We start from the raw sequence: 72,089 nt of genomic DNA, 5'->3' as shown, positions 1-72,089 counted from the left end.
GCTGGAGCCGTAGGCAGGAGGTAAGTTACCTTTGGGACGGCAAAACACTTCTGCATTAGCGCTAGAGTTACATGTGGATTAATAGCCTTGAGACGTTCACTAGCGAACAAAAGGAGATTCCTGCGAATTTCAAGCGCCTCAGGAACTGCAGAAGGAAATATAGGTGCACCAAGTAAACAAAATAAGTCAGTGTTATAAGCTCCCTGAGGCCCGGAAGTAATGAAGAGAAAAGAGGGAAAGAAAGGGAAAAACTCACACTTGGTCGTATTCGCTTCCAGTCCCAAATCCCTCAGGCGAGGCAGCAAAACGTGCAAGTCTTGCTCCACCACCTCTGGCTTACCCCCGACGGTACCATCATCGAGGTTAGAGATGGGTAAATCCGGATCTGAAGATTCAAAAGAGTAAGATCCTCAAGCGGATCCGAATCCCTTAATGACTCCTTTCAAATCTTATCGACTCCGGAGTTACTAACTCCGACCAAGTCCGGCCGAATCGAGCGGCTTGTGATCGCCGTCACACTCACTCGCTCGCTTTTGGTCTCGGCTCGGATCGGATCGGATCGGATCTTATTACGTTTGGCTGGGCGCTGAGTGGGCCGGTACCTACGTCGGTACTCGGTCTACTCGCTCGGTTATATTGGAAAGAAATGAGATAGAATTTAAACACAATTATAATAATGACTGGAGCGGGCGACGCTTAATTTCACGGAATATTATGCAAAAATGGCAGCGATAAATAGGTCTTATGGCACAGACTTTCAATCATAATATTGTTTCGAATCACTAGGCAGGCAGGCTAGCTACAAAACAAATAATCGCTCGCTCGCTATAAAGCCAGCACGTATGTATGTATGTATTTATTTTGAAAATATCAGCACACACCGCCATTTTAACACTGTTTTCAAGCTTCAAACAGAAAACTAGTAGGTAGGTACTCAAAGTAGCTCATAGTTCTTTAAAAAATACACAATTTAGAATTTTTCAACATCAAAAGGACGAAACGAATCGGTACTTCAGTTCAGTACCTTGACCTTGGTACCGACCGAACCGAGCCGGGCCGGATCGGCCATAGACAAATTAATAATCGCTCGAAAGAACCGAAGTCAATATAGGAGTCTGATTCAATAAGCGGATTCTGTACCAACACCGGAGCTGGATCTAGTGAGTCAGATCACTTCGCGGAGTTGAGATTACATGTCTAATCGAGGTACCAGACATTGAGGGCGGACTTGAGCTCGGCGATGACCTTATGGATAGCCAGGCTGAAAGCGAGAGGACGACCAAGAGGGTCTCCCTGCTGAGTACCAACTGCGAAAGAATGGGGTCAAATCCATGGAAGAGATTGGACGGCAGGTGATAGACCTGGCGAAGGAACGGATAGAGTGCCGGAATGTTTTCCAATAAGTACTTCGTTCAATAGGATGTCCCTCTCCAATGTGTTGAAAGCATTCTTCAGATCCAGTTTCACAATAACGCTACCCGCATTCTCTGGAACCAATACAAAAGTGCGGACGTAAACGCGTCCTAAACCGCACCTGATGTGGCTGAAGATAGGAAGCCATATCTCCCCTCACGGCACGGCACCCAAGCTTAGCGACGAGACGACGAAAATTGCTACCCACGGCTATCGGCCTCAGTCCCCCCTCCATCTTCTTTAAGGCGCACAGAGTAGCCCCATACAAGTAGGGGCATACCTGGGGGTCTATTCGGGGGGGGGGGTTCTCCTCTTGTCTTTGTTCGCGTGCTAACCGTCCTTATTGCAATATTTGTTGACTGTCAGTTGTTAGTTATGTTTTAGTGCATGTTGGCATTTGCTTCAATCACTTGATTCAAAACATCTGTAATTACTCATTAAACTAATGGATCGCGATGGTGGCCGTGCGTTATGGACTCTGTCACGACTCGATAATAACATCTTGCATGATGCACTGCCGGCCTCCGAACACAATTCTACATAACAGCAAATAAACACAAGGTTTATGAATATTTAAAGTAGGCGGAAGTTTTAGAGATATGTAAAAAATGGAAAATTAAACGAGTATTTCTGTTGTACGAATATGACAAGAAGAAGATACTTTTTTGAGGGTTTTATACCCGTAAATATTTAAATAGCCTTTGCAATACGTACGAAAATTTCCTTTAAGGCTTAATGCTGGTATCAAGCTGTGTGTTAATTTCAGCTCATTTAGATTGAATAACATGAGGGTATTATTTAATAAAAAATTTGAAGTATGGCTCATACGAGTATGTACATTGTAGGTCTAATAATCGAGACTTATGAAATTCAAAAATTATGAAAGATTAACTAAATCCAAAAGAACCCTTTACTATGAACGAATATTATTCTTGTTTGTATGTAGGTACTTAAATAAAATATTTCCAATAAGTATTGACAGATTATTTAAATATGCTCGTGCCACGGTTGCGACACCGAGTATAGTCCAAGTTAGGTGGTATTAGGCTTGCAGAAGGACGATGGCATTAACATGCTTTAAAAAAGTAAATACCGGGCACGGAAAATGCAAACAGCGGTCACATCTGTCCGCGGCTGCGCAGGCGCGTAATTTGCGCAAGACTCGCACAAACGTCGATCACGGCTGGCCTTGCCCGAAATTCTTCGTTGACCACTAACGTTACCCTCTCCGTGTACATTTAATATTATGATTTTCGCACCTGTTATAACCATTTCGGTTTATCCCAGCATTGATTACGCTATTTATAAAATTTGATGCTATTAATATGGGTTTCAGGTATAAAAAAAATTACAACCGAATTGATAACCTCCTCCATTTTTTGAAGTCGGTTAATAAAATAACATCGTCCATCAGGATTTCGATAGTTATGTGGAAGAAAAAAAACTGGCCAAGAGCGTGCCAGACACGCCTAAGATAGGGTTCCGTAGCCATTACGAAAAAAATCAAGCAATATTTTCCTAAGGATTTCGTATGGTGTACGAAATCTTCCAAGTTTAGGTATATTTTATACCTTAGGCTGCTATTTACTCTTAAACTACTAATAATTCTCAAGCAATCTTAGCCGTTTAAATTAACCTTGTATAAAGTAAATTTGATATATTTAATACCATCCTGATTTTTTTTTAATTTTTCCACCCGACAGTTTAGTTTTAGAGGGGGGGGCGCTCGATTTTCATGAAAGTTTGCACTTTAAGTTGAATATTTCGCAAACATATCACTGAATCGAAAAATCGTCTTAGCAAACCCCAATGGTTTTATCCAACGATATCCCACACTTTAGGGTTAGCCGAGGAAAAATAATTAAAAAAAAAAAAATTTTAAATTTAAGCTGTTTATTTCAAGCAAAAGAACAAAAATCATTTTACAATCATTAGAGAGTCCTTAATCCTAATTTTAAGGATTTTGCGTGGCCTCTATTAGCGAAAGACTCACCCTTACTTTACGTCTATGGGAGGTAGCCTAAATTTTTTTTAACTTTTTTTTATTCTACCACGGCGGACGGACAGACAGACATACGGACAGACATGGCGAAACTATAAGGGTTCCTAGTTGACTACGGAACCCTAAAACCCTGATCCGTTCTATCTGTATTCGTATTGTTTTATTTCTCGTGGATTGCCCATCAATTATTTAATTTTACACTTATCATGTCCACAAAACGTAATATTTAGTTCTGTGTTACTCCTGCAAATACAAAGTTGCCTATAGATAGTCCACGATAGTTGAAGTGAATGATTATACACACAGCTACAAAAACAACTGATTGCACAAAAGGAGAATGAATGAAATTAATGAGTAAATGTCAAAATCCTGCTGTCATTACACAACATGTTGTAGCTGTGTGTGTAATCATTCACTTCAACTCTCGTGGCACTACCTATACCTACCGTAACCACATACTCGGAATAATAATAAAGAATCCACCTAACATATAAATAGTTGTTGTAACTTGATATTCTATTATATCAATTGAAATGTCTGAGTCTTAGACTTACGGTAACCGTTTGAGAAAATGTCATGCACTCATGTGACGCAAATGCCTAATATTTTTATTGTGATATAACAAAAGGCTTGTATGTACCAACCGATACTATGTAACATTGCGCCAAAAAAATATAATTAATGAATAGAGAATAATATTCATAAGTGGGTGTGGCGTCACACATAGATTGCAATAAATTTCTTAATTTTGTCTCTTTAGTGCTCATGTTAAGGACGTGAGGGTGTTCAACGATTTTGTGCTGATGTTCAATATGATGCAAAAGCAAAGATAACCTAACTAACAAAAAGTTGGAGACTGACTTCAAAGTTCAATATCTCAAAAACGACTGAACCAATTTTGATAAAACATGTCTAAGAAACATCGCTAGAAAACATGCTTTCAAATAAAAAAACCGCATTCAAATCGGTCCACCCGTTTAAGAGCTACGGTGCCACAGACAGACAGACAGACAGACAAACAGACATACAGACACACAGACACACATAGCGGTCAAACTTATAACACCCCTCTTTTTGCATCGGGGGTTAAAAAAGAGAAAGAGCAAATTAGAGATAAAAAAATGTTCTTACTTACTTATCGTGCTAGAAAGAGTGACATCTAGCATTTGAGAAACTAATGTATACGTGACATGGTTGACAGCCGCAATGGTGACACGTGGGTGAGTAAAAACAATAGGATTTACGCCATCATATGCTAATCCTGGCAGCCATGAACAGCCACCCTGTGCGCGCGGGCGCGTGAGAAAGTGTAACGCATTGTGTGCAGCTAATAGCCTCTGCGCCGCGCGCCGGCTGTGGGAGCGAACCTGCATAATACCTATCTACCTAACACTAACACAGCACTGCACCAACGCAATGGCTTAAACAAAGAAAATCAACAATTTTGATAATTTAATAATAAACAATCGCGCAGCTCAGGCAGCTCGTGTCTACAATGCAAAAATGTTTTTGTTTTTGACGATTCTTAGGCAGATGTTATGAAAACTTCTTTGCCAAATTGTCATCGTAATGTTTTAAACAGAACCCGCTTTGGCTCTTCATAATCATGAATTTGATGACCTTGACTTTTAAACTAACACCCCTGCTAAGATATCGGCTTCTAACAGACTTGAGCTTCCACAGAGTTTTGTTAATGTGTTTATGGGCAAGTAGCCACGAGTAGGTACATAATCCAATGCTAAGGGATAGGATAATAGGAATCACGAATAAGATTTAGAATAAGGCTCCTCAGGTCAGAGACTATCGAAATGTCAAGATCGTCGCCGCACCTGATGCGGTGTGGCGCAACGACGGCAAAGGGGCGACAAGTCTGTCGTACCGCGGAAATAATCAAATTTACATAAAATTACCGAGTCACCAAAAGAATATTGGAAAAAATATTGTTCTTGAACAAATACAGCTGCTGAGAGATACATAACCTATTTAGATCTAACACCGTTAGGTACCAGATTTTAAGTTTGGTTTTCTTGACTTGTATTGGATCGGGATGGATAATTGGATTTATGAAATTATGTGACTCAAAAACACCATTCGAAAGTGGTGACTTATTTGAAATACGTACGGTATAGAAAATCACAGCTCTAATTAATCTTATCAATTTCATGAAAATTTAATATTTGTTTCAAGGTGTATTGCACAGTGCTGTTTATTATTTATTGGGTGTGCTCATCGTGTGTTGCATTGCGTGAAAATTTATCGCAGCGTATTTCAGACTCATCAAACTACATTATCCTAGAAACGTCTTCGTAGGTAGTGTAGTGAAACGTAGAGTAGTGAAACGTCCGTATTAACTAGTGTACCCTAAAGTGTCAGATTAATCACACAATAACGAAGCGAAAGACTGCAGGGCTACTACGAAACTCGAAACTCGAAGTTCGTGTCGTGCCGTCCCTCTGACACCTTATACTATTTAATACGAGAGCGAGAGGGACGGTACGATACGAACTTCGAGTTTCGGGTTTCGTGGTAGCCCTGCTGAATGTCAAGATACAAGATGGCAATAAAACAAAAGCTACTAAACATGTTTGGGCCTTTAATATTGTAATCTGTGGAACAAACGCCACGAGGTAAGTGCTTGCATAACCGTGACATTTAATTTAAATATTCTACGACAGGTTACCATTCAGCAATAATATAGGCAGTGATTTGATTACTGATAACGCATACAATGCGTATCATTTAAAAATTGATTTATAATTGGGTTACGATCTATTGTGTATTAAATTAAAGAATGGTGTATCGTTAAAGGTCTTATCTTTGATCTTATAGCCCAAAACTACTCATTAGATGCTGATCAATCCTCTGGCAGGTTGGTACCTATGCTTGTAGTGTTTGAAGCAAAGTGCCGCAGGAGTGTTGAGGATAATATTTTGTCTCTTATCATATAACATACGTATGGCATGCGACTACGCTATACAAATCAGCAATAACTTAAGTATAGAATGTGACTTGTAATAGTTTTATTAAGTTAATAGGACATCTAATATTGTTACATTTTTATATAATTCATGACTTATACATATAGGGTACTTTAAAAATGTTATCTATGCTATGATTGAAGTGTTATTCCAGACCCCAAGTTCGGTGTGCTCAGAGATGATTAAGTATGATTGACTATCTTTCCAGATTTTTTTAATTTTACGCCAAGACTATGTAAACACGACCTAAACGAAAATTTGTACATCAATGTGTATACTTAAATAATATTATATGGTCATTATTGACGTGCCTCTAACTTTTCTACCCATTGACCTATCCTAACGTAACGTACCGTTTGTTTATCTGTATTTTTTGGCGTAACCTCCGCTACAGCTAAAGTAGCTCACGCAACCGAAAGGGTTCTCATCAAACTAGGAGCAAAAACAAGAGGTTTGTTTATACTTACCAATTTAGTGCATGAAACTGCAACACCAGTTGGGTGCTAGATATTTTATAATATAACGGCATTTACGAGCTACAACTAAACCCATCGTTTCTTACCAAATACTTTGCGGTGTTTATCGATTTGCAATAATTTTGATTGCAAAAGTTTAATTTATTCTTTTTGGGCCTGATTGCGGTTGATTTGTTTGATCACAGCAAAATAGATTGTCTTGTGACTAGTTGTGACACTGTTCAGCTAATAATGCTCGTAATTAATAGGTTTATCTATTGAGTTAAGTAACTTTGAAGTAACCAACGTAAAATTGATCATAATTCGTGCCTTATCTCTTTGTGACTCATTCATTATTTTATCCCAAAATATGCGTAAAACATCGTAAGTAAATCAGTCAAACAAAATATTAAACTCGCACTCCGTGTGCGGCTAATTTAAAAGTCATTTGAGTAATTTTGAAACCTTCATTTTAACTTGTGGCTAAAGCAATCGAGTATGTCTTAAATTATGAAGCTAATGTCAGTCATTATAATCTCCAAACATAGGTTTAGGAGGATAACTTACTGTTTAGCTTGTAAATATAGAACTCAATAAAAGTTCAATAAACAAGACTTCAACGGGCGCTATGGATGACGTTGCCGCCATAAAGCGCATTGTTTATTACCATAATCAATTTGTACCTGCAAAAATGTTCAATTCCAATGAGAGACATAAAGTATCCAATCGAGGACAAGGATGTCTGGCTGGCGGCAGTCGCGACGCGGCGAGCCGACGATGCTCCAGCGAGCGTGTTCAGCTGGAGCAGCGAGCGGCAGCAGGCGTGGGCGCTCGAGACGTGAGCGGAGAAGTATCAGCTGTCATGTCAGCACATCACTAGCACTAAACGAGACGATCACAGTTCCGGATGCCGGAGGTCGCCGGCAAAGAGCGCCGTCGCCGCGTTGTCGCTCAAAACTAAACTCGGGCCACTGCGAGACTCCCGCGCAGCACAGGCTTGCCGATGGCGGGACGAAAGCGCTAGAAAGGGACGAACAGTCATTTCTTCTTTTCACTCTCGGCTCAACTTAGCTTTCTTATCTACGGTCGATAGTTCAGCTTGGCGGCAGACGGCGGTGTTGTACGTTGCAAGACAAACGAGCCTTGCAATTTTTCACAATGCACGACTCGCACTGTTTGGGGTTTTTGTTTCGTTACGTAATTAGGGTATAATTTGACACGCCTGTGCGAAATGTCAAACTGTAAAATTTGACGCTACTATTAGGTAGTTTCACTAAAAAATAAGCGATGCAACTTTAAAATTGCTTTTAGCATGATTCAATAAAAATATCGCAATTGCGCTGAGCTAAATAATATTGCAATTCTGCAAGAGTTCATTTTAGCGCTTATTTCTAAATAATATTTTCACTGGTTACTTAGTATAGTATACCTAGTCTTAGGTAGGTAGTAGGTACCTACATCAATCGCATGTGCGTTAGTTTTTCATACTTTTACATCATTGTACAATTACACGAAAGCAATAAATCAACAATAGTTACAACCATGTGCGTTTGCAGGCATCAGGAAAAGAATCGGGCAAGTGGCAGCAAATGTCTTAAATTAGAAGCATAACATAACTCGTAATTCCAATCAACTTCCCTGTTCAACCGCGGCCGCGTAATCAGGAAAGAAGCGCGAACGAGCGGCGCGGGCGCACTCAACCAAGCGGAAAACTACCGCCCGCCCAGTTCACCACATTTTCCGCTACTATACTTGGATATGGGACGGAAGCCTGCTCGACTCGTAATTAATTCAAGTAAATAGACAGCAAGATTCTGTATAAGCTGTCTTCGCTGTCAAATTGTACTCTAAGCATTATATTAGGGTTCCGTACCCTAAAAATCTAAACGGATCGCTATTGCTGTCACTTATAATGTCCGTCAGTCTGCCTGTCTGTCTATCTGCTTGTTGTCGTCTTCTGTCACATAGGTTTTACAGGAAAACGATTGGAGAATCTTCAAAACTTTCATTATTTCGAGATGTACAGAGTCCTCGGTGCGCGAGACTTGGCCGATTTGTTGAATAATTTTATAAAAAGTTTTTTCGTAACCAAACCAAACTTTTACCCACAGTCATTTATGACGCAAGCCACCTTTAAAAAATCTGTGACATATAATTTTTCTCCGCACGGAGGTAAATAATGGATAATATGCAAACTGAATTACCGATTATATAACTCACTAGTAGGGGAAACAGAGCGCGCTAAAACAAAGTCATGGATCGTTGATTTGCTCGGCGAGTGCTAATTGGGTAAATATCAGATCTTGTGTAAAAAAAACCAGCGGTTGGAAACAAACTGTTCACACGTTTACTCGGTCCAGGAAACCCATTCGATATGAGGTTGTGAAAATTATCATCATCGAGATTTCATGTTATTGTTTGATAAACCAATTATAATTTTCTACGTAATTATGGACTATATTTATGTTTAAACACGTAAAAGTAGGTACACTAATATGACTTTAACCTTAACTGTAATGAGTTATGAATGTACAGCTACCTGCATTAATATCTGACACGTCCTAACGACCTTAGAAATAGAGTCGTATCAGATATTTATCCACGCTTCGTTGTGTCAGATTTTGGAGCCGGTGACTGTACCTACCAAGTAGATGTTAATACCTATTTATGTAAACAGAAAAATTACCTACTCGTGATAATAGGACTTTCAATAATGTATTAAAACTGAACAAGATACTTATCACTTTACGCAAACACAGATTTTCTGTACGATTTCAACCAGACTTAGGTAATAAATCTTCGATTTTGAAAATAGACCATGATACAATTTGAAAAAGTCCTCAATCGCTGACTCTACCAATTTTTTCGCCTAAGGTGATGAAAGACAAGTTTTACCATTTATATGTTGCACAAATTAAAAAATTACACATTTGTTGCCAACAACATAAAACTTAGTCGTTATGTATTACTTGCTCTTGGCATCATTTCATGCAGGGTTTGATTAGCAACATAAGGATCTTGAGTAAGATTGTTTGCCATAAGAGTTTTCATTTATGAGATCAATAAAGAAAGCTATATTTATAGCCCACACGGTGATATAATAAGTGTTACGCTGATACTTTTATGGAGTTTTAAAAGATCGCATTTCACGTTATTATTTCGCATGCTGATAATCAATTGGTGATCTCTAGTGGCCCTAAATTATGCAAAGTCTCACTTCACACGGACCGTAGCATAGCCACGATGTGCGGTACAGTCCAAAACAAATAATCAACAACAAGTTTCCCTGCCAGCCGCGCGGCCGCGTTAGGTATTAGTTTGGGATATTGCTGTCTTTATCACTCGTGACATAAGAGCTCGCAGCCTTCCCCCCCACGCCTTGCAAGGCTTTTCAAGATTTGGGCGGTTGAATTTTGGGTTTCATTGTCCTCATATCATACGAAAAGTATAGAACAGCAATCAATGATATTTTACAATCAAGATATTCATTATATTTTCTATGCACAGGCGTAAAACCACAGGGATTTTTCGTTTTTTGTAAAAAATCTTTATTAGTCTGTTATTCTCGTGCAAAGTTGACATGTTTTTTTGTCGAATTTTGAGCTCCTGTAATTCTGATAATTACACATTTGAAAATCTGAAAATTCACAAGCATAGATACTTGCGTCTGGTCCATATTTACAAAATTTCAGCTATTTTTGTTGCCTAGTTTTCAAATGAGACCTGGACTACGTTTGTATGGCGAATGGAACGAAGAGACTTCTCTTAATACTTGCTGCTGACTGTATACTCTTCGTCGAAATATGGAGGCACTGCAATAGAGCGTTGACCCATCGGTGTCGAGATTCTTGGCGGGTAATGAGGGTCATTAGACAATCTTGTCAAACGTACAGTGGGATGAAAACAGATTTATAAAGCGAATTAATTCTGTAGCTGCGGTCATGAGGGTCTTTAGACAATCTTGTCAAACGTACAGTGGGATGAAAAAAGATTATTTATGAAGCGAATTAATTCTGTAGCTGCGGTCATGAGGGTCATTAGACAATCTTGTCAAACGTACAGTGGGATGAAAAAAGATTATTTATGAAGCGAATTAATTCTGTAGCTGCGGTCATGAAAAGCTCTTTTTGGTGTAACATTTAGAACTTCAACCGGTGGAGGTGGAGAGGTTCGGTTAAGTTTGAGAAGTATGCTTCAATCATCACGATTGTTTGTCATGTTAACAGAATTAAAACTTTTTTAAATAGTTATTTACAATTAATCATGATTGAACTAATTTAATCCGGGATAATAACCTTTTAGAGTTCAAGAAATCCATGAAATAATTGTGGCAACAAAAATCTTTACACTTTAAATGCGTTAATGGTAAAGTTTTTTGTTATTTGTACGTAACCTAGATATCGTAACTATTAAACCTTTCTAAATAATGCCGTTAAATTCCTAATGTCAGTTAACAAGCGCACGCTCACAGTAAAAGACTTGCATACGACCCGCATAATGTGCGAGCAATTTGACTGGTTAGAAGATTTGTTGGTTAGAAGATTTTACCACTAGCTTTTGCCCGCAAAAGCAGAGCAAGGATTACAGTGAATGCAAACCAAATAACGAAGTGAATTCACCAACATGACTCAAATATGAATCAGTCCTTAGACTTTGGATGAGTGATACCTTAGTAGGTACTACGGTAGTCATTTAACGATAATCACTCTGAACTGTATACAAATAAATCTAAACTTCGTTTAAAGAAAACGTATTTTTGACACCAAACTCTTGTGAGTTATCGTTGCAAGTATCATAGAAATCATTATAAAATGACTACAAACAATACTAAAGTTTTTGGCACGCGTTGGCTCTATCTGTAAAATGGCTCTATCTATTGGGTTCCGGAGCAATCGGGACGTTTTGGTCTCTCTTTGTCTTTCTAACTACTGGGTCTTGAACTATGAAATTGCTAGTGGCCAGTTTGTGAAAACGATAGTATAGGCAAAGATTCATTATTATGCACTTTCACTAGATAAAAACGCTATAGGTACACAACATCGTCTAGAACTATATAAATTGCAGTCTAAAAATAAACACACGTACGTACATAAGTAAGGATTAATTCCTTGAAAATTTAAATTAAATAAGAGATTGCAAATGCATTCGTTTGATGAGCGATGAAAGGTTCCACCACGAATTATTGCAGGGATGTTGCAATGTTCCGTTTCTGCTAAAATGCGGGCAGTAATAGGTGCAATATAATGCACTTGGTTGGCGTTCTGGCCTTAATTGCAGGAGGTATGATTTGACGGCTGCCTTTTGCACGGCCATGGAGATTGGCAAGCTAGTATTAACACGTTGACACTTTGGAAGAGATTGTTGGGCACTAAGGACACGGGCAATAGAAGGTGCCTATCACCTTAGTTAATGAGAGCAGCAGACAAAAGAAATCTACAACTATATGAAAACGCACAATTTGAAAACGAATAAAGACGTTCAAATGCTTTGTCATGCTGTATCATGAAGCAACCATGTCCGTATTATTGAGCACATACCATCCCACTCAAAAAAGTTAAGTTTTGAAAAATGCTCTAAAATTATGCAACAAGTTAACGATAAATTGTCATTAGTTAGCTGCGCCATAATGAAGTCTCTCTCATTGGATACTAACTACTCTTTACGATCTTGAATATTTAACGACGACATTGAAGACGGCGAGTACTTCTAGCATTTAGATGTTTTTATGCCAGCGCCCTACCTACTTTACTGTTTTTTTGCTTTTTGCCTAACAGTTTTCTAAGACAAATCAGAAGTAAATATAGTGCGCTAATTATCACAATTAATATGTACCTACTATAGGCAGTTCCCACGCGGGCCCAGTGCGGATTGGGAACATTACACACACTCTTGAATTGCTTTGCAGGTTTCCTCACGATGTTTTCCTTCACCGTAAAGCTCGTGGTAAATTTCACAATGTAACTTCGCACATGATTTTGGAAAAACTCAGAGGTGTGAGCCGGGGTTTGAACCCACAATCCTCTGCATGAGAAGCCATAGGTCAAACCACTATAATAGGCCACCACGGCTGCCAATGGGCTAGTGTCCTAAAACATTCTAATTAGTCTGTCAGATATTTGACACAGATTTTTTCTTTTGTCAATTAAACATAAAATGATGAAGATATAGCCAGTTAAAGTTTTGTGTAACGTCACGCCGTGGGACCCTTTTTAGCACGGCGTGACGTCACGCTTTATCTTATTATTATTTGTTTGTTGTCATCTTATTGTTATTTATTATTTGATTGACAAAAGAAAAAGTACGCGTCCAATATTTTTTGATAACCTAACTGACGGATTAAATAGAATATTTTTTTTTACTTCTTATGCTCGTAAAGTTCGTATCTAGGTGACATAAGACCAATGCAATCAGTTGGTAAAGAGCCACAAACAAAGAAGTTTCTACATATTTTTTTAATCATTTTTAATTTATATAAAACAAAAATCAATAAAATCAATCAAAATAGATCAATAAATCTAAAAATGTACAATTGTAGGTATAGTGAACAATTGTTTCCACTGTTTCTATTTTATTTCTTCGCCATCAAAGTAAAAAGCAGAGTGTTAAACTCGAGCATTAAACCCATTTTCCCCTCGACTTGTCTATCCACCCTCGTCGTACCGGCTCGGGTAGCTCTGTGAAAGTATCTGGTAAAATGCCTCGTTTTATGTTCTTGGTGTACAATGTACCATTTTACCCACGAAACTGCCTAATTAAGTATCTTCAAATAAATAGGGTAGTAACCTTACTGACGTTCTTGTAAAACAGTGTTACATAAGAAACCACAGTTTGTCGAACAGTCACCCGGTGAGTAATTAAGTATGCACGGAGAGCTGCCCTTGCTTTATTGGTTTCAAATGATTTTATAATTAATGTTTGGTTTGTAGAACATAATGACCGCGTGTCTCGGGTAGCAAGGCTGTGTTTACCTTTTACTTTGAATTAAGACTCAGGCGTACCGTCGCAAATGGTGAACCATAAATAATTTTCAAGAACGTTTGTTCAGGCTTCGGAACAATTACTTTTATATTGTATAGGTTGATTGTTAGATTTAATTTCTGCACTCAGATACAGCGTATGTAGATATTAAATTGAAATACGTAGGTACAGTCAACAAATTTGATTTCTGGGTTACCATGGAACCTTATCTTGGTAAAAAAATGTCTATAACAAGATTTATCAAATGACGTAAAGTATGTAGGTATTACCTACTAGACACGGCTTTGTGGTGGCCTAGGATTCAAAATGGTTGACTGTATATGACAGCTCATGATATATTCTTATTCATTAAATTATTAATTTTATTTACTGACCCGTTTACCTAAATGGTAAATTAAGTTAAATAGGTATATAGTTGTACGCTGTTTTTATCCAATATATAAAGTGTAAACAAACCGATTTCATCAAAATTCTTAAACACACATCCATAAACACCCACTGGATCGACTCGATAACACATTCGTCTATAATTCGTTCGTTCACCAAAATTCACTTAATTTCAATATTAAATTCGTGAAAATCTGAAGTTATTTTTTGAATAAAACACATACTATAGTCTGTAGTAGTGTAGAGATGGGGGAAAATTTGACATTCTAAAAATCGATCAAAGCTCGAACGCATAGGCGATTTTGAATTACTTACCTTAAAATTAAAAATAGTTACCGACTGCTTTTATAATTGAAAATTAAATTAAATTTTTAAAATTCGTCGATTTATTCAAGTAGTATTAAATAATGCGATTTATTCGGTTTATTGAATCGATTAATAGTTTGGCAATAGGTTCTAGGTCTTACCACCACTACTAAGTCTGTGGTCGGTTTAATGGCGTCTTCGTTTTCACTGTCATCATATTGGATCGAGACCGAGTATAATAAAACTATAAAAGAAAGTACCATTTTCTAGTAAACAGTAATTTTATTAAATAACTAGTATTTACATTTTAACTATCGAAACATAATATTCAATTTACTTAGCCGATCATTGCATTCATAACCTAATTTTTTTACATTATTTACATTGTATAGCTTCTTTCTTCGAGTATTTTCAATGACATGATTTTCAAATACACTGACTGAAACATGAAGATTTGTTAAGTACCTAACGTTACTAAACTACGTTTGGTTTTGTACATAATACGTAGAAATTTGTTCCTATATTTTGTACTAAATCATTTGTATAAAACAAAACAGAAACTGTTATGATAATGAAATGAAAGACATTTTATAAAAATATTATGAAATAAATAAATTAATTTGTGAATTATTGTCTAATTAGCTTTATCATATAAGATACTGATTGACTTAAAATAAATTCGATGGTTGTTATGGTAGAAATACGCAAACTTGTAACTTGCAAGTAGCTTGCGTGTTTGTATCAGATATATTATAAAAAATGATATAATGCATGCCAGCTACTTGCTTAGAAGTCGGTAAGCTAAGTTACGGGTATATCTGACTTTCTAATCGTTAGAACTAGTTGGGCAGTGGCGTGTTAGCCGAAGTTTTCGAAGTGGTGTATGAAGTACGGCAGCCGGCGCGTCCTGTTGACCTGCTCGCACGCAGACATTACGGATTTGGTGAGCGGCCGCGGCCCGCATGAAAACACGCCGATTTTGGAGACCTAAGCACGGAAATAGTTAAAGACATTAGAGACATAGGGTAGAATTTGGTTCATTATGCCTGTAAGAGGGGATCCTCGCTTTTCACTGACAAAATGATTAATTTCCTCACGTTTCATATGGACGAACGATTTCTTTCTGAAACTATAAACTATTCAGGATATATTTCAGAATCATTGTTATCCGGTAGAACCTTAGGTTAGGTTAGTTTGATTTTATAACAATCCTGAAGTATAAAGTTTCAAATAAAATCCTTCGTCTATGTACAGTGACACAATTAATCATTTTAAGAGAACCCTGTAATAGTTATTAGAACAAAATCTTATTTTGTGAAGTGACAGAGGCTCAAACTAATGACTGTACAATTTACGTCTGATGGTAACCACACTAATGATTTGCGTTACAATTTACAAGTGCCATTTTCTGATCTTCCATTACCATCTCTTTGACGTAATTTTGAGTCGACAGATACTTACGTAACTATGTTTCTTCTGGACAAACTTTAAGAAGGATGACATATCGGGCCTTCCAAAGTGATTGACAGCCTTCAGGCCCGTGAACATGGAGGTGCGAGACAGACGCTGGAAATGGTTCTCGCAAATATACTGCAACAAAAAGTTTTGGAAATAGTATAGTAAGGTAAGGGTAATGGTATGATAAGACATACACATCAAAAATGGTTTACTCTCTTAAACAGGCGAAAGAAACTTGAAATAAACAATTGAATAAAAATTTGATAGTCAATGACTTTGAAAACTTCAATAGCATTGTTTACAATATTCTGTTCATTTACTTTCAACTAATATCTATGGCGTTATTTGTTCACCAGTACCAATGGGTACAGTAAAGTCAAATTACGTAATCCCTGTGACAACTGCAACTATACCTCCTGTAGAGTGATTGTACAAATTAGTTTTTTTGAGTATCATCAACTGTCTTGATAAACGAAAACTTACTCTTTTATAGTAGGTAGATATTACTAATTCCTTGGGTATTTTACAAAATGAGAACGGGATACATTTACATAATTTTGTAAGTAACTCCAAACCGTGGTTCAATTTAATTTTTTATTGCAACCATGGTTGTTATTCTATTATAAGTATAGGTAGTAGGTAGCTGTAAAGGCCGACTTACGAGCATTGTAGTTCTCAGATCAAACTTGTGGAAGAACTGCGTGATGAAAATGTGTATCTCGAGTACATTGGTAACGTCTTTCCGTTCCACGTCGCGCAGCACGTCTATAAACCACTCGAAGTGCTTGTGCGACGGACAGATCCACAAGAAGTATACCTGCAATGATATATGCTTACTGCTTGAACTGGAAACTCGGTAAAATTAAAAGTTCATATTCCAACTGAATGAATCAGAATTGGGTAATCCTGGGTGATTTTGACGAAGAAAAAAACGTCCCCAATTTTCCATAAAAATGTTGTGTCCATTTCGTAACGACTTATATGAAAAAAAGTCACAAAAGTGACAAAAAAAATTAAGAACATTTTTTTTCTTAGTTTAAATCTCTCAGTTAAAATTCTCGTGATTCCGAGTAAGGAGAATCCAGAACACTTAATTCTTAAAAGAAGTTATGTTGCGTCATTTAAAGTAAAAATGCCCATAGGTACAATATAATGTAAATAAATAAATACATAAAATGAAAAATAACTACCTCATTGCATATTCTACTTTCTTCTATAATATTATAAATGCGAAAGTTTGTGAGTGAGTATGTTTGTTACTTCTTCACGCTCAAACGGCTGGACGGATTTGGATGACATTTGGCAAAAAGTTAGTTTATAACCTGGATTAAAACATAGGTTACATTTTATCTCGATATTCCCACGAGATAGGGATAAAATCTCGAAATAACAACCGCTGGGTTTAGTGTCTTGAAATTCTGGACAGTTTCTTTTTAACACAACCTCAATGAAGACCACGATATAAATTTTGAGAATTTCCAGGGGAATTTTGTAAAATTCCTGAACCCCGGAATTCCGGATCAAATAGTTTACATGTGCGAAGCCGCAGGTAAAAGCTAGTATTATATATTTTTAAGTACCTTTTTACACGCGACCCCGGAATAGCGATTGGTGGAGGTGCCGAAGACAAGGTCGTTAAGAATGGAGGCGTAAGGCGTGACGCCGATGCCGCCGCCCACCATCACTGCTACCTCGAACTTGTACCAGTCCTGGTTGCCGCCGCCGAACGGACCTTGTATTCTGTTTACATACGGATGGAGTTTCGTTATACTGAAATAACATTGGGTAATTGCCGCCTATTCTAAGTAACAAATGGGAATTACCAGTGAAGTTAACCATCAAACGTATACATAAATACCTGGGCAGAAAAATTGCCTTTTCTTAATATTTTTATGCAATTATTTGCACATTTGACTATCAAACGTCACATTACAAATTATATTCAAATTATTACTCCATATATTTCACGAAATATCATGTGAATGCTTAACGCCAAAGTAACTATCCTAAAGTTTCTTTAAAGAAAATTTAACGTAACCCAAGGTTTGTGTTAGATACAAATTTCCACCTCGTTCGTGACGGCGGCATTAGATACGAACATACAACACATCCCAACAGGTAATCGCCGCTTGCACTTGGGTAATATTTTGCCAACGTAGTTAAGAAATATTAACCATACTTATTATTTACGAGGTCATTATCTCGCGACCTCTAATGGGTTCCACATTTTGTGTGGCGTACAAATAAGTACGGTTTGCTGGAGAAGCGTTTGGATTTATGCGTTACTTTTTTATTGGTTCCGTACCCGAAGGATGACAAACGGAACCCTATTACAGTAGCTTCATTGCCCGTCTGTCTGTCTATCTGTCACTGGGATGTACCTATCTCAAGAACCGTAATAGATAGACAGCTGAAATATACACTTAAGTAATGTGTTTTTCTATTGCTGCTACAACAAAAAATAACAAAAATTAAATTAAATTAAAAATGAAGGTCAATCGAACATTAACGACAACTATTTAACAACAAGGGGAAAAAATGGGAAGTTCTTATTAAAATAAACGTACCGTTTTCGTTCTATCTCTATGTCTTTTTTTTATTTATGTACTTACATTGAGAAAAATCTCATTGTCATATACAGCATTCAACAAATGAAGCGATCAAGTGTTAATCAGCGCGCCCACTGCATCGGAACCGGAGCGTACGCACCGTACGGAGCGGACGGATTTGTTGTTTTGCATCGATTTCTATGGCGCAGAAATGCCTATCCAGTGCACGCAGTACCATAGAAATCTATACAAAGCAACAAATCCGTCCGCTCTGTACGTTCCAATTCCGATGCAATGGACGCGCATCTTTAGTCCGATGATAAGGTCTGTCCGCGTTACCAGAGGCCGTATTGACTGTTTCTGATGAAGCGAGCGTCAGAATACGGTCTCTGGCCTCTATTTCATAAACGTTACAAACGACAGGTAGCACTGATATTTCAGGCCAAGTTTCGCAATATGAAGCTCTGTCTTACACGGAACTTCTCAAATCAGCAGTGTAATTTAAATTGTCATTATCACTTATCGCCGTCATGGTTATAAAATTATTAATCAATATATTAATTTTTTAATTTTAGTACGTCAATGACTACTCAGTAACACATGCCTTATTTTTGGTTGGTCTTCAGGATTGTAGTTGCAGGGGTCAAAATAGTTCCGAAGCTTCCAGGTCCAAGGACCCTGCGCCTTGATGTGGCAGGATAGACAATTCTCGTGCGGTGCAGACGTTAAAGTGAATGAGTGGAACTCTTCTTTCTTGAACGCCGTGCAGGCCAAGCGGACCCATTGACCTAATACAAAACAGGTACAGTCGGTGCCCTAGCATAAGTATCCACTTTTCTATGGAATTAGTATGAAAAAGTGGATACATAGGTTAGGGAACCGACAGTACATAAATGTCAAAGCCTATTAAGTCTGGTAGGTACTCTTTGTACAAATGTATCTCAACGTTTGTAATTTGTATTTGTTTCATAACTAGATAGTTTTTTTAAATTACATTGCATAATGCTAATGTTTTTACCTGATAAGTATTTTAAATTCGGCGGTCTGTAAAACTTAATTTTGATGACATCTGATGGCAGCATTTCGGTTTCTAGGACATCTAAGGCTAAGTATTTAGTCCGAAGTGACACCACCTGTACAATGAAAGAAAACAACAATTAAGTAGGTAAATAACGGAGCAAAAGTTACAAAACATGATTGAATAAAAGCGGCAAATGTATATCCTTAGGAAGAATTGGTGACGGCAATAGATGAGGAGAAAATCAGGACAGGTGGACTAGTGTTACCAGTCCATAATTTAGGAAAAAAATAAGCTACGCGGTACCAATAAAATTAATCTTTATTCCAGTTTCATCTCCAAAACGTGCTGTCACACTGTCACATAAATGGAAGGTATCTTGACTTGAGTCTCGAATAAAGCTATATCTGATGCTAAGATGGCCAGCATGCTAGGATGTAAGTTTTGTTTCGGAATGTACCTTATCTAGGGTGTAGATAACCGCTGGTGGCAGGAAGAAGATCCAGAAGCGCGGTGCGCCGGTGAGCCTCGCGAGGCCGTGGACGAGGCACAGCGCATACAGCGCCACATGAAGCGAATGCGCGCGCCAAAACCACGGATATGCGCGCTTGCGGATCACCGGATGCGCGAACACGAATATTATGCACATTATCACGAACAGCAGCACGCCGCTTATGCCTGTAAAAAATATTGTTTGTACAGACACCAGCACCAATATCTGATACAAAGTGTGTATAAATAGCTGATATGACTCTATTTCTAGGACCAGTGAGACGTGGCAGACATTTTACAGGCTCCATACTATTGCAAGTGGTACCTTACCTACTTGGTAGCAGGTTTTAGTGTCAGACGCCAGTGAATTCGTTCGTGTGGACTTTACTTGTGGTCTATAATATAGACAAAGCGTTTAAGCATGTGTGTAAAATTATATTTTACTTAATAACCGATTAGCCATTTGTTTTCACTACATCTAATTCAGCTTTGTGGTTACGTTCTATTATATAACTAGACTATAGAAACTCTATTGCATATAGATTCAGGCGTTACTTTGCGGAATACCTGTCTTGCTCCTTCGCCAAGTAGTGAGGTCAAGTCGTGCGAAACAGCTACGAGTTTTTTCATGCTATTTAACCCGCCCTCCCTCCGCATAAAAAACGTAAATAAACAACGCAAACGTAACTGAACCCACCACCAAGAGAACCACCACCACCACAACCATAAACAAGATCCCGGACACGTGTTTCGTTACTCTCCGAAGCATCATCAGCGGTTGTTGGTTGGTTGGTGGTTTGCTTGTTGTTGTCGTATTTATTTTACAACAATATATGTACTATAATGTATGTATGACCTTATCACTATATTAGATTGAGCTATAGTTAATTAATTCAATACCTGTTACAGTTTGAAACACCCAATAGGTAATTCCTGGTCTGAAATCTGAAGTAAAGTGAACTTCTTTGGTTAGGCACCGCAAATTTTCCACAGGCTGCGTGGACACGTGGTAGAAGTTTACCATGTGTCCTGCTGTATGCAAGAGAGAGAAGAAAAGCGCCGTGCAGGCGACAATTTTGTGGAACTGTATACTGGAGTCCAGTGGGATGTATTGTTGAATGCTGAACTCCTGGTAGAAGAAAATAGATAATCTTTAAAAACCCAACACGTAATATTGCTTAGCTAAAGTTGATCAGTAAATTTACCTTAAGTTTTGTTAGTAGATTCCTTGACATCGTAAGTAGCAGTAGGCTGTAGCAGAATGACAGCGAAGCAGCAGATCCTCTAGTTATGGCAATACCAACACCCATGATGTGCCTCAGGTCCAAATGTTCTGACATGAAGGAATAGTGTGCAAACCGTTCCACAAATAGGCCGATAGTTACGACGTAGAAGATAAATAGATAAAATATGTTCTGACGATTTTCTTCTAAAAAAGTGGTTAGGTAATCCCATTTCAAAAGAATCCAATGTCTGAAATAAAAACAAGATATTAGTTACTAATACTCTGAGTAAGAAATTAGATGATTTAAATATTTCAAACCTACCTGGATTGTTCCATTGATGGTTCGATGTGGAAACTAGTCATTCTGGCAACATTAGTAGAGGTGTCTAAGAAATTCTGTTTAGCTCCTTTGCAGTCCAAACCTATGGCCACGAACTCTCCTTTGTATTCTTTCATCATTAATTTAAAATCTGAATAGGTAAGGTGGTCTTTGTGTTGCAGGCCAGCATCCTAAAATTTACATATTCCTAAGTTATGAATTCATTTGTGTACCCATTTTAATGTCATTTAAATAATGGGTATTGATTAACATGAGGTATGGCATGAATGGTCCTTCAAACCGGATAGTCTGACCAGTAATTTTTCGGGGCCTCTTAATACAACTTACGACTTAATGGGAGATTTCAGCCATTGTTAAAGAATAACAACCTTTGTAAAATATTAATTAAGTTTTTTTTTGTAACTAGAAAAACTTAAAATAGTTACTTACAGAGAACATGCCGTCAATGAGTTCTGTAACATGTTCGTCCCGAAGTGAAGTGGTTCTCGCTATCTCCACTAATGATCTTAGCATCTCACTAAGTTCTCCCTTGTCGATAACACCGTTGCGGTCATTGTCGCACATATCGAATATAATCCTCAATTTCTCATCCGTAGCTCCGCGAGAGAAAAGTACTACAGTGTCCAGAAATTCCTGATAAAATGTACACAATAAATAACAATAATTTTAAAAAAACTGTGTATATAATTCTGATAAATATTTCGTGTTCATACCTGGAAAGATATTCTTCCATCGCCATCCTTGTCCACAATGTTGAACATTTTCTTTACAAAAATTGCATCAGCTTTCATGCCAAGCGCGCTTGCAAATTCACTCTTCGATAGCGACGTTCTCATAACAATGGACTGAAAATAATTGAAAGCTGTGATTAATCGTCCAAGCACATTGCGAACTGTTTACACAGTGTTCTGTGCCACACCGTACAATAACTCGTGCCTTGTTGTATGAGAACCCATACAAGTTTTTTTTTTTTTGATTAGCTAAAGCGTAAACTCGTCGACATGTGTGTCCTGCCCATCCTAACCTACGGCGCGCAAACGTGGTCACTTACAGAAGCTCAAAAGTCCAAACTCAAGGTTTGCCAGCGGACAATGGAGCGTAGCATTCTTGGTGTCCGAAGAACGGACCGGATTAAAAACACTGAGCTGCGCTCAAAGACTCGAATTGCTGACGTGGGCGTAAAGACGGCCAAGTTGAAGTGGGACTGGGCTGGACATGTCTGTCGAATGAACCCAGAACGTTGGGCCAAAATTGTTACGGAATGGGTCCCTAGTGACGGATACCGTAATAGAGGCAGACCGAAGAGGAGATGGAGGGACGACTTAGATGCCTATAATGTGGGATGGCGGGAGCTCGCCTTTGATAGGCAGGAGTGGAGTAAGAGAGGAGAGGCCTTTGCCCAGCAGTGGGACACAAAAAATACAAGATTGATCAACTTTTTTTGTATATATTTTTTCTTTTATTGGTGTTTTAGCGGCTATAATATATGTAGCCAGTTAGAAAAAATTCAACTGAATATACAGTAGCGGTACGGTAAAAACTTGTAGACTGGTTCAAAAGATGCAGCTCTGTGACAGATGTACGGACAAATAGTGGAGCCTTAAGTCATTATCTTACTTTACTTCTTCTATATATATATATATATAGTAGATGTAGATCTTAGTAGATGTAGACGCCCACTAAGAAAGGATAGGAAATAAATTTGATTTATATTTTCACTTCAAAATGGCCCTATTTCTGTAAATATAATTATTAGAAACTGCACATTTGGCATGCAAGTAGGTAATACTAACAGCTAAAAAAATATTTCAGGTTTTGTCAAAATTCCCACGGGATAGGGAATAAATGAGATTTATATTTTCGCTTAAAACTGGCCCTAACTCCGTTATTATAAATATTAGAGACTCCAAATTTGGCATCCAAGTAGGTAATAGTAACAGCTACATCCTGCTCATCCTGGCCAGGATCGTCTCCGTTGAAGGGAACTCCTCAAAAGTTGATGGCACACACAAAAGACTACATGATTGTTAAATTTCAATAACAATGCGTTTATATGAATTCACCACCTAAGGCTGCAGCCAGGGTCGTCTGCTGATGACGGTACTCCTCAAGGGTTATATATGTACTCTGTGTCAAGGGTGATAGCACAGATACGAAATTTTACAATATATAAGTGAATTCAATTTCGGGCCAGATTTTCAAAATTAATTCAATAATAGAAAGCTACAATGTGTCTCTCATAGACAATTAAGAATATTCAAATAGATCATAACAGTTATTCATGTCCCGCGGAAACTTTACAATTTCTAGGGATATAATCCTATATCGTGTATAAATTCGCGGGCAAAAGAAATGCGTAGTACTTTAACGTTTTCTAAAATTCCACCCCCGAATCAGAGAAACAGGGTTTCAAAGTTGGTTATTATTAATTACGTATGTAGGTTTATTTTTGAATTCTAAAAGTTGCACCCTTTGTTTAAAACAACGTCTGTCTGTATTTGTATTTCCATGCAATCCTCCGAAAAAAAAATTATGGTAGAAAGTAAATGTATGTTACCCCAAATTTAACGCGAGCGAAGCCGCGGGCAAAAGCTAGTATTTATATAAACCTAACCTATACCTCAGGGTCAGCATCTTCCTTCTTCCTTCGCCTCTCGCCCGGTGCTAGACCAAATGTGATAGCGTAAGCTTCTCTGAAGAAATGTTCCAATTTGCGTTGCCTGCGCTCTCTTGTTTCTGCAGTAGCTAAAATTTGCTCACGTTGACCCTATGAAAAAAGTGAAAGAGAACACTGTTATGATTATAAATTAAATTTTAAATTATAGTATCGTATAGATATGGCTGTTAAGTGTGGTCGAACGTGCAGTAGCGAGTTTGCGTGAACGTGCAGTCCTTTTAGATTTTGCTTCCACGATGTATTATTTAATTTTTCTATGCTGGCTATTATTTAGTGTCAAAAGCAACATGGACCCAAAAAGGTATGATTTTACAAGTGGTGAATGGGGAGGATGGTTTTTTCTTAGGGGAACCTGCTTACTTATACAGTAACTCCTGTAGATGTCAACTTCCAAAGTTCTACGTTATCTGGTTGAGGTTGAACGCTTTCTAGTGCTGTGTCAAGAAGGTGACCAGTTTGACGAGAAACTTGGATAGTAACAGCAAATACCTACCTAACTCATCGACTTAAGAAGATTCTTGTCACCTGGTTTTTTGGGGTGTAACTTGTTTTGAGTGTTAAAATTTTATATGAGGTGCTTTACGGAAGATAAGGGAGTGCAGTTAAAAAAGTTACTGGGAAGGGAGCGCCAAGACTGTGCCGGACTCTCACCGACTAAAAAACCCGGCTGCTCGTCCTGAACTCCCTGGATTTTACTACGGGGAAGAGATTGGAGGGATTTCTTATATACACACAGAGTCATGCTTCAGCCATTTGCTGGAAAGCCGGGAGACGTGTTACCTGGTTGAGGTTCAACGCCTTTTTGTGCTGTGCAAGGAAGGCGTCCAGTTTGACGAGGAACTTGCGGCGCGACGCGGCCGAATCCAGCTCAAGCACCAGGTCGTGTTCGCGCGCCGCACGTATCAGAACCAATGGCCGTTTATTGCTACGCCCTTCCTGTAGGAAATGCTTTATTATTAATCATCTAGAAAGACACAACAGCCAAGATTCGTCGTCGTGAAGTCACTGTCGTTATAATAGGAGACTTGAATCACATTGCATAGAACATTTTTCCGCCAAGTTTCCGTGTTTGCGAAAAACTTTAAACTGGAATGATTTTCGAATCGGTTATAGTTAATTAGTATAATATAAATATGTATACCCACGGAATGACATGAATAATATTAACTCATTTGTTGAAATTAGTCTGATAAAATTCATATATACTTAATTCACGGAAACCGCCTATATAATGATTATAATTAAAATAAATAAATAAATGCATTACGTTCATTGTCTACCATTAGCTGAGCTTGAAACTTGAAACACTAACTTTGTATTACGTCACAATTTCACGATGTATTGATTGTTTCCTTATTTTTGTAAAAATAAAAAACTCTAATAAAACAAAAAACAAATTTCATCCAAATCGGTCCAGCCTTCATAAGGTTTAAAAACTGTCTTTTATTATAATAATATCGACGCGACACTGCAAAAAATTCCAACATGCAGATCTATATTTAAAAAAAAAAGAACTAATGAACTACCTACTTATTTAATAAAACTAATCGACTAAAATGAAAAACAACATTTGAATACCTGACTTTCCAACACGGTGAGTTGATCGACGTGGTCCAACGGCACAGTTCGCAGCTTGTCGCCCTTGCGGTCGGTGACGTGCAGCGCCGGCTCCGGGCCCAGTCGCAGCTTCACGAAGCGCTTGTGGGACGCGTGCACCCACTCGCGGCAAACCATTTTGTCGACAGAACCTGTACAGGAAATTATTGCCTAAATTTAAAATGACCAATCGCAAGAGACGTCAAATAATTTATAAGACACATCGCAAAAAAAAAACGTTGTCGGATTAAAGTACTAGAAAGATAAGTATGGAATGAGGATTTATAATGCACTAGGTACAGGCTGCGTCAAAATCTCACCATTAACTTTGTCCCTTTGTAGTTATAAATGGTATTATGCACGTGTCAGTAAGCGACAACTCACAATCACAATTTTTTTTTGATGCTAGTTAATATACAGTTAATTGTATTACATTTCTTAGGAGTAATTTTTAAGCGTAGATAAATCAATATTTATGAATGTCAACTTTTATCTCATTTGTGCATCTGGTAAATTAAATTATGGTACCTTTCTGTTGCGCGTTCTTAAGATGTTCCTGCTGGATCTTGAGGCGGCGGCGGCGGCTGTTCTGCAGCTTGACGACACCGTAGCCCGCGCCCGCGCACAGAAGCGGCACAAAAATTAGCGCCAGGCACGTGTAGATGTACGCGAACTCGTTGCCCTGATTACGGGGAGTGAGAGTTAGGATTATACTTAGGTAACTACACAGTCACAATCACTACCACACTGACATGAGCTTCTATGGGCGTGTACACGAAAAACAGGGTAGGTATTTCTATTATGTCAGTATTATCCGGGTCGGGAAAGAGTGACACCCCTAGGAACAAAATCGGCTGACTGTACCTACGTTGAGTCAGTGGCGTGCAGTGAGGGTAGGCAAACTAGCGCTGCATGAGGGTATTAAGCATTGTTTAGTTAGCCTTATATCCTACGGGGCGTTAATAGTAGAATGTATATTATGTCTAATTTAATTACCCGTGCATCATTTAAGAATTACACTAATTCTGACTACTGATATTTAACTTATCGAATCAGCCGTTATATAGCGGAGGTCCATATCAACCCCTTCCGCGACCTTCGGGTGTCTACATTCAATAATAGGAGCTAAGGTCAAGGGGTCACATACAAAATCAAATAGCTGCAAATAAATGCTGTCCACGATAATACATACTTATGTAAGTAGGTTAACTAGCTGACTATACGATCTCACGTTATATGTATTTTTACGGCAAATAATTTTCATATGATTGATTTTGATAATTCAAATTTTTAGGCGTTTGTCGCGCCGCCAGTTATCTTTCGGATCAACCAGGTACTGTCTGCTGGGATCCGACACCTGGTAGGTATGACTTACCTCAAAGTAGTCATATCCCTTCAAATACTTGCAGGGCGGCAGTTTGGAGGCGTTGAGCTGGTATGGCTGCGGGCATGGGTCCCCGCGCTGCCAGTGGAACACGTCGCGCTGGATGTCGTTCGGACCCACAGCAGTGCTGTTCACTATGATGTCCCATAGTTTTATATGACGGAGCTCTTCGATTTCTTCATGGGTGAAAATACTAAAACCAATGAAGTTAATTTTAAGAAAACGTCTTGAGTTTTTTGCATTATTGCAGAAATTTATAAACAAAGACTCACCCATTTTTATCGTTTTCAAACCAAAATCTATCAGCGTCTCTTATTCTGATAAATTGGTCTGTGATTATTGCTCTGAAAAGTTCCCCTGGATGGCCAGTTGATTCTAGCATACCGCCTGCAATATTTAAAAATATCTAATATAATAACATGTTCAGGTTTAAGAATAATGTACCGTTTGTGTCCAAATAAACATTAAAACATATCGAAAATATCCACTCTTGCAAATTAAAGAAAAAAATCGCACATACCTATATAAACATCAATATTATCAAGCCTGCCCTCGTAAGCTTGAACTAGGCGTTGCAGCAGCTCCGGATTATTCTCAAACAACTCTGGATTAATTTCATTGAAAGACTTCACTTTTGGCAAACCAAAATATTCTCTGAAAAGAAATGGATAAAATTCAGTTAATTAAAAGCAGTGTTGACTTTTTGTGACATAAAAATAAAGTAAAAATTATTATCATGATTCTTAGTTGATAAGGAAGGGCTACGATGCATTTGCCCAGGAGAGGGATACTATTGTTTGGATAAGGAGTAGAGAATTCATGTTGATAAGAAGAAAGTGATGGAAGAAAGAGGATGTGATGCCTTTGCCCGGTAGTGGAATACTATAGGGTGAAGACCAAACTATAGGCTACGGGATATTACTTACCTTGCAGTATTATAGTCTGGCAGTCCGTTATCCCTTCCCCGCATGATATTGAGAGCTCCAAGGTCGCGCCGTGAGAATTCCATGGGTCCGAAGAGATTGTCACGAACGTCTGAACATAGCAGTGCGTCCTCGCGTTCCGATAACTGCGACGCCATTCCCATCAGTACTTCTTCAAGAGGTACTTGGGACATCACGTCCTGGAAACATGGTAAATTGTTCAGATTATTATCAAAAAGTTTGGGGATTCAGATACGTCTGCACTGCTTTCCACTGAACATGGACTGTAACTATACAGTAAATATAACATGTAATATAATTATTCGTTCCAGCTAAACCTAGATGTTAGGATTTTTATTGTTTAGGCCATAGGCCAAAACAATTTTTTCAGCAATGCATTAAAAAACTGTTGGATTGCAGACACACACATGATTTATTTTATTTTTAAGTCTGCGTCATAGTACATTAACTAAACTTACTTAGCATTTTAAATAAAATTATCGCATTTACGTCAAAATGTTGAAGTTTAAAAAACTCACATTGCCATCCCACCAAGTCTGACATAGCCTGATGGCATCATGGCCACCCGGTGCACGGCTGTAGCGGCAGTTCCTGTCTCTCAGCATGATGGCCGGCGGCACCAGAGTATGGCCGAATCGGAAGGCGGCGACGGCGAACGCGTGAGTTACACCAGGAGCGACCTCAGCGCGGTAGCCGCGGTACGGCGGGAGCGGCACGCCAAGAAATGCTGGCACGTATTCGTACAAGATTATGTTCTGGAATTAGATAAATTAACTATGTACGAGTAGTCTACAAAATATAGATGGGAATACAGTTATTCGAAATAGGGTGCTTTGAAGCGCTTTGCTTTATTTAATAGCCAGATCATTACGAGTGACCAGTTTGATGATTAAACACCGTTACAGCTTCAGTCAATAAAGGAATCTTCTGATGCAGGCAGATACATGATGGACGCTGCCATGAAGTTCAGTGTCATTATGTCTATCACTGGGTAAGCAAACACTAGAAGTCCTTCATCAAAAGGTCAGTTGAACCAGATCCATTAGAAAATACTAGGCCGAATCCCTTTCACAATCAAAAGTCAGAAGTTAATTCAAATCAGTTTGCCTATAAGGAGTGTGTTGATGTCGAGCAAGGTAACGTAAAAGGTTACCTGTAAGCTGGCTATGACGATTCGCCTAGCCCTCTGGAAGACTTGCTCGTCGCTCCAATCGGGGTGTTGTCGGTGGACCCGACTGGCGACCACGTTGTGCCATCGCAGAAGTAGGATCCCGAATGTGACCATAGCTGGATTTTGGTTTGTTCGAGGGTCACCTAGAACTGGAATTTAAAAAATGTGCAATGTTTATTATGCGTTTGAATCTTAATTTGATATTGATTTCGCACACTAAGATTCAAACCGTTACTAGAGTTTTTGAGTAGAATCGTCCAAAATGTTGAAAATTGCTTCACAAAATGGTCACACACACACAATGTTTACTTGTTTTAGCTTCATCTCGTATTTACCGGTAGGATTTAAACGAAACGGCTACTTACGAAATAGTCTCTCCGGGCTAAGCATTCGCATGTAATGAGGAACGGGATTATTGAAGAGTGGTACTCGCTTTGTATTTCTTAAGGGCATTCCTCCTTCGTTAGCTAGACTTCCATTCTGCAAGGGAAAAAAAGTTTAACAAAATTGAGTTTTCTAAGTTTTACCAATGTAGTATTAAAGAGTGAAGTTAGAGTTTTATTAAGAAAGATTTTATGAATAGCTATGTATAGCTATTGAAGAGAGAAGATAGGGAAAGTAATGTGTAGTTATGTATTTGATTGTACGTAAAGATGCAGGCGTGGCTGCTGGTGGCACCTGAAATGACCTCATTGCATTCACCCACGCCTCGCTCGTGCTGTACACAAAGCTGCCGTCGATCCAAGACGTAATCTGATTTATCTGAAAAAAAACCGTCACCTTGTAAGTACACAATTATATGAATTTTGAAGAGTTAAATCAATTGGCTAAGTTAATCCATAACACGGCTTTTATCTATGTATACGTTGTGTTGCAAAGCGAATCATGATGAACCAGTACTGACTATGAAAGGAATTTTAACACGCATAGATCATTCACAATCTATAGCTAAATCGAGCCTAGATCTAGCATAGCAAAGTGCAAAGTGAATCTGGGTTAGATTGTGCCTATAATCATTAATGTTTACTGCTTTAACGTAGCGTTTTACGAATACGTGTAGTCAATAAGTTTTACGCGTACAGGTTGATAAGTTCAAGTTGGTTGGTTTTTTTAGTTTTTTATAATCATAAAAACGATAGGATTTATAATTATAATCAATCACAAAAAAATCTGTTTGTTAAAAAGTAATGTATCTACGTATAATGTACGTATTTCGAACATCCTATTACAAGAAATAAGTGCAAATTTCCATGATTTATGTAAGCAAGTGTTAATGCTGGATATCCTGTGTACTTCAGAAATGGGATTAGGCTTAAATATTCGTGATAAGTACCGATGGTTATCAACCCAAGGTTAAATTTTAATAAGAAACGTTAATAGGCACAACATTGTGTAAATTTAACGACGTCTAATTTTGAGATAGCGGAATATTGCTCTGCTTCACGCTCTGATGCTAAGTTGCAAGGATACACGGATACTTGTGTGAGCGGGTTTGTATTTTTAGGACTTCGAACCTAATCCGCCTGTTTCCAAACGCAAATAAATATTTCCTTTGGATTGTTGCTAATATGACAAACAAGTAAAAAGTAAGTGCTTAGTCGATTGTTTTTGCAAAACAATAATAAATATAGAAAAAAAGTATTCCCTTTATATAAATATCTTCTTGGGAGATTCTCTGTAAAGTCGTTCTCAGCATGTACATATTCGAGAGTACGACTTTTAATAAATATATGAACTTATCAAACGCAACAAAAATATGTATCACAGACTCTTTCTCAGAATATTCCGACGTAGGTATATAGTAGGTAAGGCCGTAGTTACATATTGTTGAGTAGTCTGGTTAGAATAGATAGATACACATTGCACTTGACTGTACAGTACAAAACATTTGCTACACAAGTACGACTGGCACTTGGCTACTTAGGTAAATATTACTACTTTTCGTTTAACGAACGGATAACCTAGTGGTTCCAAAACTATGACGCTGAAGCTAAAGATACTGGGATCAAATCCCGGTAGGGGCAGACATTTATCTTAATATTTGACATGGATTATGAACGAACTCGAGTCAAGGATGTCATTTGTATTGAATGCATATATACACATGTGTGCATGTTTGTCCGTTATCAAGCAGGCATATTACAAACATTACTTACTCGTAGTTTGAAGCAAAAAAGCAAAATAACGATATTTATTATTATTTTGAGATGCAATACCTACGTTTTCATTATTTTCTACTAGCTTTTGCCCGCGGCTTCACCCGCGTGGAATTCGGTTATCGCGTGCTTTTCCCTTGGGAAGTATGCATTTTTCCGGGATTAAAAGTCGCCTATGATGTCACTCTCTAGCCCATAAACTATCTCTATGCCAAAAATCACATCGCTCCGTCGCTCCGTTTCGACGTGAAAGACGGACAAACATACAAACACAAACTTTCGCATTTATAATATTAATATGGATATCTGCAGCTGTCAACCATTATGTATAAAAAAAATCCACGTCAAAATCTTAACTACGAAGCGAATAAAAAGAAGCAGAAATTCTCCGCGAGTCATTCATTACTGTGGATACCGCAGGGCGCGATGCGACTATACTGCAGAATGGTAATTATCCGTGTCATGAGCTTGACACCTGGGCAGGGAGTAAGAAGAAAACCCCTCGGTGGCAGCAAGAATTATTATGTTCGCGATAAGATACGCATTTAATGCCATGATGGTTATGGAAGCTTGTGGTCACCAAACAAATGTATTTTCGAGTTTACAGTCTTCAATAATTTAAAAATCGTTCCTACTTAAATATCATGGTATTTTTTTGTAATATCCCACTACTTATACTCTTTATTCATAAACGCTTATTAAGCTTCTGTAACTTAATATTCGCTTGCCTTACGTATCTGTCACTTTTACATTATGAGTTTCGATGAGAAGAGGAGGGGCGGTACCCGAAGAAAAATTTTTATTCAAAAAATATTGTAAAATTTTGTTGGCGCAGTTAACATTTATAAACGGGAATAGGTACTCATGTAAAATTAAAGCTTTCAAGCTTTAACAATTTTTAAGCTAAGCCGCAGACGGACGGACATGACGAAACTATAAGGATTCATTGTATGACCTACTGAACCCTAAAAAAGGCATCACTATAATAAAACTGTCATTCATTTATCTGTAAAATTACCAAAATATGAACTTACCAAAAGATAAGGACGTCAACATGAATATCGTGTCAGTAATAATAATTTTTATGCAAATAAAACTGTGAACATAAAATTCCTTGTATGGAAGACTTGATCAAGACATAAAAAATGTTGATCACATTATTACCAAGTTTGAAGTTAATTCATGGCTATAAACGAGGTGAAAGTACTTTGCGGACAATTCATGCTCCCCATTTAGGAGAGACTAAACCAAAGCTCCCCCCACTTAGTTACAAATTAAATTGCATAGTAATTAAGTAATTATAATTACAAGATGGGCAGCATATTTTTGATTCTTGTGGTAAATTGACAGTTACAGACAAGAAAATTACTTTTAATGGGTAGGTTAGGTCACAACACGAATATGAAAGGTCCTGTCCATGACCAACTCTTCGGGAATTTAAACCTATTATAGCGTAGTAAGCAGGTTTGCGCACCAACCAGGTTAGCTGTCGAAAAAGACGCAAAAACAAGATTATGTACCTGTTCTCTTGGGCTATTAGGGCTCTGTCCAGTTGAGCGGTCGTAGGAGGCGCGCAGGAATGGCATATACTTGACACCCTCGCATTCTGGGTCGTACATATGGTCGCACTTGTCAACGGGAATACGGTGATGTTCGATGGGGCATCCCGACTCTGATGCCATCACAATCTCTCCCGTCACCACCTGACCTGAAGATAGATGTGGCTAGTTAAATAATATCTGCATAATGGAAAGTAATAGTAGTAGGAAAAGTCGTGGTAGTCTAGTGGCTTGACTTATGGCGTTTCAAGCAGAGGTTTGTGGGTTTTACCCCGGGCTTGCCCCTTTGAGATTTTCAGAATTTATGTGCGAAATTACATTTGACCATGACCTTTACGGTGAAGAATAACTTCGTGAAAAAATCCTTACACACCTGCAAAAAAAATATTTTCTTCTTTTCTTCGTCTTGGCAAGCCCTCTCATTCTGCGAGGAGGCTAGTGCCATGCAGTGAGATGTGCAAAGCTGAGATAAATGGAAAATACTCATGACGTCAGTAGTTAGCGGAGTAAGTACCAAAGAAAGCCAGGAGTGCAGTCCGGTTGGCCATTGACGGCAGGCCGTCCTGCCCGCGCATGAACAGCTTGGAGAGTGTGCGCGCGCCGGGCCGGTCGGCCCCTGCCATCATGTAAACGCCGTCGGTGTACGACGCGGGCGTCTTGCGGATGAGTCGACTGTCTGGAAACATTTCACTGTTAATATAGATTTCATGATAATGTTAAATAACAAAATAGTAAAAAAAAACGACTAAAAAACAGTCAAGTGTGTGTCGGACCACGCGCTAGGCTTCCGTACAAAATAGGTATGAATATCGAATGCTGGCAGAGCCCCTCTTCTAAGTAAAATATACGCCGGTTAGGGTCATTTAAAATCGGCTACTAACATAGATATAAGTCATCATCCCAGCCTATATACGTCCCACTGCTGGGCACAGGCCTCCTCTCAGAACAAGAGGGCTTGGGCCATAGTTCCCACGCGGGCCCAGTGCGGATTGGGAACTTCGCACGCACCATTGAATCGCTTCGCAGGTTTGTGCAGGTTTCCTCACGATGTTTTCCTTCACCGCAAAGCTCGTGGTAAATTTCAAATGTAATTCCGCACATAAATTTCGAAAAACTCAGAGGTGCGAGCCGGGGTTCGAACCCACGACCCTCTGCTTGAGAGGCGATAGGTCAAACCACTAGGCCACCACGGCTTCCGGCTTAGATATAAGTACAGACAAAAAAAGATTTTCAGACTTTTTTTATTGGTTGTGCTATAAGAGATAAATATACGCAGAATTGTCTGCGTAGTACTCGTATTGAGTACTACCAAATTCTGCGATATGATGATTTTGCCAAAAGATAACACCCTTATAACACGCCTATGCGAAAGTATATTGTGCGGCAGTGAATTTTATTCCCAAAAAGAAAGAACCCGCTTGGCCTCTAGTGGACACACAGTAAATATGTACTTTTTTTGTATCAAGTAAAGGATGACTTGATTTAACAGCTACAGCATGAACTAGCTTTAGTTACTCAGCTCAGGTAGTTAACAGGGTAACCACCGTTTAGTGAATCGAATGTGTTGTAGCGTGATGAATAGGAAGATCACGAAAACCTGCGGAGTAATTCAAGAACAACATACCTAAATATGTAATTGTTTACTGATTAAGTCGTAAAGACAAAATTGCATGAAAGATTTATGAAAGCCATACGTTACAGTGCTTCCTTCGTTTATTACTTGAGGATTTCAAATGTCTTGCGGCATGTTAAGTAATAGTTTCAATGTAGCTGCTACATCATTCTAAGATGCTTGTATCAGAGTGTAATTGATTCAAGAAGATATCAGGTTGATAACAGGAGATCGTAATGGGTCTGAATAATCATGCGCACTTGTGAAAAAGTTGTAGGGTTTTCTATCGTTTGCCCAAATTTCATATGCCACAATTATTAACCTATCATAATTTTCTTTGTGATTGAGTTTTCTCCAGAATTGATATTAAAGTAACCTAACCTACTTACATTCAATAAGATGAAATTTAAAAAAAAAAACCTGAAAAAAGTAAGTACACGGTTTATTTTATTTTATTGCCAATGTTATTAAGGCAAGTAAAATTATGGCAAACTAAATTATGATAGGTGAAGTGATTTGACATTAAAGTAAAGAAGCTCGAAAACATCAAACATTATGAAGTAGAACCTGAAACCGCATATTGTTAAAACTGGAGCAGAGTTGCGACAGATGAGAGAAATTTTAAGAATCGTCAAATATGGTAAAAGTTGTTACAATTTCGACTTTCGGCTGTCATGTCCATGTCAAGATAAATAGTATGTAATAACCAGTTGAATAAACACAATATCCATCTTAAAGTTGGTTTAAATGTTGTTTTGTGTATGTGTTAAAAAGTCAATATTTACACAGCTTAAACCTTTATTTTGCCTTCTCATATTTTTTGCTGTTTTTATATCGTAAGTTTAGCACTTATTTCAAAAGTTTAATAAGTAATATGATATCTACAAATATACGTAATATAAATTATGGGAGTCTCATTTATTCAAATCTGGAACGATATTTATAGCTGTTTTATTAAGTGACTGCCTCTTATAAGCCAGTTTTGCCTGTGCCAATAATTCAACGAGATCCTCTCACTGTCTGTTATTTATTTTACATGGTTGTTAGCCACGAGGTTGACTATAAACACGATTTTAAACAACTGAAACAAATCAGTAACAATGCTGGGTAAGTAATTAAATATTTTTGAAAGCGTTTATCATCGTCGTCTTGAATTGGAATTACTTAAAAAGCCGGTCAAGTGCGAATCGGACTCGTGCAACCAGGGTTCCGTAGTAATTTGTGAGTATCTAGGAATATCCAGTGGTAGCAAGCTTCTTTCCCTAGCAAAATTAACCTACTCAGTGTGGGGTTACAGATTGATATAATAAGGTAAGATATTTAGATTTTTCTTATTAATTGTGATATAAAAGCTACCTGTATAGAGCAACTGGAAGTACCATAAAATATATATCGCTCTTAAGCGATAAGGATGCCTATTGCTCACCTTGTAATTTTTTTTTCTCTGTGTATCTGTTTTCTGTATCGCTTACTATGTCTGGTGTACAATAAAGAGTTTTTGTGTTGTATTGTATATATATATACGTAGGTTTTCAGTTACCGCTATTGGTATGGAAATACCTTTTTTAATTTTGAACATGAAACTACCGTGAGACTCACTCATATTAAATATATTGATTCGGATAACTCACGTCTTAAATCGAGTTTAGCTCCACATGTTTTGGGCTAATCCGTAGCCCTTCGTCTTCGGAGCAACGCGACTCAGCGGCTGCTGCAACACGCGCACTGCGCGCCGCCGCTCTGCGCGACTACCCGACGAAACTGACACCGGCACACAACTACCTGCGTTTTCATCATCATTTTCATTACAACTGTCAAATGTAGGGTAGCACACAACACTAACAACATCGCTCTGTAAAGGTACGTTCACACACACCGATGACGCGTCGTCGTCGGGTAGTCGCGCGATCTCGCACGAGCGGCGGCAGCGCACTCGTGCGCGTGTGTGCGCAGCTACCCGATAGTTATAATGAATGACGAAAATGAGTGCCGCAGTTTCGTCTAGTCGCGAAGACAGTGCGCGTGTTAGCACGCTGAGTCGCGTTGCTAAAGACGAGGGCTAAGACGAACATTTCGAACTAACTCGGGTAAGACGTGAGTTATCCAATATATTTAATACCTTTTTTAATGACTGTATCTTTTGCTTGCTATTAATTTTACCATGATACCTCCACGTGTTCCTGAGAAAAGGGTCTTGATAGACGCATAGGCGGATAAACTGACTTCAAAGTCATATCACAAGGTTCTATTTTTTAGATACCGAACCCTAAAAATGTAATATGTGTATGAATGAATTTTTGATTCTAAATAGTTTTCATTTTACTTTCAATTTTCGACTTTCTGATTTTCAGATTTTCTGTCGCCTGAGAAGAGTTAGAGGCAAAATTGAAGGTAAATAACAAATAGTAAGTGCAATAAATATAAGATAATTTACTCGCTTTCAACGAGTCGAATTTCGACGCGAGCATTAATGAAACAAGACAAAAAGCAGCTCTTCGTTATTTTATATTAATGAATAATTCATACAACGTACGGTTTTCTTTAACTGATGGTCAAACTTATAGTTGTCTGGTACGGCTGTGCCCACAGTAAGAGTCAATAAATCCATAATTATAAGGAGAGAGTATAGCAGGTAGTGTTATTAATTATTAAAAATATTGAGAAGAAATCGTTGATTTTATCAATGAGAGAGCTGTAATTTTGTTTACATTGATCTAGGAGTGGATCTGGCTTTTAACATTCCTTTTTGATGTTTGTCGATATTACACCTTTCAACTTTTGTGTCTATATTTCTAATATAAAAAAGTGATAAATTTATCATTATCTTACATGAACAATGACATGGCAGTCTTTACAGAAGCTTTATACAGTCACATTAACTGACTTTAAGGAAACTAAAATTAAAGCTCAACGTTAGGTATGGGAATAAAAAGTAAAAACCACTTCTGCATTAATGTCACTCTCATCGAAGAACGTTACAGTCACGTATACTAGTGTAATCAATAATTGTAATAAAAATTGGTGTAGCAACTTTTATATCTGCATACATTAATATTAATTCAATAGTATCTGAAAAAGTCAGATCACATTTAAGACTCATAAATCAATCATATCAACTCGCATATGTCATTACATTACCCATTTCTAACAAGATCATAAGAAATAAATTATTAGAAATCGATCAGATAACTACAATTTACGACGTGATATAAAAAATTAAGTCAGTGGTTAAAAAGTATTCTTTGCAGATCATCAAAGAAGGTAAGTAAGCATATTTATTAGTTTCGGAGAGACTGCTATAGGTGTTTCTAGACGTTTTGTGGCTGTCGAGCTAATAATCACCGAGTCGTGATGCGGCGATGTCGCAAGCAGCGGCTGACGAAGTATCAGCATGAGCAACGAATTAGGAACGAAGAGCCTTCGAGCAGGCGACTCACTGGCAGTATTTGCCTTCATGGATTCATAGCGTAATTGTTCATCTTATAATTATAAGTCGATCCTCAATGCCACAAATTGCTCACGGTAATGGTAATCACACGGTGCTTGCAGGTGTGTTTTTTTTTATAAATAGTTCAACAATTACATTGATGTTTGTCTAATGATGGATTCAATTTGACATCGTTGCCACAGCATGAAGCAATGCGTGCCCTTCTGCGGGGTCATACGAATGACATGGGCCGACATGTATTTCCGTGACCTTCGTCATTAGGTTTAGTGCGGCCACGTGGCCTACATAGTTGTTAATTTGTATAATTGTTACGAAATATGCATTTTGAAAAATTCCGTTCCTTTTTATTTCTTGTGTTTTGATCTATATGTGCTGTGCAATATAAGAAAAAAAGTCTTTCACAGCCAAAAACCGTAATTTCTTTGATATTTCTGAGCTTAACCACCTAATTAAGTATCACGCACGAGTTGTCTGGCCGCTAGCGGTGTTGATTTTAAAAAGCGGTGTGGGCGGCTGTCTCAAGATAGTTTATCAAGATATTATAGATTACGCCATGCAGATTTTTAACAAATTAATAAAGTGTTTATCATGGCTGGTTATCATTAGAACGTCACGATTGACCGCGTGTCGCAATTTCAATGCGCAAGCGTATGTAAAAAGGACTGACCAACCGATATTAATCTTATTCGAACGGCAGCTCGATGAGTCGAATGCAATGGAATAACGGTCAACCGGCGGAATTCTTTAAGCCTTTCTTGTAATGTAATTAAGATTTTATTGCATGGAGAGATTAAATAAAACCAATCTTTACGAAGGATTTAAATATTAATATTTTGCGAATGTCCAAGCGCGTTGAATGCTTTACTATCCGAGCTTTATCGAGAGCAAAACTGAACGGCAGTAGGTAATATAACTCTGATAAGGTGTTGCATAAAATTGTGCGAATGAAACTGCCACCCAGAAAGCATTTTACGCAATAATTAACAAGGGATATTATAATGTTCACGAATAATAAAGTAATGAGTGGACGGCGGACAAGCTTTTTCCTGCCGGTAGGCTTTTTATGGGAAATTTAACGAACTAGTCCGCACTGAAGTATCCCAAAATTTTGAATTTATGCTCGTTGCGAATAAGAGACCATGTTTTTGAATAGTGAGTTGTATTTTTATTGACCTGTTTATTTTTCTATTCGGAAATCTGAAGGTTTTTATTACGAGCAAAAGGCGTAAAGGATCCAAAGAAATGTTTAAGAAATAACAACTTGAAACCTCATTTATTTTTTCTGTGATGTCGTTTTATAAACCAGATTTAGATGAAATTGTGTTAAAAACTCACGAAATTGCTTTGTTATGTCGATCCTTCCACGAATGTTCTCGTAAATGTTAATGGGTTTTGATGGACTCAAAAGACTATCAGCAAATGTGTCGATCGACATAAACTGTATTTAGTATAAAAAAACCAGTACTATGTTTTTCGAATCTTGAATTTTGTCGACATTTCTTTTACACAAAATGTGTAAAAAATACACTCGGCCTACTTTCAAAATTATGGTTTTTTTGTCGCACCACAATAGCAACATTTATGGTTACTGTGAACTTGTTCGATAGTGATTTTTAACAATCAATATAAAATGCGGTTAATCGAAAAAAAGCCGGCGCAGGAAGCGAGTATCGTCGTCGTAAACTGTAATAACAATATTTAAAGTGAAGCATTTAAGCACGATCCGGTGAAATTACTGTTGAAACGGCACGCGATCAGCTCACAAGATTTTATTTAAGTAATTGTGAAGTTAAATTTTAGGAATACAGTTCCTTTTTATGAACAAATGTGTCTCCAATATCTGTTTACTTTTTTAAGAATATAAAACTCAACTAAACGTCTTAGAGCAGCGTTTCTTAACATTTTTCAGTCCGCGGACCCCTAGAAAATCGAACATAATTTCAAGGACCCCCTTAATAAAAAACACAGGAATAAATTTGGGTCTACTTTTAGTAATTCAAATGTGCATAGATAAGACGGCGGACCCCCATACACATAGGTACCCGACCCTCGGACCCCTGCGGTCATTCCTATTTGTTTTTGATACCTATACATACTATAAGTTTCGAGTAAAGAAATAGCAGGCAATCAATCTTTATATTGTCGCTACACAAGTGCGACTAGAACAACTTTTCAGGGCTAATACCTACAGAAAATAAAAAGCTCAGTGATAAAAACTGTACTTAACTGAGGCAGTCGTGATGCTGTGGGCCACACCTTATATGAGGTATTTTTTACCACTAACCGTTCAGTTCCGCTTTGAGCTAACAATAACTCATGTGTTAAAACAATATATCTAATTACCGAAGTTAACCGTCATTAGTGTAACAAGTTCTATTGATGCATAATGTTTAAAACAGATTAATACAAGGTCAAGTCGATAAATCAAACCAGTAGGTAAGCCCAATCGGACTTGATTAGCACCGGATCGGACAATGACAGCTGTCAGTTTAAACTTGACAGAGGCAGTAGCAGTAATTCGATGTCGAAATTTGATAGCAACGTAGCGATATATCATGCGGTTTTTACATTCATTTGTAGTTTTACAGCAACTGAATGCTATGTTATAGAATATCTCACAGTACTGGGGGCCTACCACGCTCTCTTAATACGATTCAGTTTAGGCTCTAAACTGAACTGCATCGCTATTTCGTACCACGACGTTACTTTTGCGATTCAGTTCAAGCACGGTTCAGCGACAGCGGTACAGACATTTTCATTCACTCACTTCAAGCGGTTTTCGTACCATGACGCTTAACTTGAGTGGGAATTGAATCGCTTCAGTGTCAAATTTAGCGATTCAGTATAAGTTACACATTCTGTCAATTCTTTTGGAATTTTAAGTGTGGAATCTTGTGGAATATTTTTAAATTTCAAAAACTTTGAAACTTTTATTCAAGTTTTATAACTTTTCATTGGTACTCACGACATTGTGCTTCTTAATTCCTCATTGATAAAACTAATTTTTCAGTGAGAAAAGAGACTCGAGGATTAGTGACAGCGTAAACATTTTATTTGTAATCAACACAACGGTTGCTAAGAACACGGAATTACTGAGTTATGGTTTTCCAAAATAAAGAGGTTTTAGTATACAATATTTGGTTTGGTTTGGTTCTTCTAATATGTATGTTGTATTTATTTAAATACACACTAATCCTCCTATCTCTTATAACTAGTAAACGATATAAACAGATTTGAATTTAAATAATACAAAATATTACATTACAACGCATACATTGTCAATGACTGGTTCAGTCAGCAACAAAGATATGAATACAGGCAAAGTGCCAAAAATATGTATGCAGTACTTTATTGCCTGAACATTAAGGTCGTGTGTACATATTTTAGACGACCAGATGGCCTAGTGGTTAGAGAACCTGAGCTTTTCTAAGCTTTATTTGGGACTAGGTCAATTGGTGTGAATTGTCCCGAGATATTTATTATTTATTATTATTATTATTTTTGGCTCTTTGGCTGTATTCATATCTTTGTTGCTGACTGTACTTTGCTGTCACAAACATAAAGACTAACCCCCTTATTCATAAACGACAATCAAACCTATTTTAGTTAAAATGCCGCTAAAATTCTCTTGTCCTTATCTGTCACTTCGACATTTGTATTTGTTAGAAAGGGACAAAGCATTTGTTAGTTAACATAGGCTTGTTAAGTTTTATGAATAAGGGGGTAAGGCCGCCTTTACACTTGTGAGTTACTTCCGTAATATTTATGTAAGTTACTTACGGTTGTATTTACACTGAAAATAAACTTACAGTAAATAATGCTTACGTAAATTTAGGGATTTTTAACTTGCATAACTTATTACATGCCCATATACACCAGTAACCACAGTAACTAAAATGCCTTTTAATCGGCGCCAAGTTAGACGTTATCATGGCGGTTTGTGCTAGCCCAAGCGGCTTCACTTTATAGTTTGTCACCATGACGGATCATGATGATATATTTATTAGTAACAAAATAAAATGATATTATTTACATCGACAGTAACGATAGAGCTACATTTCAAAAAAATATTGAAATAATATTATGTATTATGGCACCCTACGGACAATTATGATATTCAAAAAACTATTAAGAGCGTTTATACCTGCTGAGCTGGCAACGTTGCATTTTTGTTAGTTTTTCTCGATTATTCCATAAAAAAATTATGAAAATTAATAATGTTTTCTGATAGAACCCTTCTTAATATATAAGTTAATGTGTCTACTCCAATAATTATTCGTGATAGACTTTTATATTCCTTAAAAACGAATTAATGTTTATGACCGGTTTTCATTTAATTTTTATGGAATAATAAACCCTCTTAACAGTTTGTGCTAGTGTTGCATTCTGACGGCAGAACATTGCAGTAATATTCCATATTAACTTTTAAGGAATTGAAAATGTGAAATAGACATAAAATGCATTATGCAATGAAAACAATGAATAGTAAACAATTTTCTAATTTAATAATTCAATTTCATATTCAAAGTCTGTTGCAGTGCTAATAAGTGTTCATTGGTAGAGTTGATAAGTTAGAAGATACCGTGACAAATCAAAAATGCCGCAAAAATCCCGGACTCTGCTAATCTGAAACTTCCCAACTTATCAATCAAGCAAACTCGAACACGTTTAGGCTAGTAATTTTCCAATTTACTTAAGTAGTAAGAAATTACAGTAAATCACTTACAAAGAGTGTTTACCTGCACTTGAAAATTTAGCGTAAGTCGCTTACGTAACTGACTTACGTAAGTAAAACTCACAGGTGTAAAGGCGGCCTAAAGAAAAGTATAAAGGTCCCAAGGTGAAAAATAAATCCATTATTTTTTTAAATTATGACACGTTTTAACAAAGTCTAATTTAAAGCCCGTTTTTAAAGATTTATTTTCTTATTGTTTTCCGAACTTGAAATTTGCCTTTGTAATTAATGATGACCAAAATTGTTTCGTGAGAAATTTCGTAGTTACCTTTAGCTTTGCATTGCAAAGAGGCTAAGCTTAAATCTTCGGTAATTTGATCTAAATAAAGTACTTACTTACCAAGAATAATAGAAACAATAAAATACAGTTATATACCGGTTGTTTCTAGTTCCTGCCTGCTTGCCATTGTTTGTCACTAAACAAGTCATCGTTGCTTACGAGAAAGGCTCTGCTAACACTGGTTAATCATAGATACCTACTTATTTGTATGGAACCCTCGGTGCTCGATTCCGATACCCACTCGGTCGGTTTTTTTTTATAATACTTAATTATTTCGCGTTTTAAAATAATAGGTGATTGATTAAATAATAAACATGCACTTACCGACCGAGCCCCAGTCTGGGTATGCCCTATTGTTGTACCAGCCATCGTAACGTTGTTTCTCGAAGTACACCTCTGAAAAAAAAACATCGTGTCAATTATCAAAAGCATAAAATTGAATTTAAAATCCCGAAATGTAGGTACCTATTGATCTGTGTCAGTGGCGTTACCCTAACTTAACTTACATATACACATACAAACATCACGCCTGTATTTTCAAATGGGGTAGGCAGAGCACACAAAACGTTACCGCTTCGAAGCCACTTTTAGCAATTTTAGGTTTAAAGTTTGACAAAAACGGTTCAATAGTGATAGGTTGCTAGCCTGTGGCCTACGGTATACCCTATATCCTTTGTCGCCTCTTACGACATCCACGGAAGAAAATGGAGAGGTGCGTAATTCTAACCCGACACCACACGGGATAATTTACTTTCAGGTATAATATCTTGAAATTAACGTCTAAAATAGAAAAAATAAGTAGTTTAATATCAGAATAATATACAACTTAGATTGTAAATAACACCATTTAAAATATTCCAACCAATAAACCATTAAGTACGTATTTCTGCATTTTGTCATCTGAGATTTTATCGTAGAATAAAAACAAATGAAGCTTAAATTTTTTAGCGTTATTCTTAGCGGCCAGTATCAATCTTAATTTCTTACAAAAACTTTTTGCTATGAAAATTTTGCAATATCTATTTTCTGAATAAGTGAGTGGAACCAGAAAGTATACTACTAATTACTTATTCGTATGAGATTGCACTTATTATCTCATGTAAATATACTTACCTAAAAAAGTGAGTTTGTAGGTACCAGCCTCGAGCCCTCGACGCACTACAGGAGTTTTTACATTCACAATATTGCTTGTGTTCATTTAATAGTATAATTAGTGCTTTGGTAATGTTGCAATATTGTATAATTTCATATTCAATATGGATATCTACCATTAACCTATTGGAACTACATACATATTTACTTTTATACTTATTTTCTTTATGTAGTTATCACATAATAACGTACCTTAAGTATTTAAATTAATACTTCTAAACGCTCCTGATAAAATTTCCATTATATTAAATTCAATTTATTAATATGAAAATAAATTCAGGAGTAAGCTCCGACAAGCTCCAAAGGTTTATTTAAAGCATTCCGTCTGCTAATTCTGCCTCTAATTGGCTTACGGGCGGGTGTACAAGTCATGCATACGAAGCGGGTCGTTTTTGCGGATGCCTGTTCCAGATATTACTACGATCCGATCGAGGCCTTGCTCTGTCCGTTCTAGCCAAGATGCATCTGTAATAAGCCCTCGTTACGCACCCGAGAGCTACTCGTAAGAACTACGAATACCTACATACCTAAGAATATCGACGTAGACAGAAAGAAAATTTTATTTGTTTGTTCATTAAGAGGTTTATACCTGCTGAGCTGGCAACGTTGCATTTTTGTTAGTTTTTCTCGATTATTCCATAAAAATTGAATGAAAATTAAAAATGTGGTATATAAGTTAATGTGTCTGTCTACTCCAATAATTAACCATTAAAAACGGTTTTTTAAAAAAATAAAAATTCTATAACGAATAATTATTGGAGTAGAGGCATTAACTTATATATTAAGAAAGAGTTCAATCAGACCACATTTTTAATTATCATTCTATTTTTATGGAATAATCGAGAAAAACTAACAAAAATGCAGCGTTGCCAGCTCAGCAGGTATAAACGCTCTTTAATGCCTAATTATGAAATATTATTATGATATATATATATATATTAAATTTAATTGTTTTTTTTACTTATCATAAATATTCATAATAGATAATAAAACAAGCATTTATGTTTTTAAACATGGTAGCTAGTCATTAGTTGGTCAATTATTATAAAAATTACACATAATTATACAGCGAGGATGTCTCTTAGTTGTGTAAGTTATCGTTTTCATCGAGATGCGGGAATTCAGACGGTAATACGAACATAAGTAGCATTTTGGGAGAAATTTAATGAACACCCATCTGATTCCATGCCCAAAGATATTTTGCAAAAGAATCTTTACAGGTATTCATAAATCAATTAAGTATAGAAAAGTAAAATTACAAAATTAAATAAAATGGTTAAGTAATTCGCTTTTTAATTCGAAAATACGAGACCTTTAAAGAGCTACTTGATTTGTTGAATATTGATGTTATAAAATTGATATATGCAAATTTTGTAGCTAAAAAAAATGTTTTGTTGTCGTAGCTATTATTAATTTATACAACAGCATGGATGTTACTACTTAAATAGTTAAAGACGATTCTGATACATCAATAAATCCTTTGATTGAAGTATACTTTCATATTTGATTTGATTACATTTGATGACGCCCTGCAAGGGCACAGAATAATGCTAAAACTAAATTAAAAATTACACAGCACTATAAATATATCAAATTAAAACCAAACATTTACCTATTAATTACCTACTACATAGATGTATTGATATCATTTTACGGTACCTACTGAGTCGTATTTTCAAAGCGGATTGATTAAGTGCGTTCCCATTATCTATCAATCAATGCCATTTAAATTCTTGACCTGAATATACCTTCAGTGACGTAAAAAAATTTAGAACACACAACCCAATACTTATGCATAATGTACCTATATCAATCACTTTTGGGTTTTTTAAGTAAGTATACCTACTGACGAGCAAAAGTAATGGGCCACTTTTATAGAAAGTTCCGTAGTAAAGTGGCTCTTTATTTTTATTTACCATACCCGGCCCGTATTACATGTTTGAATATTGAATATAATTATATTTACTCAAATGTCGAGCGGTTCAAATATCTACAATCATTATGTCGAGTTTTAAAATAGCTAAGATTGAAATGTTGACAAATTATACATTTTAACTACATTTTAATATAAAGTTTGTTTGTAGCTATAAAAGTATGGGAACGGCTTTTTGATATAATTTATTTGAAGAATAAATCCCTGGATCCCGATTTTGTGTAACTACAATCGCATGCATATTAATTTGTGTTAATATTTGCTCCCTGATGCAAATGGTTATAGATGAAGATAAAAAATATATGTGTATGTAGGGTACCTACAAGAGTAGGGGTGGTTGACAGCACTCGATCTCAAACGCCAAATTTTAAAAGACCGACCCAAGCCCTCCTATACTAATACATACAATTCACAAGGCCAACTCTATTGTGCACCCTGCGATAGAGTTTTCAAGACTAAGTTCGGTCTAGCAAGCCATATTAGAGCGCACGCTAGAAAATAAGTGTTTTTTCATTGTTATTATATTTTTTTTTGCAAAATTTTATACAATAGATATATTTAGTCAGGGTCGCCGTCATCGAAACCGATGTGGAGGACTATATATATATATAGGGGTGGGTATGTTTAAAAAAATAAGTTGAAAAATTTACGTTATTAAATTATGTTTCCATGTGTATTTATACAGTTAGTACCATTTTCTTTACTATCTGTCACTATAATTCGTAATCACGGGATTTTTTCAACAGCAAAGTGCATTCCATATTAGCCACCACCTGAACTTTAGGTAAATATGCATCCGATTATTCGATCACTGTTTAGGTATTAGCGATGACTGAAATACCGAAATTCATAAAAAGAACTATTTTAATATTTGCGATTATTAAATTTAAAATGATAATAATGCAACACATGTAGTTTAGAGGTTTGAGTATTTAAAATTATTTTAGGTTTGTAGCATATTTGAGGAGTTTTATAAAACATTTTAAGAACTCTCTCTTAGTACATATAGGTACTCTTAGTGCAGCAAACGAGCGAGCAAGACACCCGGGGCAGACGAGCCTCGGATAAGTTGGCGGTTAAGAACAAAGGCGAGAGTAAAGCGAAGTGACACGAAGCTTCCACTTAGCCTTCGATGTTAGGTTTTTTTTACATCAGCTCGGAATATTTTAGAAGATTTAGAATATTCAACTTTTGGTCTTTTTAAAATAGTTACCGAAGTATAAATACGTCAGTAAATAAAGTAAATGCGGAGTCATTTTATTCTTCGGTATTGTTACTGTTCGTTATTTTAAGTTTCGATGACTTTTTGTAGATACCTTACTTAAAATATCGAAATTTAGATCTAAGTTAACCATTCGATAAAAATATTTTTGATATTTTATACTTCGGCCTTATAACCTTCGCTATTATTATGTTTCAATCATAGCTATTTCAATTGTAGATAAAATTAAAATCATACGTAGTCTATAGTTAGTGTGCGTAAACAGTTGCACGATTTATATTCTGAACATAAATACATTAGTAGGTAGGTAATAAATGACAACTTGCTAAAGACGGCTGTAAATTGAGAACGGACAAATCACATATAAGTTTATTGCTCATGCACTCGTACCGGTCGACGGAGTAATAAATTGCGATCATGTAACAATCCCTTCTAAAGGAGATTGTAGGGTAGATCGACGACTTTAAATGTATATATTGTTGCTTATTACATTAGATATTAAGCGCGCTTTAATATCTATTACAGTTTTGTTTAATAAAATACGTGTGTTTTTTTTATTTCTAAGCATCTAGTTTATTTTTCATTAATAAATCCCGATGAGTAACGTGAATGACTAACTGGCATATTGCTAGAGGGTATTTTTCGAAATTCTCACGAGATAATGAACTAGCAAATTTTTTATATATTTTGAAATATAAGAAAATGATCTAATCAAACCGAGGTAGGTAACACATCTATAAGTAAATATATCTGTAAAATTTTCTGAAAAGACAATTTAGGCAACCACTTTAAATTTTCAGAATTAAAGTGACTAAGATATCTAACCCGCTCGTAGAATGCTCAATAGAATGAGAAGTAAGTAATTAATAAGTGCGATTAATTTAACAGTAATGATTAGAATTAGGCCCAAGTCTCAAGAGAGAATGAGATGCCCTACTTTCTTTACTTAATTCATTAATCAAATAGGTATTCTAACTACAATTTAATTTCAATATGAAAAGTTTGGTATACAACCATACCACTAAAATGATTATGAGTAAGTAATTTTATTAATAACTTTACTAGCACGATTGTAGGTATTTCGTTTTATTTACACCGTGGCTCCATATAGGTTCACATCACATGGTTGAGGTAATTGCCATACTAGTATTTAATTTTATGCCAGGCAATAAAATAGTGCGCATTTTTTACAGTTTCGGCATTGTAGCGCAAGCTGAATGTAGCAGGTGCTGATAAAATAATGCCAATCGGTTAACTGTGGGAAAATGTGGGCCAAGTCACACAGCAAGTCATACTGCAATTACTCACATTTGCAGTGCAAAGTGTCTGCAGCAATCGATAAAAACATTAGTTATAAAAATTCATGATCAAGATACATCTGGCTACCTGCAGCTGTAATAGATTTTAATATAAAATCTTTAAGATAAATGCAAACCTATGTTTGACTCCTAGTTTAAAGTAAGCTTTAGGTATTACCGATTAGGCTAAATATTAAACTAGTTGTCAATCAGTCTATGCTCACAAAGTTAACTGTAGCCTACATGAATACATTATTAAATGCCACTTGCCCGCGCAAATTTTAGTTTTAAGTATTAGGTACCTAAGTAAAGTTGAAAACAGAAGTAACACAACCTCATGTATAATATTTTCCTCCCCGAAATATATAGTTTATCTAGATTCTAGACCATGGCAACAGGGAGTAAAATGAAGGCACTAATTTTGTATATCAAATTTAACTTATTCTTTTATCAGTTTTCCTATTCTTTATATTCAGCTATTTAATTTGAATTAAATAGTTGTAAAAATGATCCCATCAAATCATATTTTCCGTTTTTTTTATAAATCGATAGTGTATGTGACGCCTTAAAATAATAACAGGAATGTAATTAGCCCAATATTTAGTTTGAGTATTGGCAAACCTGCTTATTTCAAGAAGCACATGCAATCGGTTATCGTAAACGCTGTCAATCTGTTGACAACCTAGTGGGTGTGACAGTCGGGAGCGGCTTCGATGACAACTGTCTTATTTGATGTTTCTGTCGTCATAGTAAATGCCACTCATATTGTAGCCAAGAGAGCGTAAGGTAAACGTACGAGTACACGTCACTATCGCAATAGTTGCCACTTGCCATCTTTCATTTTATGCCATTAGCAATTAAAGGTGACGTTTACCTTATCTTTAAACATATTGGTAGCCTGCTTGTGATAAATTAAAGAATTATACTGGGTAAATACTAATCTATAGGCTTGCATGATGTTATAATTATTTCCTAAATTTCCTTTTATATTTCTAACAGAGCCTATAAATCTTGCCTTTATGAATTAATGAACTTACGAATAAATAAATAAAACCGGCCAAGAGCGTGTCGGACACGCCCAAAATAGGGTTCTGTAGCCATTATGAAAAAATTAAGTAATATTTTATACGGAATCTTCCAAAGTTTAGGTATATTTTATACCTTAGGCTGCTATTTACTCTTAAATAATTCTCAAGCAAACTTAGCCGTTATAGTTTTCCTTGAAAGTTTGATATACTTACTACCATCCTGATTTTTTTTTAAATTTTCCACCTACCAGTTTAGATTTTAGAGGGGGGGACAACGCTCGATTTTTAATAAAAATTTGCACTTTAAAGTTGAATATTTCGCAAACAAATCACTAAATCGAAAAATCGTCTTAGCAAACCCCTAATGGTTTTAAAAGACCTATCCAACATTTTATTTATTTATTTAGCCATTTGAACTGGGTGAGAGCTGATCTGATCTATATACTTTGTTGAATTTGATGTAGGTTGAAGTTGTCATAGGATGTCTCTCAACTCAGTGTGCCTCTTGGCAAAGGCCTCCTCCAGTAGCTTCCATTGTTCACGGTCTTGAGCAACTCTTCTCCATTTGGATCCTGCAGTAAGCTTAAGCTCGTCCTCCCAGCGCATTTCCTGTCGTCCTCGACGTCTTTTGCCATCTCTAGGATACCATTGCGTTATAATTTCCACTTTTCTTGTCTGGATCTCTCCATTTCTGCCGGTCCATCTCCATTTCTGTAGGTCTATTTTTTCCAGGTTGTCGGTTAGTTTGGTTTTTGCTCTTAGTTGGGTATTGCTAAATCTGTCTTGCCTTCTTACTCCTGTCATGCTTCGTTCCATAGCTCTCTGGCATTTTTCTAATTTGTCTCTATGGTATTTTCCAACATTACCCCTCACTAAAGGGTTAGATGAGAAAAAAAAATCACCCCCACTTTACGTCTATGGGAGGTACCTACCATAATATTTTTTTAAAAATTTTCTTATTAAACCATTTTGTCGGCATAGTTTACGTATATATCCGTGCAAAATTACAGCTTTCTAGCATTGATAGTCCCTGAGTAAAGCCGCGGACGGACAGACAGACAGACAGACAGATAGACAGACAGACATGGCGAAACTATAAGGGTTCCGTTTTTGCCATTTTGGCTCCGGAACCCTACAAAATGTGAAATTTTGCGAGCAGATTCCATAATTATATGGGCTTTGATTGTCGATTCAGTTTTTTTTTAATTTCAGGGGCCACTTTTTAGAAATTGGTTTTCCCAGGATGTTGCTATAGTTAAATTAACCTTATACCTTATGTTAACCGGGCTTAGGAAGAAAAATATATTGTTTTAAAATTAGGTTTTTATTTGTTGTTCTATCTTTTTATTTAATTTTTTTAAAGTAAGAAAATTTGAGTCGTGGTTAAGAATTAATTGTTTGTGACTTTGATTTGGTATAGATACAAACTTAATAGGTCATTGGTATCATGTCATTCAAGCTTTTAAAGAATGGAGGGCGGAGGTTATACTCAATTAGCCGTGGATAAAAACTAAATCCGGTATCCTCAGGACAATTATATTACAAATAGTTGTGTTTTTGCACTAATAAAAGTTTTTGTTACAAAATGAGATCATAACACACATCACGATCTCGCTTCAATAACGAAATTGGATTGGAGGTAATTATTTTTTTACATTATAAGACCGTCATAGGAAGATGTACAGTTCCGGATTTAGAATTAACTAAAGATAAGCTTCATTTATTTATACATGGAATTACGTAATATATAATGACGGTATACGTACTTATTATGCATATACTTAGTAGCACTACTACATTGAAATATTTTGTTGCTATTCGAACAGTATAAACTACTGCAGGGATTCTGATTAGATTGCTATGTACTGTACTGTTATTATCGAATTTCAAGAAGTAGGCAGTTGGTTTACTTTATTTTCAAATACATATCATCACATTATTTTTTCAACATAGTAATTAATGGAGTAAATATCAATGGTTTTATCTTTGGGTAAATTACCTGTCTGCCAGTCTGCGTTAATTTATGACTGCGATGAGTAGTCTCCAAGACATTTAAATAATCAATGTATATATTCTTGAAAGTTTAAAACGATACCGACACGCCCTATTCAATTTAAACTCGATGAAAATGGATGAATTCCATTATAGGAGCGTTTGACCCCGTAATTTTATTTATGGCCAGTATAAAAGGGGAAAGAGAACGAGAAGGCCTTTGCCCAGTAGTGGGACACCTAGCAGGTTATTAGAAAAGTAAAAATGAAAGGAAACCTTTCACAACTATTTAATTGTAGTTTACTTGCATCGAGGTATCTAAAGAATCCTATCAAAACCCTGCTTGCAGGGCCTTGCCATTGTACCATTATTTATCGCCAGTGAATTTGCGTGTTACGCTGTTCGATTTTATTTACTTTGTAAAGGTATTAGCGGCATTTGCACTACAAGCCATGCTCTGTCTGTAAGTAGAATTTTGAATCAGTCTCAGATTTTATAGAAAAAAAAAACAGTAAGTTAAGTCTTTTCGCTACCTGTAGGTACTTCTTCGTCGATGCTCTTAAGGTTCGACACTAGCATTGAATTTGATGCTATAAACATAAGACGTTTGGTCATAATGCGTGGCTCTGCCCTTTTTACAAAATTCGGTTCCGTTAAGAAAAGTCCCTTCCCTAATACCTGCTGTGCTTGAAATGGTATTCAATATTCAATAAGTAACTAACGAGGATTCATGGCGCTCATCAAGTCCTCAAGCTAAGATAAATATTGCTTCTCTTTATATTGAATCAGTAGCATTATTTAAAATGTGCCTAATAAGGAAGTGATGAATAGCTGTTAACAAGCGGTAAACACGCGTGTTAACATATTGTAACGTCTCTTAGGTTGACTAAGCTGAGTGCCATTAATCAGTTATTTAACTTTTGAAATATATCATTAATATAATGTGTTAACGTTAACTCTCAACTTGAATAGTGTTGTTCTTTAAAACTATTTTGGTATAGTCATTCAAGTATCTATTTTTCAAACTAATAGTCTTTGAATCTTGGTATCGTACCTGGTTACTTATAATGTACCTAGTATAGAGATACGACGTTCAGTTGGCAGATTCAAGGCCTTAGTATTTGCTACAATTTTAATTAAGTCGCTTTAGCAGATGTAAAACATGCTATAATGACTATAATGACGTCATGAGCCTTCGGTAAAATGTCAAAAATTGCCTTCGGAGAAGTAAATATTTTGTGATACAAACAACAGTAACAAGAAGGTAACTCAGCTCATTAATATAGATCCAACCATGTTGAGCAGGAAGCTGCTGTTTCTATTAATTTTGTGTATCATACACAAGGATGTGGCCAAGCCACCGTCCGCGATTTCCGTCCGCCCACGCGCATTGTTCAAAACAAAACTCGAACGAAACCAATAATGGTGTATTGAACCCACATACGTATACATTTACTGCATTTGAATGTTGACATTTAACGACATAGGTACTGTAGCAAAACGTGATGTTGCAGATCTTCATGTAGACGTGTTCTTAACAGATTTACCGTTGTACAGTTGAGGGCAAAAATATCTGTACAGCGATAGGCTCATAAATATGTATACATCGACCTTATGGTTAGTGGCATAAAGGTGTAGGTATCTAGATATTTTTGAAGCCTTGGTTATAAAAATAATAATATATTTATGCCCTTGGCTGTAATTGTCAGCTACATTTTGAGAGCATTCTCTCAAAATGTAGCTTGACAAGTAAGTACTCTTAAAGTACACGAGCTATGAAAGAGTAATAAAAAAAAACCTTATTCATTATTTAAGACCCCAGTGGTTTTGCGTAGACAGAAAACTGAAACATTTGCAAATGAAATCACTAATTTAGTGATCCCCTCCCGGGTTTCTCGGGTTCGTGGTGGCGCCATCTACCAACAGCTCACTACAAGCTGCTATACCTACTTAGACATTCATGTGTGGATGACACAATGAAGTGAACTAGTGTAAGTTTATTTATTATGTTTTTCATCTGTATTTTCTAGTTATAAGTTACGCTTGTGGACGTTTTGGTTTTTACTGTAAGTCCACAAGATAATCTTTTTTTATAAATAAATGCATAAATAAATAAATGAAGATTCCGTTACTAATTAGATACCTGCTACATGCATAACTGGGTATAAGAAGTGCATTTATGAGTGAAAATAAGTTTGAAATCATAGTTTAGGAGTAGTTCGAAGTTAAGACTGTTTTACTTAGCGTGTAGATTGGTAGTTATGCTAGGTATGTTTTCTCTTTAGCCATTTTTAGTTGTGCTAATGTTGTAATCACGTCGATATATTCAGCACCAGTGAAAGTTCTACCGAAATGAAATACAATAAACGGTTTTATTACCTACAACTGTAAATTGAAATAAATAACTAACGAAACTTTTGCAATTCCTTATTTGAAAAGTTAAAATACTTTGTGGCAAAGTAGGTACCTACAGACAGATTACAGACAAACATAAAATTGGTTATACCATAAAAATATCAATTAATCAATTAACAAATAATTATAAGAAGACATCAACCTTACACGATTTAATTGTTTTATATCCCGAGTTAAGTAGATACGCTATTTGCGTGTATAAAAATAATTATTGACATAACTACGTACGTTTTTGGGTAAATATTTGAAGGAGATAATGATTATGATTGCTGATTGAATGACGACGTCTATTCACAATATTACTGCTATTGGCACTACTTTAGGAAGTTTGATGCTGCTAAAACGCAATAATCTATTTAATAGGTTAACCCTTTTTAATTGGTAGTATAACCAAAAGAGTTTTCACATAAGTAGTTCTTTTGTAAACGCAGATTTATATAGGTACATACATACATGATATCTTTGGATAGTTTTGTTCATTATTCGGATAGTATAGGTATCCAAAGTAAGTAATACAATAGGCACAGAATTAATGACATTGTCTAGATATCTCGTAATATTATAAATTCATAGATCTGTCTGTATTTTCTTTTTAATTTAAGGGTGATAAAATGACAATTGCAAAACAGTTAACTTTGACACAAATTTTCATCTACGACAGAGGATACATTCCAACGGCAATAATGTAGGTATGACGCCACATTTACAGAAAGAAAGGAATTTCCGTCCACAGGCTTTACGTTTTATTCATATCGACGAGTCTCGTCGCGGAGGCATCGCCGGCCTTCAGCTTTCACTATCGCGATATGTGCGCCAGCGACGCGGTGATTAACGCGATGCGTGCGCGAGCGCAGGTACGACCACATTACCTGCTGGGTGTGTAATGATCGGTATAACGACATTTGATATAATTTCACTGGATATAACAACATTTGATATAATTTCCAAAGATAGGAGCTTCACTGAACTTTTTTATAAAATAAACCTTACCTAACCTAACGTACATCAAATCGAATTAATAACAATAGAATTAAGTTTGGCTTTTAAGATAAATTGAATTATATCAAATGAAAATTATATAAATTGTTGCATTATTGAATTGATATTGTTGTTATATCCTTCGTTACGCACCGTTTCAATTTCATTCAATTTCTTTGTAGGTACATACAGGATTTCTCACTATGTTTTTCTTCATCGCAAAGTTCGTGGTAAATTTCAAAAAAAAAACGACAAATCAGAGGTACCTACCTAATATCTCGGGCTCGAATCTATGACCCTCTGCTTGAAAGGGCATAGTTCAAACCACTAGGCTAATACTATATTGTTAACACTGATTGCGAGGAATTATACTCGCAAAAATATTTGCTTAAAATAAATATTGTAAATGCCATAAAAATTAACGTTGTTCACAAACAAAGAAGTGTGTGTCAGAAAGCATTGACCTCACTCTGAGCTGGAAATAATAAAACAATTAAGCAATTACCCATACATAAGCTCAAACAAACACATTCAGCTCATTGTATGTTTAGTGTGCACACCTACGCCTGGACTGTCCTAACTTAGCACATTAATAATTCAAGTAAAAGAAAAAATACACCTACAATATAGGACTAGCTGTTAGCGGATTAGCTCCCGTAGATGACCTCGTGAGTATTTCGAATGTGCCAAATTTCATAGCTATAGTTATAGGCTACAGTGTTGGACTGTGTGTTGTCTGTCAGTAATGGTATTGTTTTGAAGTTATATGTATACTCGTAGACATGGTATGGTAGATGGTTTGGTAGGTAGATAGTGCAAAGTGCATTTTTTTGTTAAAATCAAGCTCCTACGCTCCTCTAAAAACTAAACTGTTGGCTTGAAAAGTAAAAAAAAAAAGAATGATAGTAAATTTATATCAAATTAACGAACGGCTAAGTTTACTTGATAATTATTAGTAGTTTAACAGTCAAATAGCAGCCTATTATATATATAAAATATACGTACTAGGAAAATTACGTACAAATTACAAAATCCTTAAAAACATAATATTAGCTACTTGATTTGGTCGTAAAAACTACGGAACCCTATCCTGGGTGTGTGCGGCATGCTCTTGGCCGGAGCGAGACGCTAGTCCCACTAATATTATAAATGAGAAAGTTTGTAAGTCTGTTTGTTTGTTTATTTGTTACTTCATCACGTCTAAACCGCTGAACCGATTTAGATGAAATTCCGTATAAGTACAGATAGTTTGCGTCCCAGGATATAGGATAGTTTTATCCCGGAAAATTTGAGCAGTTCTCGGGCGATAGTGAAAACCGAATTCTACGCGGACGAAGTCGCGGGTAACGGCTCGTTTTTCATAAAGCAAACCTTCTTGGTCATTTTTTTTTATTCGACTGGATGGCAAACGAGCAAGTGGATCTCCTGATGGTAAGAGATCACTACCGCCCGTAAACATCTCCAACACCACGGGTATTGCAGATGATTTGCCAACCTAGAGACCTAAGATGGGATACCTCAAGTGCCAGTAATTTCACCGGCTGTCTTACTCTCCACGCCGAAACACAACAGTGCAAGCACTGCTGCTTCACGGCAGGATTAGCGAGCAAGATGGTGGTAGCAATCCGGGCGGACCTTGCACAAGGTCCTACCACCTGCAAATTAAATGGTTGTATAAATACTTATATATATATTTTTTAATATAAGTTAGAGTGGAATGGATCTTCGTTATAAAACATCGCCACACCAGGCCATAATTAAATTAACTACAGTTAATGGACTTTATAGTCTCACGACTAACTAACACCTGAATCTAGAACTTTGTTAAAAATATAATAAAATCAGAATACTCGGGCCGGATACGCGAGACATGCTGACGCCCGGTATTTAATATTCAGGTAAGTAGGTATTGGATTACAAAAGTTATCGGAATTTACTTAATTGGTTAGCAAACATTTTATTATTTTTACACTAATACCTACACAGTCATAAAATATAGGTACTTAAGTGCCTACCTACTTTTATACCAATGTAATAAGTTTAATTCTGCGGGTCCATATCGGCTCGCATACTTATTGAAAGTCCGAATGTAATGTTTGTCAGAATGATCGTTTGTCATAACTTTTTATTCTCTGAATCCAATAATTGTTCAGAATTGTTATCAAACAAACCTAACCTAACCTATAGCACACGCGGCCACGACGTACAAAATACGCGTTCTTGAATCTACATAAGTGTAAGTTTTCGGTTATAAATACGTCTCGATCGCGTTCGCGTTAAAATCTCAATTTGTATGGAAACATGAACAGCGCCTCTAGCGGAACGTTTGTGATGTATTTTGTAACCGAAAACTTACACTAAGGGTACTGTACACGCGTCAATGTGTGCGTAAAATACACAGGGCTGACTATCGCAAAACGCTAGTACTATTAAGTACTACCAATGACATTTAAAGGTACTTACATGTAGGTATGGCTTAGATAATTATGTGGAAATAAATTTAATCGTTAATCTTACCTATTTATTTAAACCTACCTACTTAAAATGTGTCTGTCTGTTTATGTCATGTATTAATCGCGATAATTTCAGAAATCATTATTTATTTACAAAGTAAGTAGGTAGGGTACCCTTATCATTTCGCAAAATTATTGCACCCAAACTAAGTGCCGTGCGGCAAGCGTGCGGGCCGTGCCGTGCGGCCGACAAACATCGCGTTGCGCACCCGACTACTTTCAACTTTACTGCAAATTTCCTGCAATCTGCGCTTGACGGGTGGGGTAACTCGAATCGGTGCGGGGCGGAGCGTGGCCATTCTGTACGTTAGTACTATTATTATATTCTGTGCCTATAGTTTTCTATTGGATGACCATATTTATTTTTCAGAAAACTCTTAAGGTTTCAGTGGGAAAAAATTATGACAAACGATGATTCGGACAAAAATTACGGTATAACTAGCGAAGAAGTATGCGAACTTTGGCGCCCCCGTCCATAACTTCGTAAATCAATTTGATTAAACTCCAATGCAAACACTCAAGCGTAAACTGTAATGTTTCGTAAGAAAGTAGCTATCACAATAGCAATCTAAGGTTGACCTTGGCTTAGAAGCGGAAGTACCGTCAAGGATACGGGGAAATGTTCTGCGTCGTGACTGCTGACTCGACGCACGCGCCGCAAATGTCAAGATCTCGACATCACTACAAAGAGTTCAAGTACCTTAACGATCTAGATTTCAACATTTAACACCGGAACCTATTGGGGTGTTGAACCGCATTGAATATGACTCAGAAACCAGCGATGTCTTGGAAATACTGGTATTTGGTTTGTTAAGTTCAAAGCCAAATGCACTTAAAGTACACAAGTTAAACAAGGCTGGTACCTAAGTAACATTACGGGCATCAGTTTCATTCGGCTATGGAGCTATTCGGCCAACATTCGTGTTGGTACATTTTATCCAAAGTCATCTGGATTAATTGATATCTATAAAAACCAAACTTTACGTGAATATACAAGAACATAGATGATGCAATCCGTCCCTAATATAGCGTAATTTTAGTTTCCCAAAAGGAGAGCCGTAAAAGGTCCGCGCTGCGTGCGTGCAGACAGCTCGAATCAAGACACGTTGTAAATCAAGAACCGCATAGCAACTGCATAATACAACCGCGTCTCGATGGAGATTCGTGACCGATCAACACGCGGCGATGTGCGACAATAAAGCAGCTCACATCCTTGTAGTATTATTACATGAGCACATCCGCCTGAACGCCAGCGATGTTGTGGAGATCCGGCCTAACCGTGCCCACACAGTTCTACTACAGTAACTACTCAGTTGTAGATAAAGTACCGGTTCTTGCTTTACCGCGACTACATTGTACAGTTTACCGAGCTATATAGTCCTATTATTTAAGGCAGCAAGCAAACATCCTAAACTGTCGCTCTGAATTTGTAATTTTTCATATTTGTCTTTAGTAGACGTAAGACATGATAAATCATCGAGTAAATTAAGTTAACTTGACAAAGTATCAGTCAAGCCCATGTTGTATTAACTTCACCAAGGGCGGACGTTGACACTTAAAACACAGGTAGGAAAAAAGTTAAACAGCAAATGTTAATCATTTTGTACACAATTAAGTAACAAAAAACGCACACACCTTAATTAAAATTGTGGTCCGCATCACGAGCGAAAAAAGTACAATACATTATGACATGTCACTGAATAAGTTTCAAGCTCAGTGATGGATTACCAGTAATCAAGGTTCAATTACCTGGATCCGCTAAGCATGGGGTAGCAGCTGCAAGGACCGCGACCAGCACGAGCAGCCGGCGTGATTCGCTGTCCACAAACATGATGCGGAAACACAAAATCTGCAACCAATTAGATTAACTATATAAAATTAATTCATTTCATTTCTAAAACAGAATAATATATTTAGTAAAATTAAGTTCATAAACCAAAGCATAATCTTAAAAGGAAAGTTGAACGTTATAATTCACGTCCTACGTACGATTTAACTTGTTATAGGCAAATATTATAAGGATTTAATTAATTCCGAATAGACTTTCGATAACATTTTATATTTTACACCTGCTAATAAAGCAACCAAAATTACTAATAGTGCTATTAACAGAAACATGTGGGATTAAAATTGGATACCTTGCGATTGATTGAAAAGTATGTTTGCGTTGTTAGGGTTCTGGAGCCAAAATGGCAAAAACGGAACCCTTATAGTTTCGTCAAGTCCGTCTGTCTGTCTGTCTCTCTGTCTGCCTGTCCGTATGTCACAGGCATTTTACTCGAAAACTACAAGATGTATATCAATTAAATTTGGAGTACAGATGTCTTGTCAAAGCAGCTGTTTAGTTTTGTAGTTAAATTACAAAAATAATTATTTATAGGGGGGCACTCCATACACACAACAGAAATTTAAAAAAAAAATTAACCCTAAACTTGGCAAGTTGGCAGGTGTACTGAATTCAAGCCACGTTGGATTCTTGTAGGTAAAGCTAACAAAATAAACTTAAAAAAAAATACAAAAAGATGATCTAAAATTATGTATCTTATAAGATGCAATGCCAAGATTAGGGTTAACTTGCATCAACGTGTGGCACATAGCTCGAAAGCTCTTTTGAAAAGATAGTAAGGTTTCTCAAAAACTTTTTTGATTAAGTGAACATTTCCGGAAATAATCACTCCCAAAGTAGCAAAAATTGTGCCCCCCCCCTCTCTATCTTGTAAACCGTTTGTCCAAAAAATATGTAAAAAAAATATGGAAAAGTAACGCTTAATAAATAGGTACTTTCAACGAAAATTGGTTTCAACATGATCGGATATACCGTTTTTGAGTTATTGCCGAAAAACTGCGATTCTCAACAAAAGGACGTAAGTGCCGTGAAAATACGCTCTTTTTCTGGTAATAGATTTTAAGATTGTAGTGTTTTAATTGTGTTATAACGCACATAATATTACTTGATTTTTTTCATAATGGCTACGGAACCCTATCTTGGGCGTGTCCGACACGCTCTTGACCGGTTTTTTTTATTGAATGTGATCATTGATTACATTGGTCGACTATTTAGATGATGCGAAATAAATTTTGCGGAAGTGACTATTAGTGGCTTGACCTTATATTTTCTGAATCAAAATTAGACATGCATCGATTACCCTTTTAAGATTATAGTACTTATTGCAATTAATGAATCCAATTCGCATAAAGGTACCGGTAGCGACGAGCAATAAAGCAATAACGTAAATCATACTAAAACAAATAATTACAGGCTTTTAGCAAACCATTATACAAAGATAAAAGGACAAAACGTACCCCGGGAAAACCGTTTATGTAGGTAGGTGAATACGGTCACCGTTGATCTTAATATAGAACTGATCGTCGCCAGATAACCATATTAGTTGAATTCACGAGCTGTTTGCAAAGCATACATATAAAGTTTAATCTCTAAAATCGTCGAACAAGATTTAGTTGTTCATATGTGCTCTTTAACTTGCTTAGAATCTCACTAAAATAATCATACATGTTATGATTAGAGCGATGGATGAATAAATTAACACTCTTCTACTGTGTGTACGTTGTTTCTACGAGGGGGGTATTCACTCGCGTCCGATATGTTACAAAGAAGGCAACCTTAGGACCGATCTATAGATGTAAAAATAAATAAGTAGTGTAACAACATACGCCGCCAGACGGCGCTAGCAGTACTGCGCCGCACGGAACGGCCAAGGTTCAACCTGCGCGGGCGACCAACAGATGGCGCTGGCTGTAGGTTCAAACTCGCTAACGCTTGTCCGCCGGCGAGTGTTTATATACGGACCCAAGGAATTGTTTGTTGTCAGAGGTAGGAACTCAGCAATGCACGCTATGCGCTCTCACCCTCCAGTTGAGTCGTTTTAGCGTCCTTGTCTAGAGTCTATTACACGGCTGGTTCTCGAATCTCTCCACCCCCGCTGGAGTACTCGCGTCCAGTATTGTGTAATCTCTGTAAGTTAATTAAATTTAGTCTCTTGTAATAAGTTTGCGTGTCTTTGCTTCATTCCCCCGCCTCTCCGCTACAACTGGCGCCCAACGTGGGGCCCGTCTACGTGACGTCATCGTCGTGCTACGCGTCTCATCATCGGCTACGAGCTACGACACACACTAGACGACCCACAAACTAGCAAATACATGAGTGGAAGAGGATTGGGGACTGCGAAAGTAAAAACGCCAACCTTCGTTACGCGTTCCGGACGAGTCACAACGACGGTTAAAAGAAGTAAACCAACCAAGATGCTGACTCCCGAACAATTCTCGCAATTTTTGGACAGAATGCCCACTGCTGCGCAACCCAATAGGGGTTCTTTTATAAACTGCACATACAGCTATGATGGCGCAAAGGATCCCGAAGTCGTCGAGACATTCCTGACTGCAGTCAATATTTATAAGACATCCGCTGATATGGGAGATGTAACGGCGATAAACGAACTGCCTCTATTATTGAAAGGTGAAGCTGGTATGTGGTGGCTCGGCATCAAGAAAGACGTAACATCATGGTCTGAATTTGAAACACGGTTACGTGAGAATTTTACGCCAACCCGAGAGACATATCAAATATATATGGACATCACTCAGGAAAAGCAACTAGCGGGAACCTCGACAGAGGATTTTGTGCGCCGCAAACGTATGTTATTCTCACAATTACCCAGCCCCGGTCACGCCGAAAGTCAGCAGCTGGACATGATATTTGGGTTATTAAGACTGGACATTCGGGACAAAGTGGCACGTTCTGAGGTCAAGGATTTTAGGGAACTTTTAAAGAAGGCCAAAGCTGCTGAACATATACTTCAAGAGAAATATAATGGTTTCAATCCAAGCGTTGCCAACCCAAACGTGTGCCATGTAGAAACCCGATCAATGTCAACAAGAAAAACACGATGCCGGTTTTGTAAAAATTACGGTCATACAACTGAAACCTGTCGAAGACTGTCGGCACAGATGAACATGATGGCTCAAAAAGAAGTGGTTAAGGTTGACACTTCAGAAGCGGTGACACAAATGCCTTCACCATCGACACCTAGGTTCAGCTGTTACGGCTGCGGTACACCTGGTGTAGTGAGGAGCAACTGCCCGAGATGTCATGCCACCAAAACCCGACCCGAAGCTGCAATTTGTTCTGCTGATGTGATTATCGACGCCAGAGATCGCCCAGTCGTTTACGTTGAGATCGGTGGAATAGTCAGCGCAGCATATCTGGACTGCTGCGCCAAGTCAAGCATTGCTTCTTACTCACTTTACTGCGACCTAAAACAAAAGGGCTACACTTTCAAGGAGGTTGGCATCGGCATGACATTGGCTGACGGTGTTCGAAAGCAACAGAACGTACTGGTTACCAAGGCTCCTGTGAAAATTCACGATCGTACGGTGTTGACAACCTTCTTAGTCTTACCAGAGTCTCGTCGCAATCAGACACTTCTTGGAGTGGGATTCATCCAAGACGCCCATATAAGTATTAACTTGCCCCAATGCACCTGGCACTTTGTGGACGACCCCACGCAGGATTTCGAACTTTATGAGGAGAGCTTTATACAATTTGGTGAACGAGTTGAATTGGCTGCCTTCACCCCTGAGAACGACATGTCCCTATCACCATCACTTCCCGAGGGGAGCAATACGGCACGTTCATACGGTCCCCTGATAAGGCTGGATATCCCATCGCCTCCTAAGAAAAAACCTCACATCGAGTACCCTATGAATTACTCGCCCATATTGCACGCACTGTACGAGGATGCCAAAAATGCTCTCAAGAATTATGATGAAGAGTGTGACGTAGAAGGACTAGACGAAACGCTCTTTCCGTCGACCTCAGTTTTTTCAGTTGGTGTTGAGAGTCCCAGCGAGTTTCGATGCCAGTAGCTACGCTATCGGCACAGTTCGAGTCCAGGGGGAGGGTCAAGCGGAACAAACCGTAAAATATACCAGTCCACGCTTGAAAATATGTAGATAAGAAGAGGAAGGCCAATGAAATATTCTGGCCCCGCGGCAGATCGTTCACAAAGCCCAAGAACTCCTGTCCTACTCGTCGAGTCGCCTTCGTGGACAGAGGGGGAGATCTGTAACAACATACGCCGCCAGACGGCGCTAGCAGTACTGCGCCGCACGGAACGGCCAAGGTTCAACCTGCGCGGGCGACCAACAGATGGCGCTGGCTGTAGGTTCAAACTCGCTAACGCTTGTCCGCCGGCGAGTGTTTATATACGGACCCAAGGAATTGTTTGTTGTCAGAGGTAGGAACTCAGCAATGCACGCTATGCGCTCTCACCCTCCAGTTGAGTCGTTTTAGCGTCCTTGTCTAGAGTCTATTACACGGCTGGTTCTCGAATCTCTCCACCCCCCGCTGGAGTACTCGCGTCCAGTATTGTGTAATCTCTGTAAGTTAATTAAATTTAGTCTCTTGTAATAAGTTTGCGTGTCTTTGCTTCATTCCCCCGCCTCTCCGCTACAGTAGAATATTTTTACGACACTTGCACCTGGGGACTAGTCAGACCACTTTGTCAATATGAATTATTCGAAATCGTAATAAATACAAGCTATTAATGAAATAAAAAAACTCATGGACTTAGAACTTTAGTTATCTTTGTTATATAATCAGTATCTATCAAGAATTACAAAATACCTGACTTTGTTTGATAAAGCAAATTTAAAAGAAATAAGAAGCTTGTTTAATTGGCTGTAGTATATTTAAACATAGTTAATTTTGATTGAGTTTTGAGAACGGAGAACCGTTTCTTTCGAGTTATCGCATTTCCTGGTTATTATTAACATTTGGTTTTCCCAATTTTCGAAAATTTCGCAGGATTTCATCACATAGTGTCCTATTGATATTTTTATAAAGTACACGTATTCTTATTTTGAAAATTTTCAAAATCCCAGATATCTTAACAACTGCAGAAATATATTGCAACACATTTTGAACTTATTCAAAGTCGCGTTCCGCAGTGGCGATGCGCCGGAGCGCTTGGCCCACATATCCTTGTTGTGCAACAGCAGATTCACTCTCACACAGCACACAGCCTATCTTGGACGCAGCTATTTGCGCTGCAAGCTATACCAACAACATTTTTGTAAGCTACCAAAAAGTCACACCTATGCAAGTTGTGAACAGATTCTATCCTTTTTTGTGTGCCTAATAAATATATTTCGTTGAAAAACGTTGATGTTAACAGTTTCTACTATGACAGTTTTGATGAATTTAATTTTATCTCGAACAAATGTACCTCTATTTATGTAAAATTGTAGGATATAATAAATTTACTGTATTACGATTTTACTGTGGGCATTGAAATATACATAGGTATTGATCTAAATGAGAATATATTCCATAAAGTTGGAACAGTTATAAAAGATACCCGTTTCGTTATGATTGGCCGAGATAAAAAAAAAAACTATAATACATTACTGGTTCTTATAGACAAGAAGGTTTCGAGGTGAGTTGTCAGTTAACTTTTTCATTCAAAACGATATTATAAAGAAAAATGTGTAACATCATTTTGCAAAAGTTTAAAATGAACTAGTTTAACTTCGTTAAGGTGTCTTTGCGAAATATTGAATCGTAGCAGGTTAAGTATATTTGTTCGTAAGTAATAAAATTCACGACTGTAGGTACTTGCGTTGAAGTTCTTCGAGCCCTCATAAATAAAAACCTATAGCCGTGTTTAGTATAGCGATGTACCTATCTATCTATCTATGTAATACCTTTAAACTAGCAATTCTTGTACATATTTCGCGGATCTCAGAAACAGGCTCCAACGATTTCGATGAAATTTGGTATGTAGCGGTTTCGGGGATGAAAAATCGATTTAGCTGGGTCTCTGGGAAAACGCTTGTTATCGAGTTTTAGTCTCGCTTACGAGCACATACCCTTGCCAGGTATTACGTCTCTAGGCTTATGTGCTCGTAGTCGATCGCCCAGGTACTTTTTATACAGAAGCCTTATTGCCTAACGCGCTTGGAATTACGATTCACGATCGTATTTCATTCACCACTTTTTTCTGTCTGCGGTATAGTTAGTACTTAACGTCTGTTAGTACTTAATGTCTGGTTGTGACTATTAAAATTAAATATAAATTTGCAGACTGATATTTTGAAATTAAGATGCATATTTTTAAGGCAGAGATGATTCGTGCTGTAGAAACGCGGAGGTTAAATTGCTAAATGAACCAATCACAAACTAGCCTGTACTCATACTAGCGATCTTTACTTCCGTAAGTGACTGTACAATTCTCCATACCAATAATTTACGCCGTCGCTATCGATTACGGTCAATGTAAACTCATGGTAGTGGTGCCGTTTGTCAAATGGACCTTACGACACTAACACCATCTAGCGATATTTTGCCTGTCAAGAAAACTTCATTTGAATTTGTGTCAGCATATTGCATTCTGTTTTACTAGTATTTTAGGACAACACGCGGACGCGGATAAAAATAACTACTGAGCGTTTTTAGGGTACCCGAAAGATGACAAACCAAACCGAACCATATTAGGTACTGTCGCTAAGCTTTCCGTCTGTTCGTCTGTCTGTCACGGGAAAGTATCTTGAAAACCGCAATACTAAAAAAACTGAAATTAGTAGTATTTCCATTGCCGCTGCAACAACAAATTACAAAAATAAAAATGGGACACCTGACACTAATTTTGATATAGGCCCAAACTAAGCAAAGTTTGTACTATGTATACTAGGCAACGGGTAAACATACGTATCTAGATAATACATACTTAAATACAAATAAATATCCAGGACCCGAGAACAAACATTCGTTCATTTAAATATCTTCCCCGACCGGGAATCGAACCCAGGACCTCAATTTTCGTATCAGGCTCTCTAACCACTTGGCCACATAAATAAATAACAAAATAATACAATAAATAAATTGAAACTTACGGGAGAGTCACGTACAAGAAACGATTATTATAGTTTTGTTTGTTCTCTACAACGTTTAAAAATACAAACCTTAAACTCGAAATAAGTAGGTAGGTATACTGATACCAGGTACTGCATATCAACAAATAATAAAAAAAACGGAAAAAAATATATATTTTCTAATGGGATCTCAGCTGCTGTACTACTTTATGAACTTTAACAGGTAAGTACTTACCTAAACCAATACTTCGTTTTTTTAGCATTAGAAAGAAGGTAAGCGATCTTGACGTGTCTTTTTATTGAAAAACACTTAAAAAATAAGTTACAGCAAATATGTAACAATTAGCAAAGACATATGATCATTTACATGCTTTTGGTATCATAAATAATAGTTATATACTGTTTTTTAAAAACGTTTTTCAATAAAAAGACTCGTCAAGATTGTTTACCCTTTCTCTAATGCTAAAAAAACGAAGTATAGTCAGTTTAATGTTTAGAGATGTACGCGCCTCTTGGCCGGTTATTTTATATTCAGTCGATTAACTAACTAAACCGAGAGATAACAATTCGGCATTTGATGTAGAGTAATTCATCTAAGAGAAAATCTGAAGAAACAAATGACTATCATTTATTTCTTTCAAATTAATAGACCATAAAAACGTTTAAGGCTCAAATGATCGGGTCGAAATCGGTCCATAACTACTTGCATGGCGATTATTTCTCATGATGGGGCCGATAAGCGTTTGAATTACTAAATAAAATAATGGGCGGTCATGTATAATTGCGCTTAGGCAACCGGCGTGAATTTGACCCATAATTGTTTGCGGACAAGGCCGGTTACCAAATGCTTGTATTGTGCGCACCAAGACGTATCTTCTATGGTACACGAACGTTAGGCACGGCTCATTGGAGTGTCAAAGCACGCTGAAGACTAAAGTACCAGGAATTGGTGCAGTAGGCTTGCGTGGTGGAATATGCGAATTCATTGACGGACAATATGACGTAACGGTTTTTTCTTGCTAGTAAAAATTATCAGTTAAAGATATCTTCGAATTTGTATTGTAAATTCACATAATATGAATAAACACAGAACACCTCGCACTTTTAACACACCTTTGACAACAGAAGTTTTAAATGTTATCTATTTATCTAGAGGTAAGTAGGTATCTCATACCTACCGTTAAAGGAGCAGTTCTCTATTTTATAAATAACTAGCGTTTACCCGCGGCTTCGCACGCGTAAATCATTAGATACAGCAGTTGAATTGAAATTCCGAAATTTTATTAAATTCTCATGGGAATCGTGATTTTCATTGACGTTATATTATAACAACCATGCCAAATTTCAACGATTTCGATTAATTTTGCTATGTGGGGGTTTTCTGTGGCGAAGGTTATAGTTTGATTATTATCTTCTATTTATAATTTTTGCTGACTCTTTTGGGTATTACACCTAACTCGTTACCACTTAAATTTCTGTTATGATCAGTACCATTACCATGAGTTTACAGTGACCGTACTCGATAGCGACGGCGTAAATTATTTGTATGGAGAATTGTACAGCGCCTCTACAAATAATTTACGAAGTCGCTATCGAGTACGGTCACTGTAAACTCATGGTAGTGGTACAGCATTACGCTGAGCCAGTGTCCGATTCACAACCGCAATACATACTAACTTACTACCTATCTATACTATCCTACTTAATAATAATAATAATATATTGTTGTGTCTTGTGTAGTGTTGTGAATAAATGTATTTCTTTCTTTATTTCTATGATTTATGGCCAGAAATCGTGAACTAAAGTGTGTGTACGACGACGGCCGCTATATCACCACAAAATTAGTTTTGCCTTAGGGTCATAGCTCGTGTATGTGCTCGTGTACATGATGAGACAGCACGTCAGCAAATATAATACGAGTCTGGCCTTCGAGCAACGTTAGCGAATACTTTGAGGTTTGATGGCGACATATTGAAATTGGGTGTTCAGGTACATGATCTTGGGATTTATTTCAAAGAACTACAGTAGGTATTTATTAGAGAACATTATAGATAGCATACATAGTATGGAGATGGGTCGAATATTTGTCGCCCGCTCAAATTATGGATGAATCACAGATGAATTCTAGTTAATTATTATAATGCTTAAGTGGGCCAGGTTTACCTTGCAGCAGTTTACATACAAGTACCTATCTAATTTGCATAACATCAATATCATACATGATTGTAAGGGAAATCTTATATTCATATATTGGGAAGTTCGTAGAAATTCCATAACATCATAAATGAATAATTTAGTAGGAAACGATGTCTTTTACGATGGCTCAATTTGTCTTCGATCAAGAATGAATAGAATTTTATTAGTATGTAAGAAGAGGTATATGTGCTTCCTATTATGTCTGCGATGCGGTGTTTGCCCTCGCGTGCATCATAATATCATATGCGATTGTAATAGGTCATTGGCAGGATGTTAAAGATCCTGAGTGAATCATACGGATTTTCATCACTATGCAGCTTTTGCCGTAGCTTACCTAACATTTAATTCAAACGGCAAACTGTTTTAATATGGTCCATGAGACTTTAAATAGCTGTCCCTACAGCGTTAGATAAACATCTATGGTATACAATGTCTCCTACTGTTGCGTGACAGTTCGGATTTTAAGGAGACGATTCGCGTCATTTCGGCGTAGGTACTTGTGTGAAGTCATGCGGAAATTACGCTGATCGTTAAGTGCTATTGGGGGTCAAACGCAAAAACTAAGGAACTGCATTAATTATAATGACGAGAATGGTATGATAGGCTATGTAAGTTTTAATATGTAAAGTTAAGTTAAGTTAAAGTTAAGTTAATAATATGTAAAGGTATTCATGGAAACAACTGTGTTGTAACAGAAAAGCATTATTAGCTGATTTATACATTATAAGCGATAAGATGGTTTATTTTATTTTAGTGGCCAGTCTAACTGGAAGCCAAGAATTAAAATTCGATCGCCTTCAATATTAAATTTGTTACCCAGTCAGAAGTATCTTAAGTATTAATTTTAAAATAATCGCCATTAATATTAATGTTCAGCGATGAAAAAACATTAAGGTGTTAATTTTTAAATTCTTCGGTAGATGCACAATTTATGCACTGGTCAGTGAATCCCGCTTCGCATCGCGTCCTTGCATTCACCACGAGACGGTGCCTTATCATTGAATGTCATCGTCTAACACCAACTGGACCACGGTTAGTAGAAAGGAAATCCAACTGAACTCACCTTTAATTATGATTAGGCATCATGCCAGCGAGCGTTTTGCAGACGCTTCTTGTTTATCTGGGACACGATAAGTAGCACTTATTAGGATTTGTATGAGAACAATGCGGCAAGTAATTGTTTGGATACACGTAATATTCGCACGAGAATTGTTCACTGAGCGAAAGCTCGCGGAAATATTGTGTGAGACACCGGGGCTTCGAAGCGATCGACTCGCGCGCGTCTGCGTGTGCGACTCACGGCGGCGACCGTTTCCCCGTTTGAGGTGTCGCGAGGAGAAAGTCTCGGCCATGGTGCGCCGTGCGGGTTGGCCGCGCCGCCCGTGGAGGGGACGTGACGTATCTGCAAAACTAACAGACACCTGACCTAATCGATTGAGCACCATTAGGTCGTCCCAAAGACTACAGTATATATAGGGATATATGGGTCGTCCGTAACTTTGATGATACCAGGACTGGATAAAGAGGTTACCAGTTTGACAATAAACGTTCAGATTCATTCATGATTTTAAGATACAACTTATTAATCCTCATTAGCACAATATCAATCAAAACATAACGAAAATAAAAAACTACCCGAGTAATCCATGTATTTTCTATAACATGAACGACCAATCATTTGATGTATCAGGAGACCCCAAACTGAGCTGAACTTGTATTTTACTAAAACAATGGAACATCGTAAGGCCCGGCATGTTTCATGGAATAGTAAAGCTCGTTAATGTTACAAATGAATACGAATGAGTGCGCCGTGGTCGTGGTACAGCATTCGTATAATTTAACCAATTAGCGACGTTCCCACGGAACTCCGTATCCCTTGAGAGAGTATCGACTCGTGTGATCACGCCAGACGGCAGAGGGCAATGAAAAAAAACGTTGAAGAAACAATTGCAAACGAACATCGCGTAATCTTAAGCTGACCTTATTAAAAACCGGGTATCTTCTTTGCCAGAACTGCGCGGGTAGACCAGAGTAGGTATGTGCTGTGCTGTGCAGTTAAGTATTTAAGTAGGTGGTCGGCGCAAATTCGATAGATACCTAGATACTTCTTTAATTAATTTTAGCAAACAAAACCTACAGATAACCTCTTCGGTGAAACAGTGTGAAAAATTTGTTGAGAAAAAATTGTTAGCAGTTCTTTTATGTTTACTGTTCACTATTCGATTATCCATTAAAAGAAAAATTATTTAGGCGTCGCACAAACGTAGCTGTTTGCAGACGTGGTCGTGAAATAGCAGGTCATTTATTTATTGAGTAGGTAACTTTGTGATAGCTTTCATCCTGATACAGTTTCGTAGTTTGTATCCAACTTTGTTCTATGGGATTTCGCAGTCGAGGTAGGTACAGTCAAAGAAATTGAAACGCAGAAAACGTCATGAAATTGATTGTAAAAAGGTTATGTTTCTCGACTATACATCTCATCTCGAATGTTACAAAGAATCCAGTGCCTTGCTTTTTCGATCATCAGGGTGAGTCAATATGGGCTAGTTGACAAATCGCACTGCGCGTCTCGTCGCGGGCATTAAACATATTTATTGCGGTAGTTAGCTTAAACTAACAGAGAGCACGGGGTGCCACGCTTTTTACATTCGTGATGACAAACAAGATGCCAGGGTTGAATTACACTAAGTATTTTGAATAATTAATTTAAGTACTTACCCCGGTCATAAAAGTTACGAATCTTATAATTAGCAAAATGCTGATTTTGTCTATGTGTGGAAAACGTAATCTCTGATCATTATAGTGACTGATAAAAATATTAAACTACCTAACTTGATCTTTTAGCGTTTATGAATAGGTTTGCATGTAACACATACTTTATTCAAAATTTGTTTGTCTCTTTAATGGATTTATGATGAGAATTTATCAAATTAATAGGAAGCTTCAACTGTAGGTACATATTTTTATTCCGATTCAATCCAGTCAAGTCTCATTAATAATTATTTTAATTATAAATAATTTTACGGTTTAAAAAATTAAGTATTCATTTCGACTGATATTCAAATGTACAATAGTTATGCTTATTCCCAATTAAAATTAAGCATTTAATTTTAACACAACAATTTTTTTTCAAAAATATAAAAGACGCTTCGAAAACGCTTAACATTTACTTCAACCATTGAACATTTTAGCGACAGCAATTTCTCTATGTACTTAAACGAAATTTCGTCCAAATACAGCCCTGTGACCTCAGTAGCCATCTGTTTATACAATTATCGGTTAAGCACCGCGTCAGAGATGCGCTGTTCTT

At 37.1% G+C, this 72,089-nt stretch overlaps 1 protein-coding gene across 3 annotated transcripts; it reads right to left on the bottom strand.

Annotated features, from left to right (window-relative positions):
• Positions 1–14,787: 14,787 nt before the first annotated feature.
• Positions 14,788–70,113, bottom strand: Duox (dual oxidase). Of its 3 annotated transcripts, XM_074100695.1 has the most exons (29): positions 69,843–70,113; positions 59,444–59,543; positions 43,488–43,559; positions 33,603–33,764; positions 33,050–33,237; positions 30,052–30,135; positions 29,739–29,853; positions 29,356–29,522; positions 28,721–28,957; positions 28,185–28,381; positions 27,779–27,912; positions 27,531–27,645; positions 27,250–27,451; positions 26,403–26,556; positions 25,857–26,026; positions 25,059–25,214; positions 24,222–24,368; positions 22,315–22,446; positions 22,031–22,234; positions 21,584–21,771; positions 21,242–21,509; positions 20,937–21,165; positions 20,005–20,222; positions 19,545–19,659; positions 19,131–19,314; positions 17,558–17,717; positions 16,639–16,794; positions 15,981–16,109; positions 14,788–15,506 (listed from the first exon to the last, which is right to left on the bottom strand). In XM_074100695.1, the coding sequence occupies exons 2-29, from the start codon at positions 59,523–59,525 to the stop codon at positions 15,378–15,380; spliced, it is 4,494 nt and encodes a 1,497-aa protein (XP_073956796.1). In that variant the 5' UTR covers positions 59,526–59,543; positions 69,843–70,113; the 3' UTR covers positions 14,788–15,377. The 3 variants fall into 3 exon arrangements, with proteins under 3 accessions (XP_073956796.1, XP_073956799.1, XP_073956798.1); XM_074100698.1 differs by lacking the exons at positions 33,050–33,237; positions 33,603–33,764; positions 43,488–43,559; positions 59,444–59,543; positions 69,843–70,113 and having other exon boundaries at positions 30,062–30,129; XM_074100697.1 differs by lacking the exons at positions 33,050–33,237; positions 33,603–33,764; positions 43,488–43,559; positions 59,444–59,543; positions 69,843–70,113 and having other exon boundaries at positions 30,021–30,110.
• Positions 70,114–72,089: the final 1,976 nt, after the last annotated feature.

Source organism: Choristoneura fumiferana, chromosome 17 (assembly GCF_025370935.1).
Source record: "Choristoneura fumiferana chromosome 17, NRCan_CFum_1, whole genome shotgun sequence".
In the NCBI taxonomy this organism is placed as follows: Eukaryota; Metazoa; Arthropoda; class Insecta; order Lepidoptera; family Tortricidae; genus Choristoneura; species Choristoneura fumiferana.
This window is presented reverse-complemented; position numbering and strand designations above follow the sequence as displayed.

Excerpts from the sequence above, each read along its gene's own strand:
- Duox (XM_074100695.1), bottom strand. The coding sequence starts at position 59,525 with ATGTTTGTGGACAGCGAATCACGCCGGCTGCTCGTGCTGGTCGCGGTC. Across the intron at positions 27,452-27,530 it reads TTTGAAAACGATAAAAATGG|TATTTTCACCCATGAAGAAA; the intron begins GTGAGTCTTTGT and ends CATTGGTTTTAG. Across the intron at positions 25,215-25,856 it reads TCACCGTGTTGGAAAGTCAG|GAAGGGCGTAGCAATAAACG; the intron begins GTATTCAAATGT and ends CATTTCCTACAG.